Source organism: Pongo abelii, chromosome 5, assembly GCF_028885655.2.
Source record: "Pongo abelii isolate AG06213 chromosome 5, NHGRI_mPonAbe1-v2.0_pri, whole genome shotgun sequence".
NCBI classification, from domain to species: Eukaryota; Metazoa; Chordata; class Mammalia; order Primates; family Hominidae; genus Pongo; species Pongo abelii.
In genome coordinates this window covers 128,002,557-128,074,645 of record NC_071990.2, presented here as the reverse complement: position 1 = coordinate 128,074,645, position 72,089 = coordinate 128,002,557, and the positions used below count along the sequence as shown (strand labels likewise).

Here is a 72,089-nt window from a genome sequence, read left to right as displayed (position 1 = left end):
GTACAATCGTCCTTCTGCTTGCAGAAAACCAAAAGGCTCAGATGACATGAATGACACTGTAAATCTACACAGCTATTCATTTTGTACCGACTTTCAATGTTCTTAACCTCATCAGAGAGCCTGATAATCCTCAAATAATTTTGTTGGCTTCTTGCACTGTTGCCTGGTAATGAAAACAGAGCCCTCCTCCATTCCAGCCATTGGCCTTCACATCACCCTCTGCAAACACACACACACACACACACACACACACACACACACACACACACACACACCAGGTATGTTAATATGACTCAGTGTTCATTTGGGGGCTCTAATTATTAATAGCTTTTTGGATCAAATCAGATAATTTCTTTGGTTGCTTTCCTTTTGGGCCTAACAACCTAACTGAACAAATCACATATTTGCTCCAAGTCTTTTCTGGTATGAAAATAAAACATGATGGGAAAAGCTGAATTTTTAATATGATTAATCTATAGCTAACTCAGCTTGCTGTCTTATGCAATACCATGAGAAACAGCTGGGTCTCACTAACCAGAAAGCACTTTTATGGTTTCTCTTAAGGGCCATTAAATCAATGTGATGAGAGCACAGCTGGACTGAATCCTGAAAAATTTATCAGATCCCACACAATACATAAAGGAAGCATGAGGTACTATTGCAGACTCGGCACTGGCCTCGTTGCTTAGACTGCAGGTGAAGTTTACCAGAAAAAGCAAACTCCCTTGTTGAGTCTTTGAAAATCTGATGTTTGTCTATACCTCTTTCCTCTGTGTGGGTATCTTCTTAAAATACCAGTTACTCATGCAACCATTAAAAATAGTTTTCCGGCTGGATTTATTGGCATGACAAGGACATACAAGGACCTATTTGGCTGTCCCAATATAACTTTCAACACCAAAAGTCATGTTTTGTGCTTAATAAATTTTAGCACATTTGGGGGGACCCCAAACTGTAGCCCTTTGAATATTTAGGAAGCATAGTGACTGAATAAAGGCTTCCAGTGAAGGGCCAATGCCCAAGTAACAAGTTCTACCTTGTTAAACCAAAGCAAGAATAGTACAACTGCCAAAAATACATATTTTTTTCTTTTCTTGTTTTAACTTAATTTCCTCAGTACTCTATGAACAATAAATGTGGTACAAAAATCATTATTACTTAAAGGGTAAAGAAAGATTTTGTAATGAATCAACAAGCACATATAAGGTAAAACAGTGATAGAACTTAAAAATAGAAACTAAACTCCCAAATCTGTTGGCAATTAGGCATAATTGCCTAGAATTCTAACCCCATGGTCTCTGCTCTCTTAATCACTATGTCATACTAAGAAAGATAGAGATAGCATAAATTTAAATCTAAGCTGTAAAGTCAGACTCCCAACTCTGTGACTCTAAGTAACTTATTTAATTTTTGGAAAAAGGGGAATAATAAGAGTGTTTCCCTCCATGGGCACTGAAAAAAAAAAGGAAAAAAAATCCATGTGACATATTTAGCTCAGGAATTGGCATGTATATAATTAATGCATGTTATGTCATTTCCTTCTCCTTCTCTCCTTCTCTACTTCCCTTTCACCTCTTTTCTTCTTTCTACCTTTCCTTCTCCTCCTTCTCTGTGGTCATCATCATTGTCATCATGTTTACTATAGCATAATCACCTTCATGAGATTATGAACTTCTTGACTGTGGAGAAATTGTCTTTTTTATTTCTACATCTTTCATAACACACTTAACGGTTCATGAATGAAAATATTACTTAATCAAGCCCTGGGTGATAAATCACTTGTGCTCTGCTGGATGAAAAAAAATCCCTAAAATCGACATCAAATCTCACCCCTTTCATATGGCTGGAGACTTTTCCACACATCAGAACTGATAAATTCCTTTTAAAATCCACACACACATCGCAAAATATAAATTTTCATACTATAATGGATAGTGATTACCACATATCATGAATGTCCATAAGAATATATTTTTATCAAAAGATAAGATAGGAAATGCTATATTATGGTATAATTAAATAAACTTTGTTATGTAACATAGCCACACTGATGATGGTCACACACGTCTCTAAGGAATCTGCTCTCAGGAAATTTATAGTTGAAACAGAGGTATCATATGAGATAAAAGAAGAAATAGCTAAAAATCAACCAGAAAAAAAAAAAAATCAGATAAATAAGCTTAGTAAGATTATCTTCCAGAAAAGGCTAATGATATTTTGCCTATTATGGGCAGTTTAGGAACATAGGTTTTTATTTTTCTTTTCCTTTCTTATATTAGGATAAAAAGTACACTCCTACTTCCCTTCCTCTCATAGTTATTTTAAGCTTAGCCAGCTATAATAAGGGCACCCTCAAGCAATAACAATGAACAAACTTAAATTTCAGAGGTTTACATTTTTTGTTCATGTTGAATTTTTTCAGCACATTTCAGAAAACACAAGTTAAAAGTACTTACATTGAACTTTTCATGCCTTTTTGAAAAACACTTTCTCCTATCCCCAACACATAAATATATCATATGACAGCTAGAAAACTACAGGTAAGATATACGTCTTGTGATTTTATTGCCTCTAACAAATGAAGGTCCAGCAATCAAATGTTCTTGCATATAACATGAAGATTCCTCTTATTTATAGTATAATTTTGAATCATACAAACCTTGGTTTTAACCATCTGGGTACTAATCATTCATGTATAATTTATGTTTACAACATAGTTTACCCTATTTAAGTTTGGCACAAAATGAAGGATATAACCAAGGCCTGTTTTCAATTCCAATTTAGTTAGTGTCTCAGGGTACTCTGATTTTGGATCTTCCTATGATTCCCTCATTTTATATTGCAGTGTTTCATGTGAATTCTATATTCTCTTGCTATCATAGCTCAATAGCCAGAGAATAGTGGAAGAAAATAAAGGGGTAATTGAATTATACTACAGGAATTAAAATAACTAAATAAAAATTTAGCTGAATTTTCACAAATTCATCACTCTACAGGAAAAAAAATCTCTTTCAATACTTTGATGTATTGAAATATTGCAAATAATCAGTATCATCATATTATAAATAATCAGTATCATGTTGTTTTTCAGTTGAGGTTAATCACCCAAGGCCTCTGTCAAACCCAAGACTGGACAATTGTATAGTTTGGCTATTATAACTAAGATTCATGTTGTTCATTACAACATTATTAAAAAGTAGTGGATGGTGCTATCCATCTCCTCCCGTGGGCCTGAGGAAGCCTGGGCAATATGCTCCTCTCAGTTAGTTAAGGGATGTGGTCTAGAGAAAGAAAAAAAGAAATTATCATGTATCTGGATCAGCAGCAGGAGCTGACACAGCCAAGGGTTCTCACTCCACTTCACTTCTGACACCATTATGTACAAGCTGGAGAACTTTTGAGACCAGTGGGCAGGAAAATGTAAGGCAATGGTGAATCTCCAAATGGGTTCTATATGAAACTGCATAAGCTGCCAGACCCCTTGTCTAAGCCAGGAAGGCCTCACTCTATTTCTTGTAAGCTGTTTCAGGCTCCATAGCATGTCTTAGCTCATTCCTCGCCACTTCTCCAAAGCTTGCAGTTGTTTCTCCTGGGATACTCATGCTCCTCTCTACTGGGATGGTCTCCAACAGGGCAGCTGTTTCAACTGCTCAGTATCTTCATCAATCTTTATTTGATATTCCTAATTGAGTACCTCTGCCAACAAGCTGGAACATGGTCTTCTGATCTGTAGTACCACCCACTGGCTTTAGAGGGCCTGCTTCCAGGCAGATGACCATCTTCAGAGCATTGGCTGTATTCAGTCTCCATTTTCATCCTCAATCTCGTGCCTCCCGACAGAGAACAAGCTCCACAAATGGAGAGCTTGCAGAAGCCCTATTGCCCGGATATCATTGTAATCTTATCTCTTGGAAAACAATGCCACAGGACTTCAGATGGGCCATGCCTTTTCAGATGAACGTTACAGTCCCTGTCAGTCCACCAAACAGCAAAATACAATGAATTTATCCTTGGCAATTAACCAGAGAATCAGTATTCTCATGGAACAACCATCCCCAATTGCTCCCAACATATAAAATAGATGTAGCTGCAACAAACAGCAGATGATGTCTGTAATCAGAAAATAAAGGCTGTAAATGAAGGCTGCATCTTCCTACATGGAAAATAAAGGAAAGAGAGCTGTAAATGAAGCACCAAAAATTGCCTCTGTAGACATTTTGTAATATTCATCTAAGCAGAGCAAATTCTCCAAATGTAAAAAAAATTCGATTTTTTGGGGATCAAGCCACCAACAATAGTACAAGATGGTGGCACTAAAATTTCATATCCTATCCCAGAGGAGCTTAGGAGCTGAGAAGAATAATTACCAAACTCTTACTCCTTTCTTAACAGTGGAAATCATTTTTCTGGGGATGAGACTTTAGGGGACCAAGCATGAACAGTTACCATGTCTCTAGAATCTTCTGTAACTTTCTGAATGGTGTTGCTGAAATAGATATGAGTAACAATATCAAACAGAATATCTTACCTCATGGAAGATCAGCTTCCTAAACTATCCCAAATCTAATCCTGGGGCAAATATGGATATTAGAAAAGTGGGAGGAGACAATATTAATATAGAAGGGGAAAATTGATGTTGATTCTGTAAAAATGGTGTCTTCTGCCACCTGTGCTAGGTAAAGAAAGCTTTATTTACCATCTTCAGGGGGACTGCATTCTAAATCTGTGAGGAATCTCAGGAATTAAGACATCAGGACCTGAATTCTTTTAAAAATTTGATTGTTGACATCTGCCTGATGGTGAGGGGGAGGCAAAGTTGCTTTTACTCCATATTTTACTCTCTTTTTGACATTGTTGTTGTTGCTGCTGCTGATAATATATTGTTTACCTCTGTCACAGTTGCTGTAAAAAATAAAATAACCTTTTTATTTTGATATTATAATCACTGTTCCTTGGGAAAAGAGCACATTTGGATAGTGGCTGCCATTCACTTTGCCTATTTGTGTCCATATAACACTTTAACTAAATGCTCAGATTTGTAACATTTTAAATGTAATTAAGGTAGAATATAAACTGAACGTTTGCATCCAGGTTACTTGAGCTTGATTAATAATTTTGATATCCATACCATTTTGAATTTGGAAGGAAACTTAGAGGTCACATATATTTTGAAACGTATTTGTTCTTATAATTTAACTGGAATAGTGCTCTAAATTCTCTCAAAACCTATTGGCACCATTCCAGTACAGTCATCATTAATGCTCACATGGGCCGTTCTCTCTTGCCACCCCTCAACTGAGTTTCTCTCTCCTCTCAGATGCTTTCCACTGTCATTCCCTTTCTTGTATCTATTGCTCATCCTTCATGGTTCGACTAAAATGTCACTTCCTTTCAAAGTTTTCTGACCTCTCCTCCCACCCTTTGACTCTATAGCACTTTTCCCTTACTATAGCTTCTCATTTAGTAGTGTGCTGGAGACAGCCTATGGCTGGCTTACCAAAGCCAACTGTGGGCATTTATTTTCAATGCCATATTCCATAGCCACACATTGGTAGCTTGAAATTGGCCAATGTGAAAGTATTTAAATCACATACGTTAGAAAATTTTACAAATCTGGGCTCTTATTATTCATTCATTTATTCATCCATTTTTGAAAGCCAATTAAACTTCTAGCAGCACACTATTGGTCATTGCTCTTATTACATGTCCACAATAGAGTTTATAATTGCTTGTTATGTATTTTATTGTGCTATTTTTGTTTTCTCTTCTTTGCTGCCTTCTCTTAGATGGTGAATTTTATAACTTCAAGAACCATATCACTGCTGCTGATTCCCAATCCAGTGCCTAGAGCACAGTAGATAATCAGCATGTTTTAAAGAAGACAAGAAGTTGCTGATATAAATAAAATACTCACTTATAAAGTATTTACTTCAAAATTAATATGTGATTATTGCAGAAAATTTGAAAATTGCACATATGCTCAATAAAGAAAGTAAATATACAGAGCTTACCATACAAATGCACTGTTTCAATTTTGTTGAACATCATTTAAGTCTTCTTCTTAATTACAAATATATACAAAAGGTATATGTGTGTGTTTTGTGGTTTTCACACAAAATATTATGTTTTCAAATAAATGATGAATGATTTTACCTTAGTATCTTTCTATATCTATTTTTATAGTTATATATCTAAATGCTTAGATACTTAATACTTTTTGAATATGCCATGATATTTTAAAGCAATACTCTGTTTAGAGGGTAATTTAAGATTTTGAAAATAATTTAAAAACCTGTAATTAATGTTTATATCTATATATCCTTTTATATATTTTCTAATCATTTCCATAATTTAGAATCCTATAATTACTGATTCAATCTATATTTATACATGTGAATATCCAAATTATCTTTTATTAACTGAAATTCGTGACCTTGACTGCGTATAAGGACTTGTTTCCCCAAACCTTCCCAGTTAGCAGATAGTATTATCTGCATGTCTCCCAAAGAGATGAACAAAAAAATGAATGTAGCTTTAGTTCACATTTGTTTAATTTGAAGTAAGATTGAGTACATTTTCCATGAGCTGATTATTTATATCCCTAACCACCAAATAATAGAAACTCTAGAAGATAAATAATTACATGATTTGAAGAATATACACTTTCTCTTCCCCAGCAAGCTTGCTAAAGTTTTTGGATACTCTGTAGAGTTTAAGGTCAGTCCTAAAGATACAGTCTTTCAAATTTGATGAGAAAAGCAAAAGCTCAAATGAAATGAGGGTGATAACCTCATTCCTGGTGACTAAGTAGAGCATGTGGAGAGAATTCCATCATCTGAGAGGATCCAATGGAAACCTCAAGACTTTAGAACAACTGCCATCCCTGGGAGCTATCCAGGGTACTGGATCGAAGGTTTGTCTGACCCAAGGAACCAGAGCCCTGAATCTCTATGAATGTAACCTCTGTTATAATTCTGCCCTGTCTTCCCAAATTCCAAGTACCACTCCAAAACTATAACTACTTTGTACACAACTAAATTATAAAACCAATCAACTGATTTTCTTGATGTTTGAGGAGTTTTTTCCTAGTGTTTTGGTTTACTTGCCTACCACTCATTCCTATAACCTATCATTTATGCCCCAGATAAGCAGCCTGATTCCCTAGCTAAGTACCTAAAACAAATGCTTTAGTAGTAGCTGTCATTTTCAATGAAAAACAACACTTATGCATTGTTAATATCTATTTATCATGAAAATTTTCATGTCCATGCAAGTTGGCTTCAACTTATTTTCATATTACCTTAAATTTTCCTTCTCTGGAACTTTTACCTAATATTTATTGCATTATATTAACATTCTCAAATTCTCCTTCTCAAACATTAGCCTTCTTCTGAAAGCTGGATGGAGGAAGGAGAGTACCAATTGCAGTAAATCCACAGGTTAAAGTATATATGTGAGTGTTGCAGATGTTAAGTGGCTCAGGAGACTTATGGACCTGTAGAAACCTAGGCCTTTCACTTAATTGTGCCAGTGAATTGGTCCCAAAAGACAGCTGAAGCTGTTGCTTTATGTAACAAGTTTCTTTGAACTAATTGTAGCATGCCTAGGCCAGGCACTCCCTAAGAGTAGAGAAAAACAAGGATGACATCCCTTCTCCACTCTTTTCCACGAAGACCACATCAGCTATATTTTTACTTCTTGTAAATGGCTGAGAGGACAGAATTCACTATTCTGTCACTTTAGAAATCCCTCACATGTATAGCCAGCAACCCATGTGAAAGCAAAGCCCATCAACTCAAATGCCTCGCCAACACATATGAAGCCCACAAGAACCTTCTTAAACATCATTCTTTGATAAATGAAGAAACAAATATATGATCATACATTCAGAAAAAAACCACCAATTTATAAGAAAATTCAGACTAAACAAGAGTAAAAGATGATCTGGGAAGATCAAAACTTTCTAATTAGGCTAATATTGCATCCACAGAAAGGAAAGATATAGAAAAGAGGATATTAAAAAGATATTAAAAATGAACTTTTAAAAATTCAGAGCAATTACAACAATAAAAATTTCCGTAGATGTGTTGCAAAATAACATTAAGGAAATTTTGCAGAAGATAGAATAAAAAATGCAAAGAGGCCAAACTTAAGGGCCATAAAAGATTCCTATAAGAGGCCTAACATAGGAAGTCCTATATCCAAACAACAAAGTTTCAAAAAGAGATACAAGAGAAAATAGAGGTTGCATTATTTCAAAGAAGTCATGGGAAACTTTCCAAGGCCCAAAGGATACAAACTGCAGAATAGAAAGTCTATCAAGTGAAAAGATTCTAAAAGCTTGCAGGAATGGTTATGAAGGACCAAAAAAAAAAATCAATCAATTATTATGTTATTGTAAAGACATTTTGGGGCAAGAAAGAAATCAGAAAATTTAACAAAATTTATTAAGAAGATGCTAGAATACACATATCACCAAAATAAGAGGGTTAACCTAAAAGAGAAAGATACAAGATTTAGGGAACAGTGGATTCCACCTAGAAAAGCCACCAAAAGATGTCTCAAGAAGACAACTGTGCATCAGTTCTTGGCAGTAACCAACCTAGATTGAAGCAGGATACTCAACAGATTGTATAATAAAGGTTTAAAATTAAAATATTGATGATTCTAAGTCAAAGGCATGTATATTTTAAAACTATATATATATATTCCCATAGTTGTATTAATTTACAGTTGGAATTATGGTGTGGATGAGTTCTAACTTGTTACTCCCATGCCTATATTACACATATTTTTATTTTAAAATATGCATTTAAAAGCCTGAAATTTTAAGAATAACTCTAACTAAAACTATATTAAAACAAAAAAGAAAGTACAAGAAAACATTTAAAAATCAAGATAATAAAGTATAGTCAAATTGGCTATGAGATAATTCCTTAAGAACAGATAATTCTTTGCTGTGGGGACTGTCTTGTGCATTATAAGATGATTAGCAGTTGCCCTGACATCTGCACACTAGATGCCAGTAGCACCCTCCCACAGTTGTGGCAACCAAAAATATTGTCAGCCATCGCCAATGTACTCTGGTGGGCAAAATCATCTTTGGCTAACAACCATCTTATCCTCATCATTTCTCTACCTAATAAAATGTTACAATCTATTTCATATTCATTTAAAGAATTTAGTAAGGTTATACATATATTTGACCATTTTAAAAAGCTTTAATATTTTTAGCCAAAATGTAAACTCCTATGAATCCAAACTCACTTTACACTCAACTTTTTCAAATTAATGACCTTGCTAAGTTAGTGGAAGCTAACATTCAATGCAGACAGGCAATGATGTGGGTATTACTCTACCAAAGAATATTTTCCATTTACCCTAACTCGCTCTTAGTTAAGACACTTGGATAAAATGATTTTTATATGTTTATATACTATAAAATATTTAGTTATTAATTTTATTTTCATATAAAACTGTTAAGTCAAAAAAAGAATTCACAATCAAGGGCTCTGGTGCTAGCTTTTGATCTTTTTTTTTTAACTTCACGAGTAGCATGTGATGCTTCCAATAAGAAGGGGGTTTGTGTGTGCCTGTGTGTGTATGTGTGTGTGTGTGTGTGTACACACATATTTCCTATCTCCCTATACCAAACTCCTTCTCTCGGTAGAGAATCACTGTTAATAGTTTGGTATAAACTTTTCCAAAGATTTTTCTGTGTACGAAGACACAGATATCTTCATAGCTCCATATAGGAGAATTACAAAAAAAGTTGAAATTGTTTTTTTTCATTCCTTGTACTTTAGTCAGACAAATACATAGTTTCCAAAAATAAATCTATTCCTATCTTAGTACTCTAAATTTTTCTTTATAGGAAAAGAAGACTGGAGAGATGTTCAAAAAAATTTTAACAGAGGTTGTGTTTGAAGACAAATGTTGTGGGTAATTATTATTTTTCTTTTTTCCCTACTTTTCCACACTACCTTTTAAATAAGAACCTAAATATTTTTTCATAAAAATATTAATAGTCTTCTAAATATACTATGCAAATAATTTAAAAGGAGGCTATCCCCATTTTTTCATATAGAATTTTTTTCATTTTACTTAATAAAATATTAAGTAATTAAACATTACTTTTAGTAATGTTTTCTGACCTGAGTTGCATATGCCAGAATTATGAACTCAAGAAGAATGGAGACAGCCCAAAACTAGACATTTACAGACAGCTCTTGTCAACACAGTGTTTCATTTTGTTTTCCCCGTGCATATGCACCTCTAATAAGCTTTACAAACACATGCTAATTCCCCTGAGCAGAATTAAAGCAACAATCACATTCCCAGATCTTAGGAAAAGGAAAGTTTTCTGTTATTGCTACCCAGTGGTGACTCAGAGTTTTCAAGAAAAGCAGGTACTGTAATCTCACATCTTCCTTTCCACTCCCATACATGTTCTCTTCTTTCATTCCCAATCTACTTTAAAATCCTAATCTTTTCCTTGTACATGTAGCCTCCCTTGAAGTTCAACCTTCTGTGGACTTTCTATCGCCAAAAATATTTCCCTCCTCAGAATTCCTGGAAAACTATGATCTATGTGATACTAATCCATAATTGCTTTTTACTATGAGTATTAGTTACTTTTTAATATTATCCAGACATCTCTCTTCAACTTGACTATAAGGTCCCATAAGTAAGACTGTCATTAAGAACTTTATTGTCTCTCCCACTGTATATGAACACCTTGCCAAACACCCAGGTTCCACTAAGAAAATTCTATATGAATAATTAGGATAAAATGATGTGCCGAATCCCAAAACCACTTCTGCTTTTTCAAATAAACTTTTCTTATTTCTTTCTAGGGTCCTTATGCTTCTCCTTTCTCTGCAATAATTGACCTCAAGCTATCTCTTTGCAGATGCTTTACTGTTTGCTTTTATGTCACCAGATAGAAAGACTTCAAGAGGCAGTTAGCAGGATGAGGTGAGCAGGACTTTTCAGATGTCTGCACTTTACTTTCCACAAACATGGATCCATTATTCATGAGGATTCTTTAGAGGACTTGTACTCTAATTGTAGCTCTACTAAAAGGACTATAAAAAACCAAGCCACATTGATTTACATCTCTATGATTCAGTTTCCTATTTTTTATAATAAATATAACAATATATATCTCCCTTAACCATCCAGAAGATTAATGCAATAACATATTTAAAAGAGCTCAGTAAGTGAATGGCCTAGAGTTAGCACTATAACCACCATGATTTTGGGATCATCACAGAAGTTTAAGGTAACTGTGGCTTTGTCTTTACCGGGAAATGGTTTTAAAAACAATGTCCTCTATACTTAGCATCTCATATGTGTCTCAAATATAGTCATATTTGTTTACTAATACTTATTCAGAATACGATTTTCCAAGATGCCTCTCTGGGAAAATTTTCTGCAATTCCTTTGTATCTTTCCAAAATACATATTACAAAAGAATTGCAGAAAATTCTTGACTAAATGTATAATAGCAAGCTACCCAGAATGCCTACTATTTGCTTGAGACTGACATGTGACTATTCAGCATGGAATATTTGGTTGTCTAATGTTCAAGGCACATTTTCTGTGTGTGAGAGGAAATCAAAGGAGTGCTATCAGACACTGCCAAGATAGCAACATAGTGAGAGGTGGAAAAAAGTACTATTGAAAAAGCAATATGTTCTACCTGGAATGTATCTTAAGAAATATATAGAGTTACATTAATTGGTTATTTTAAATAAAATAAATAGAAATACTACATCCAATAAAATTATTGTTTCAAATCTAAATAAAGAGAAGAAAATTTTCTACCATTTTGAAAATGGCTAAAACAATTAAAAACACAAAACATGGTGGAAGAAGATACTCAACTGATACTTTGACAAATTAATATTAGTTAATGAAATTTTTATATTTTAATAGGGTACAATTTACAGAGTGAAATATATTGATTTTATGTACATGATTCAATAAGTTTTAACATACATGTTTATCTGTGTAACCAATAAAAATAATGAATATTCCCATCACCCCAGAAAGTTCCCTCCTGAACCCTTGCATTTAATCTCCAATCCCCACAAACAGCTCTTCTAATTTCCGTTACTGTAGACTAAATATCCTGGTTCTTGCATCTCATATAAATGGGATCATACAGTAATCACTCAACAAAGGAATTTTTAAATATGACATTAAAAGAAACCAAACTAATTCAAGTAACTGTATTATAGCAGTGTTGTTATGTGACATGTAATTTTTGATCCATTACAAAAATATTTTCTTTAATATTTGTTTGCACATGCCCCAGATTATGCCATGATATTTTTTCTTATGTTACTTGCATTAGGATAGGAAGAGCTAAACAAATAATGATTAATTGAATGCCCCATTTGGAATATCCAGTGTTAACTCATGTTCACTGCTGCAAAATACATGAATTATGGTAAACATTTTTAAAAACTATCTAAATTTGCATAATGCCATAGCTGTAAAAGTATCAGGTAAGAAAATTACAGGCATATGAAATTTTATGTACAACTTGCAAACTCAGATGAAGTGGGAATAGGATAGGACTGGGAATGGAGCCAAGTAGAGAATGAGGGTGGGGCAGTAGGAGAAAATTGACATAGGGAGGAGTACAGATTTGTGCTGAAAGTCCTCAACGAGCCCAAGAAACATTTTTCCTAACCTCTCACCATCGTCTTTCCAAAAATGAAGGCACACTGGGAAGCCCTCTCAAAGGAGGAAGGAAAAAATACCAGACTTTGGGAATTATAGTCATGTTTTTAGCAGAAGAACTACTGTAATCAGAAAGTATGTCAATAATTGTCAGAAGGTTAATACAGGGTTTTAGTGTATTATGTCCTAGGACTGGACATTGATCCTGAAGCAGAGAATAGTCCTGTCATCAAGAACACTAAGTCTCTACCTTGTAGAACAGTAAACACCATCCTCCTCTCCTTTCACACTCCCATTGATTTTGGTTTTCTGGCTAATGCAATAAATTTAGTACATGCATAGTGTGCAATGAGTAAGAAATTGATATTTTAGAAGAAATTGTATCATTCTTATATATATTTTTCATTACACTTATTATATCACATAATTTCTCTAAAAATTAAACTTTATTATCAAGACTTATAGCAATGCTAGTTACAATGTTAACAAGTTATATTTTGTAGCAGTTATTTCCAGAAGACCTTTGGTTTGTGCTTAGATGATGGTTGTGGAAAGTGGGTAAGAGTGGGGATAGAAGAAGTGGTGGTGAGTGAGGAGTGGATTAGGCTAAAAGGGTTATTGCTAAACAAGCAACCTGTGGAACTTCAAGGGAAGATTATGACTGTCAAATGTGGTACATAAATTTGATTCAGTTATACTCCAGGACATTTTAGAATTACAACAGCTTTATTTGCCTAAACTTCTCTAAGATAAGACAGTAAAATATATACCAATATTCCTTGTTTCCAACTCATCGTTAATTTCAGCTAGTTCCAAAACTATAACCATTGGTAAGTCTAACTTAGAACTTGAAGTATTCCTCATTGACTTTTTAATTTACCAACCCAAACAAGATTTAATTAAATATTAAAATAATCTCAACATATTTTTATAATAGTATGTGGGTCGAATTCATGTATAGATAAATTGATATTTCAAAATCTGAAACTGCATTATACTTACATTGAGTAAAACTGAAAATGTTTCAGTTTTCAAATTTTTTTAGTTAGCTGCCATTTTGATGTTTCTTATATACTTTTGCAATTAAATGACAAATATTCTATATTCAGAAATTTCATATTTAGGATGAAAATTAGGACAATCTTTTGCTTAAACGATCTTTGATCCCTTTCTTTTAGGGAGATTTATAGTACAAAATGAAAATCTTGTTACCATACACCCCAGAGGTTACATTTCCCCTCCTGCAAAGCTGCCATGAAGGGGAAGATGGAATCTGAAATTGTTTGGTCCCTCATTTCTCAGATGTGGATCACAAGGATTCTCGTCAAGCAGCATGTAAAAGCATTTTAAAATTGAAGAGCACATTTTATTAAAGCAAATTTTACCATAAACAGAAATTGTTAGGAACAAACTCTCGCATAACACTCCACTGTTTATTTGTTTGAGGGAGGAAGTAAAGGTTTCACCTTCTTGAAAGCTGCTTTCTTTAAAACAACCATAACACAAAGCTTATGATAAAGATATTTTCATAATGTTTAATACATGGTAGCAGAATTTATCGCGAAGTGGAATCATGATTATTTATTGTTAATGGTGTGTACTGCACTGTATCGGACCTCTCCTCCATTAGAATTATCTCATGGATACACTACTTTCAATGAGGCAGCTGCTAACTTGGGACAGTTTGAAAGGATACAGTGTACACAGTAGTGCTGCTGTGAAGGCAGTTTCCAGAAGTCAATGAGCATGCACCACTTTCATCCCAGAGGCAGCCTTACTTCACTTAGTATCTATTATTATCGAAAGATCATATTAAAGATTCAGTACACTAGGGATTTTGGATAATCTAAACTGAAATTTCATATGATTAATAGTTGGTACATTCGAAAATAAGAAAGTGTGGTGGAGCCCTAGAATCATCCACTTACTATCACTCTGTTTGGCAGAGAAGTACAGTGTCTTAGTCTAGCCAAGAAGATGCAAATAAATTCAGAATATGATTTCTTTCTTTCTGTCTGCCTTCTGTTCCAAGTTTAAATGCTTAGTATTGGATATGGTTCCAAGATCTAAAACTGTGGTAAAAGTGATTATATTAGTTTCCCAGACTAAATTTAATGGCAACCTACTCTGCTATAAGTAGGGGGTGTGTGTGTGCACGCGCATTTACTTGTGTTTTAATAACACATGAGATCAGAAATAAATATTGCTTATAGACCAATTTTCATGTGGGTCTGTTCACTTTGTATACCAAACACTTGACTGAAATGGTCAGATAGAACACACTTTGTTGTTCGAATTCTAGAAATAATGGCAACTGAACTTGGGACCTCATGAATCATTGAAAATGATCAAGTCCAAATTCAAAAATCAGGAATATATATACTTTCCTGTGTTATTTACTTAAGAAAAATACAAATAAACAACAAATAAACAATCCCTAAAAACAATACAGTAGTGTTCTAACCTAAGTTTAGAGTTTCTTTTCAACATAAACCTTGTGAAAAAATTTTACACACATGCTAATGGAATAATCTTTCTTCTGGTTCCAGCAGTATTTCTCTTTTCCAAGCCTTGGCTAAAGTTCTTCTATGTACCACATGAGGTTGCAGCAATACAGTCACTTCTTTAGAGTGAGCCTTCAACTTTGATTCTTGTTTGTGAACTTGTTCAAAATTCATCTTTAGTGCAGCTTTATCACTTGATTTACATGCAGTCTAACATCCTCCTTTAGATGCTAAAAAATATTAATGCTGCTCACTATGGCCAGAGATGTCATCCCTGCTTCTCTATTCCCTGCCAGGATGTGGAAATGAAAATTCATTTTTTGCTTTTTGATTTAAGTTTCTTATAGCCTCTAGATATTAGACTTTTGCTGAGTATATACTTTGTGAACATCTTCTCCCATTCTATAGATTGTCTGTTTACTCTGCTGATAGTTGCTTTTGTTACAAAGAAACACTTTAGTTTAATTACGACCCACTTGTCAATTTTTGCTTTTGTTGCAATTGCTTTTGAGGACTTAGCCAAAAATTTTTGCTGGTGAATTTTATGCTGATTTTGACAAGGTTTTCTTCCGGGATTTTTATAGTTTGAAGTCATATATTTAAATATTTAATCCATTTTGAGTTAATTTTTGTATATGATGAAAGGTAAGGGTCTAGTTTCAACCTTCTGCATATGACTAGCCAGTTGTCCTAGCACTACTTATTGAATAGGAAGCAGTTTCCCCATTGCTTATTTTTGTCAGATTTGTTGAAGATTAGATGGTTGTAGGTGTGCAGTTTTTTTTATGGGTTCCCTATTCTGTCCCATTGGTTATGTGTCTTAAAAAATGGGCAAAAAACGTGAACACACACCTCTCAAAAGAAGACATCCAGACATACAAGCAGCAAAAAAATCATCATCATCATCATCATCATCATCACCATCATCATGAAAAAATGCTCGTGATTATTAGTCATCAGAGAATTGCAAATCAGGGCGGCTGGCAAAATGGCCAAATAGGAACAACTCCGGTCTGCAGCTCCCAGAGAGATCAAGGTGGAAGGCAGGTGATTTCTGCATTTCAAACTGAGGTACCTGGCTCATCTCACTGGGACTGGTTAGACAGTGGGTGCAGCCCACGGAGGGCACACTGAAGCAGGGTGGGGCCTTGCCTCACCCAGAAAGCGCAAAAGGTCAGGGAACTCCCTCCCCTTAGCCAAGGGAAGCCATGAGGTACTGTGCTGTGAGGAACTGTGCCATGAGGAACTGTGCATTCTGGCTCAGATACTATGCTTTTCCCATGGTCTTTGCAACCTGCAGACCAGGAGATTCCCCTGGGTGCCTACATGACCAGGGCCCTGGGTTACAAGCACAAAACTAGGGGGCTGTTTGGGCAGACACCAAGCTAGCTGCAGGAGTTTCTTTTTTCATACCACAGTGGTGCCTCGAATGCAAACAAGACAGAACCATACACTTACCTGGTAAGTGGGCTGAAGCCATGGAGCCAAGTGGTCTAGCTCAGTGAATCCCACCCCCATGGAGCCCAGCAAGCTCAGATCCACTGGCTTGGAATTCTCAATCCCAGCACAGCAGGCTGAAGTCAACCTGGGATGCTACAGCTTGGTGGGAGGAGGGGCATCCACCATTACTGAGCCTTGAATAGGTGGTTTTCCCCTCACAGTGTAAACAAAGCCTCCAGGAAGTTCAAACTGGGCGGAGCTAACTACAGCTCCACAAAGCTGCTGTAACCAGACTACCTCACCAGATTTCTCTTCTGTGGGCAGTGCATCTCTGAAAGAAAGCCAGCGGCCACAGTCAGGGGCTTATAGATAAAACTCCCATCTTTCTGGGACAGAGCACCTGGGGGAAGGGGCAGCTGTGGGCACAGCTTCAGCAGACTTAAATGGTCCTGCTTGCTGGCTCTGAAGAGAGCAGCAGATCTCCCAGCACAGTGCTGAAGCTCTGCCAAGGGACAGACTGCCTCCACAAGTGGGTCCCTGACCCCCATGCCTCCTGACTGGGAGACACCCCAGCAGGGGTCAACAGACACCTCATAAAGGTGGCATCTGGTGGGTGCCCCTCTGGGATGAAGCTTCCAGAGGAAAGAACAGGTAGCAATCTTTGCTGTTCTGCAGCCTCTGCTGGTGACACACAGGCAAACAGGGTCTGGAGTGGACCTCCAGCAAACTCCAGCAGACCTGTAGCAGAGGGGCCGGACTGTTAGAAGGAAAACTAACAAACAAAAGGAATAGCATCAATATCAATAAAAAAGAGTCCATGCAAAAATCGCATCCAAAGGTCACCAACATCAAAGACCAAAGGTGGATAAATCCACGAAGATGAGGAAAAACCAGCACAAAAAGGCTGAAAAATTCCAAAAACCAGAATGCCTCTTCTTCTCCAAAGGATCACAAGTCCTCGCCAGCAAGGGAACAAAACTGGATGGAAAATGAGTTTGACGAATTGACAGAAATAGGCTTTGGAAGGTGGGTAATAATAAACTCCTTTGAGCTAAAGGAGCATGTTCTAACCCAATGCAAGGAAGCTAAGAACTTTGAAAAAAGGTTAGAGAAATTCCTAACTAGAATAACCAGTTTAGAGAAGAACATAAATAACCTGATGGAGCTGAAAAGCACAGAACAAGAACTGTGTGAAGCATACACAAATATCAATAGCCAAATTGATCAAGAGGAATAAAGGATATTAGAGATTCAAGATCAACTTAACGAAATAAAGCCTGAAGACAAGATTAGAGAAAAAAGAATGAAAAAGAATGAACAAAGCCTCCAAGAAATATGGGACTATGTGAAGAGATCAAACCTATGTTTGATTGGTGTACCTGAAAGTGTTGGGGAGAATGGAACCAAGTTGGAAAACACTTTTCAGGATATTATCCAGGAGAACTTCCCCAGCCTAGCAAGACAGGCCAACACTCAAATTCAGAAAATACAGAGAACACCACAAAGATACTCCTCAAGAAGAGCAATCCCAAGATACATAATCATCACATTCACCAAGGTTGAAATGAAGGAAAAAATGTTAAGGGCAGCCAGAGAGAAAGGCCAGGTTACTTACACACACACACACACACACACACACACACACACACACACACAAAAGCCCATCAGACTATAGCGGATCTTTCTATGGAAACCCTACAAGCTAGAAGAGAGTGGGGGCCAATATTCAACATTCATAAAGAATTTTCAACCCAGAATTTCATATTCAGCCAAACTAAGCTTCATAATTGAAGGAGAAATAAAATCCTTTACAGACAAGCAAATGCTGAGAGATTTTGTCACCACCAGGCCTCCCTTGTAAGAGCTCCTGAAGAAAGCACTAAATATGGAAAGGAAAAACTGGTACCAGCCACTGCAAAAACATACCAAATTGTAAAGACCATTGACACTATGAAGAAACTGCATCAACTAATGGGCAAAATAACCAGCTAGTATCATAATGACAGGATCAAATTCATACATAATAATATTAGCCTTCAATGTAAATGGGCTAAATGCCCCAATTAAAAGACACAGACTGGCAAATTCGATCAAGAGTCAAGACCCATTGGTGTGCTGTATTCAGGAGACCCATCTCGTGCAAAGACACACATAGGCTCAAAATAAAGGGATGAAGGAACATTTACCAAGCAAATGGGAAGCAAAAAAAAAAAAAAAAAAAAAAAAAGCAGGGGTTGCAATCCTAGTCTCTGATGAAAGAGACTTTAAACCAATAAAGATCAAAAAAGACAAAGACGGGCATTGGACATTACATAATGGTAAGGGGATCAATGCAACAAGAAGACCTAACTATCCTAAATATGTATGCACCCAATTCAGGAGCACCCAAATTTATAAAGCAAGCTCTTAGAGACCTACAAAGAGACTTAGATTCCCACATAATAATAGTGGGAGATTTTAACACCCCACTGTCAATATTAGACAGATCAACGAGACAGAAAATTAAAAAGGATATTCAGGAGTTGAATTCAGCTCTGGACCAAGCTGACCTAACAGACATCTACAGAACTCTCGACCCCAAATAGCACCACATCACACTTATTCTAAAATTGACCACAAAATTGGAAGTAAAATACTCCTCAGCAAATGCAAAAGAATGAAAATCATAACAGTCTCCCAGACCACAATGCAATCAAATTTGAACTCAGGATTAAGAAACTCACTCAAAACTGCACAACTATATGGAAACTGAACAACCTGCTCCTGATTGACTACTGGGTAAATAATGAAATTAAGGAAGAAATAAATAAGTTCTTTGAAACCAATGAGAACAAAGACACAACGTAACATACCAGAATCTCTGGGACACAGCTAAAGTAGTATTTAGAGGGAAATTTATAGCAGTAACTGCCCACAGGAGAAAGCAGGAAAGATCTAAAAGCGACACCCTAACATCACAATTAAAAGAACTAGAGAAGCAAGAGCAACCAAATTCAAAAGCTATCAGAAGACAAGAAATAACTAAAATCAGAGCGGCACTGAAAGAGATACAGACACGAAAAACCCTTCAAAAAATCAATGAATCCAGGAGCTGGGTTTTTTGTTTGTTTGTTTGTTAAGAATAACAAAGTAGATAGGCTGCTAGCCACACTAAAAAAGAAGACAGAAGAATCAAATAGACACAATAAAAAATGATAAAGAGGATATCTCAACTGATCCCACAGAAATACAAACTACCATCAGAGAATACTATAAAAACCTCTAATCAAATAAACTAGAAAATCTAGAAGAAATGGATAAATTCCTGGACAAATACACCCTCCCAAGACTAAACCAGGAAGAAGTCGAATCCCTGAATAGACCAATAACAAGTTCTGAAATTGAGGCAGTAATTAATAGCCTACCAACCAAAAAAGCCCAGGACCCAGACGGATTCACAGCCAAATTCTACAAGAGGTACAAACAGGAGCTGGTACCATTCCTCCTGAAACTATTCCAAACAATAGAAAAAGAGGGACTCCTCCCTAACTCATTTTAGGAGTCCAGCATCATCCTGATAACAAAACCTGGTGGAGACACAATAAAAAAAGAAAATTTCAACTGATATCCTTGATGAACATCGATGTAAAAATCCCCAGTAAAATACTGGCAAACGGAATCTACCAGGACATCAAAAAGCTTATCCACCACGATCAAGTTGGCTTCATCCCTGGGATGCAAGGCTGGTTCAACATATGCAAATCAATAAATGTAATCCATCACATAAAGATAATCAATGAGAAAAACCACATGATTATCTTAATAGATGCAGAAAAGGCCTGCGATAAAATTCAACACTGCTTCATGCTAAAAACTCTGAATAAATAAGTATTGATGAAATGTAACTCAAAATAATAAGAGCTATTTATGACAAACTCAGAGCCAATGTCATACTGAATGGGCAAAAGCTGGAAACATTCCCTTTGAAAACCGGGACAAGAGAAGGATGCCCTCTCTCACCACTCCTATTGAACATAGTATTGGAAGTTCTGGCCAGGGCAATCAGTCAAGAGAAAGAAATAAAGGGTATTCAAATAGGAAGAGAGGAAGTCAAATTGTCTCTATTTGCAGATGATGTATTGGATATTTAGAAAACCCCATCGTTTCAACCCAAAATCTCCTTAAGCTGATAAGCAACTTCAGCAAAGTCACAGGATACAAAATCAATGTGCAAAAACTCACAAACATCCCTACACACCAATAACAGACAGAGAACCAAATCATGAGTGACCTCCCTTTCACAATTGCTACAAAGAGAATAAAATACCTAGGAATACAACTTACAAGAAATGTGAAGGACCTCTTCAAGGAGAACTACAAACCACTGTTCAAGGAAATAAGAGAGGACACAAACAAATGGAAAAACATTCCATGCTCATGGATAGGAAGAATCAATATCGTGAAAATGGCCATACTGCCCAAAGTAATTTATAGATTCAATGCTATCCCCATCAAGCTACCATTGACTTTCTTCACAGAATTAGAAAAAACTTCTTTAAATTTCATATGGAACCAAAAAAGAGCCCAGATAGCCAAGCCAATCCTAAGCAAAAAGAACAAAGCTGGAGGCATCAAGCTACCTGACTTCAAACTATGCTACAAGGCTACAGTAACCAAAACAGCATGATACTGGTACCAAAACAGATATATAGACCAATGGAACAGAACAGAGCCCTCAGAAATAACACCACACATCCACAACCATCTGATCTTTGACAGACCTGACAAAAACAAGCAATGGGGAAAGGATTCCCCATTTAATAAATGGTGTTGGGAAAACTGGCTAGCCATATGCAGAAAACTGAAACTGGACCCCTTCTTTACACCTTATATAAAAATTAACTCAAGATGTATTAAAGACTTAAACATAAGACCTAACACCATAAAAACCCTAGAAGATAAACCTAGGCAATACCATTCAGGACATAGGCATGGGCAAAGACTTCATGATTAAAGCACAAAAAGCAATGGCAACAAAAGCCAAAATTAACAAATGGGATCTAATTAAACTAAAGAACTTCTGCACAGCAAAAGAAACTATCATCAGAGTGAACAGGCAACCTACAGGATGGGAGAAAATTGTTGCAATCTATCCATCTGACAAAGCGCTAATATCCAGAATCTACAAAGAACTTAAATAAATTTACAAGAAAAAACCAAACAACTCCATCAAAAAATGGGTGAAGGATATGAACAGACACTTCTCAAAAGAAGACATTTATGTGGCCAACAAACATATAAAAAAAGCTCATCATCACTGGTCATTAAAGAAATGCAAATCAAAACCACAATGAGATACCATCTCATGCCAGTTAGAATGGTGATCATTAAAAGGTCAGGAAACAACAGATGCTGGAGAGGATGTGGAGAAATAGGAATGCTTTTATACTGTTGGTGGGAGTGTAAATTAGTTCAACCATTGTGGAAGACAGTATGGCAATTCCTCAAGGATCTAGAACCAGAAATACCATTGACCCAGCAATCCATTATTGAGTATATACCCAAAGGATTGTAAATCATTCTGCTATAAAGACACATGCAGACGTATGTTTATTGCAGCACTATTCACAATAGCAAAGACTTGGAACAACCCAAATGCCCATCAATGATAGACTGGATAAATAATATGTGGCACATATACACCATGGAATACTATGCAGCCATAAAAAAGGATGAGTTCATGTCCTTTGCAGGGACATAGATAAAGCTAGATACCATCATTCTCAGCAAACTAACACAGAAACAGAAAACCAGACACCTATGTTCTCACTCATAATTGGGAGTTGAACAATGAGAACAGATGGACACAGGGAGGGAAACATCACACACTGGGTCCTCTCAGGGGGTAGGGGGGCTAGGGGAGGGATAGAATTAGGAGAAATACCTAATGTAGATAACAGGCTGATGGGTGTAGCAAACCACCATGGCACGTGTACACCTATGTAACAAACTTGTACATTCTGCACATGTATCCCAGGATTAAAGTATTAAAAAAAAAAAGAAATGCAAATCAAATCACAATAAGATACCATCTCACACCAGTCAGAATGGTTGTTATTAAAAAGTCAAAACATGACATGTTGGCAAGGCTGTGGAGAAAAGGGAATACTTATGCCCTGTTGGTGGAAATGTAAATTAGTTCAGCCACTATGGAATGTATTATGGAGATTTCTCAGTGAACTGAAAACAGAACTGACATTTGATCCCGCACTCCTATTACTGAGCATATACTCAAAAGAAAACAAATCATTTTACCAAAGAGACACTTGTACTTGTATGTTCATCACAGTGGTATTCACAATAGTTAAGATAGGAAACCAACCCAGGTGCCCATCAACGGATGATTGGAAAATGAAAATTTGATACCTATACACCGTGGAACACTATGCAGCCATAACAAAACAAAATCATCGTCTTTGCAGCAACATGAATGCAGCCGAAGGCTATAATTCTAGGTGAATTAATGCAGGAGTACGAATTATTGTACAAAAATTCGTACAATAGGACAAACAATGATGACCCAGAGAATCAAATCAGCTTTAGGTTGAAAAACAAAACGCAACAAAACAAAAAAAAACAACTTTATGCTCAAAAAGATGTGCTTATTGAATAATATTTTCAATCATTTTAATATACTTATGTACTATTTTTAAATGACTGCTTAGATGTCGCCTGTTACTTGGTTCTTTGCCTTAGAGGAAATAATGGGAAACTGATAATTTGGACATTTAATTGATATTTGGTTAGAAGGGTTAAACTCCTCTATTATCTCAATAATAGAAAAATGACACCTAGTTTTCTTATTTAGCAGGTATGATACTGAGACCAAAGAGAAGCCAAAACTGCAGGATGAAATTGTGAATGTTTTGGTTTTCTTTTTGCACTGCAAGATATGCAGACTAAAATGGAATTTGAGCATCGGATGAGAGAGTTTATTATGAGAATGAGTTGTTTGAAATTTATTTTATTTACATGAGATTTATGGGTGAAGTAATAAATATCATTAACCATCAGCATCCTCAAATTGTCTTTTCCCTGAGTTCCTTTCAATCTACAGTATCACGCAACCACCAACACTCTCAGGAAGACATCGTTATCAACATTTTTATCAAAATAGGTGAAAAACATTCTATACCACATTTGGGGCAGTATTCTTAGTGCAGTAACTTCACTGATTGCTCCTATATGCTATAGAGAGTGGAGAAAAACAGTAGCCATCTGAATCTATATACTTATATGAAAGACTATGTTAATATATTGTGACATCAACTGAGAAGCAAACCAAAATAATTCAATGTTGAACGTGAAATGAGCATTAATTCTCTTCAATTTAGCCCAAATTTCCGAAGTTGACAGGCCCAATGAAGAAGGAATCCTACCTGTTAGTCAAGAAGAATAGTAAAAAATGTTTTTTTCTGATGGTAATTAATTTTAAAGACTGCCACACCTCATGGAGTACACAATTTTTATATGAATCCATAGAATATTCATAGGGTGTGTGCTGCTCAGAGCTGCCCAGAGAAATAGATCAATAGGAAATATGTTTGTTTGTTTATTGTATGGAATTAGCTTATGCAATTATGAAGGCAGGTAAGCCCCAAGATCTACAAGGCAAGCCAGAGACCCAAAATTGATGATGGTTTAGTCCCAGTCGAAGTCTGAAGGCCCAAGAACCAGGAGAGCTGGTGGTGTGCTTCCTGTCTGAAGACTGGCAGGCTGGAGATGGAGGAACGGCCAGGGTTTCAGTTTGAGTTCAAAGGCAGGAAAAAAGCCAATGTCCCAGCTTCAAGGAAGTTGAAAACAAACAACAAAAAAGGGTCTTTCTTATTTAAAAGAGGGTCAGCAATTTTGTTCTACTGAGGATTTCAACAGATTGGATGGGGCCAACCCACATTGAGGAAGGCAATCTGCTTTACTCAGTCTACCATTCAAATGTTAATCTCATCCAAACACACCTTCATGAAAACACTGAGAATAATGTTTGATCAAATATCTGGGCACCCTGTGGCCCAGTCAAGTTGACACATAAAATTATTCATTACAGGGTATATGTTTATGCTTCATCATATTTATGATATGCAAGTTAATAAATAATTTTGAGGTTAAATAAAAATGATAATCAGCAACAGACCATTTCATGGAAAAGTAAAGCAGAGAGATTAAGATCAATGCATATAATATTCATTGCTTTTTCATGAAATTGTGGATTCTAATTGTAACTTAATCAAATGATTAAAATTTTGTTTTCATTTTAACACATTAAAAAATGATTAGCTATTAATTACCTGCTTAATGAAACTAAAGAGTAGAATTCGACATTGTGTCCAAATCTAATAGTTTACCACAGAGAAAAGTAAATAGCAATATCTAATATTTCAAAAATTTTAAATGTTTTCTCTTCTAACCACTCTTATGAGACTGTTATTTAGTTTAATATCACAAATATTTTTTGAATAGATAAAATGCAAGATAATATTCTTGAAACTGGTGGAGTAGGGTAGGGTACACATACGAATCAAATAAAGTCTCCTACATCAAGCTTCTTATATAGTAATTACACTTTATTGAAATAGTGGCATAACTCTAGTTACAGTAGAACATAAGTTCACACAAAATTATAAAGAGTGAAATGAAAAAAAAAAAAATAGAAAGCAATGGAGGGTTTTAAGCTGGAATTTAAATATGATGTATTCTGTGTTTCAGAAAAATCTTTCCAGCTGATATATGATGGATTATAAGGAGGTAGGAATGGAGTAAAGAGACAGGAAATTATGGGGTTTAAAAGTACTTTAAATAAAAGATAGTCATAGATTAAATCAGCATCCCCGCAGTGGGGGTGGTAAGTGGTCAGATTTCAGGATATATTTTCAAGGTAGTGACGGCTGAATTTAGAAGCAGGTTTTCAAAAAGTACACAAGAAAGAGAATAATCAATAATGGCACCTAGCTTTGCAGACTAAATAAATTCCTAATTTACTGTGATGGGGAGGGCTTGAGGGAGAATGGATATGAAGGAAAAATTAATAGTTCTATTATGGTCATGTCCAGTTTGAGATGTTCATTGTCCATCCTGACAGAGATTGGAGAGAAATCATTGCATAGATGATGCTAGTGCTCAAAGAAGAGACTTAGGTGCTAGATAAGACATTTGAATCAATATATGGATAGTATTTGAAGGCATAAGAAAGAATGAGATGGCACAGGTAGAAAAGGTAGATGCAGGAGCCCATGGGCACTTCAACATCCAGAGCCCAGTAGACAGAGGAGGAGGAGGCAGGAAATGTTTCTGAGGAGAGGCTGTGAGGGAGGGAAACCAGGAATATTAGAATCCTAGAGAGGTATGTGTTTTATAATGGAGGCAGTAGGCAGTGGTCAGCCTTTTCAAGTGCTTCTGGGAAGTGACAGAAAATGACAGAAAACTGACTGATGGCTTTGGCAATATATAAGTTGCCTGTCACCCTAATAAGAACTATTTTAGGGGAGTAGAGCATATAAAAGCCTTATTGGAGCTCTGCCACTAGCTATGAGGTTGCAGCAGTGATGCAGCAGCCCACACCATTGCGCCCTTACTGGCCTCTCCTTGCCTAGCAAGAAGGCCCTGCCACAGTGGCCCAATCCACTGCCACCCCCCACAGCCAAGTCTACCAGATTGGAGTCTTCATCCTCCTTCCTCAGAGTGCTCAGTGGCCCTGGCACTGCAAGATGGCAGAGCTCCAGCCAGAGCTACATGATGATGTCCACCACACTTGCAAGCCTGGTTAGTGCGCTGTGCCTTGGCAGCAGTTGCCGCCTCTTTACCTTGTTTCCTGTGTTTTGTGTATGCCAGGAGCTACTCCACCATGTACCATCAACAGCAACTTGGAAAAAAAAATGCCTGCACCAATGGGAAAATGGAGCTGCAGGAGCTGAATGATGGTTTCATACACATCGACAAGGTGCACTTCCTGTTTCAAAAGAACAAGATACTGTTGATAAACTGAAGCAGCTCCAGAAACAGGGAAAGTCAGCCTGGGGAACTTCTACAAGGAGGAGATGCAAGAGCTGCATCAGCAAGTGGACCAGGTAACCAACAAGGCCAGTATCAAGGCTCAGCATGACATCCTAGCCAAGGACTTCAGGACAATTTGCAGAAAGAGATGCTTCAGAGAGAGGAAGCTGAGAGCACCCTTAGAAATCCTGGAAACTTGCAGACTGGATGTTGACAATGCTTCTTTGGCACTCTTCTTTGCAAGAAGAGATTGCCGTTTTGAAGGAACCGCACAGGAATGAAACCTGGGAGCTGCAGTTCCAGATTCAAGAAGAACCATACAAATTGATATTTCCAAGACTGACCTCATGGCTGCACTGCGTTATGTGTGTTAGCAGTATGAAAGTGTAGTTACTAAGAACCTTCAGGAACAAGGCCAGGTTTGTTGATCTCTCTGAGGCTATTAACTGAACCCGGACAGTGATGCCCTGCATTAGGCAAAGCAGGAGTCAAAAGAGTACCAAAGACAGGTCCAGTCCCTCACTGGCCAACCACTCAAAGGAACTGAGAAGTCTCTGCAGTGCCAGATGTGTGAAATAGATGAGAACTTTGCTGTGAACTATCAAGACACCATTGGCCTCATGCAGGATGAGATTCAGAATGAGAAGGAAGAAATAATTAAGGCCTGCCACCTTAATCAATGTCAGGACCTGTGGGATGCTAACAGAGCCCTTGACTTTGAGATTGCCACCTACAGAATGCTGCCAGAAAGTGAGGAGAGCAGGATTTCTCTGTCTCTTCCAAACTTTTCCTCTCAGAACTGGAGGGAAACCATTCTGTGTTCACTCCCTCTGGTTGACAGACACTTATACAGGATCTTTCTGACATTTAAAACTGGGAGATGGACAGGTTATCAATGAACCTTCTCAGCCTCATGATTAGCTTGATGAAAATTGCACATACTCGCTGCAGCAATATATCACCAGCGAGAATAAAAAGGAAGACTATATCTTAAAGAAACAGCCTTCAAATGCCCCTCTACAGCTTTTCAGTAGCATACGATAAATTTGGAATAGAAATAAGCTACTTAAGAACTAACACTCCTAAAAGATTTAGAAGAAAAGTTTAAAACATAGTCTGGTTTATGAAGAAGTTTTGTGCTACACCGGTTTTGTAAAAATATTTTGAAAATCATTATAACTGGTTTTTTTGCAGCAAGTATTGGAGTAACTTGTTTCTACTTCGATAAACCTTTGGAAAAACCAACCAGGAAACAACAATGATTTTAAAAATACTTCTTGGGATGGGTTGAAGAGAAAATGGAAGGTAAGAAACTGGTGAGAGCAAGAATACATTCACTTTTTGAGGAGTTTTGTTGTTAAGGAGAGAAGTAAACAAGATCAGTAGCTGGAGGAAAATGTGGGGTCAAAAGATGAGTTTTGGTTTTGGTTTTTAAAGATGGGTAATATTGAGACACGTATGGGCTAATTCTGTGGAGATGAAAAAAACTGATAATGCAGGTGAAAGAAGGTAGGTATATAATTGTAGGAACAAAGCCTTTGAGAAGAAAGGGGATGAGGTTCCAGGTCAGGGGGAGCTGGCCTAAGGAGCAGACACTCTCTTTCATAACAGGATAGAGGGCTGAGAAGTAGTTGGAGATGCAGGCAGGTTTTTAGAACTCATGGTGGAAACATGAGATCTTGATTTCATCAGACTACACTGGTTTTCTCTGTAAATGTTTTTGAGAGGTCATCATATGAATTTTAAAAGAGAAGATTTTGTTGAAGATTTGAGGAGAAAAGGATAGGACAGTGAATTTAACAGGAAAATGTAGTGGTATTCTGGAAGTGTTTAGTGTCCCTTCAAGATTTAAATTGAAGTGAGGTTTTTTTTTTTTTTTTTTTTTTTTTTTTGAGATGGAGTCTTGCTCTGTTGCCCAAGCTGGAGTGCAGTGGCGTGATCTCGGCTCACCGCAACCTCTGCCTCCTGGGTTCAAGTGATTTTCCTGCCTCAGCCTCCCAGTAGCTGGGATTACAGGCGTGTGCCACCATGCCCAGCTAATTTTTTATATTTTTAGTAGACGGGGTTTCACCGTGTTAGCCAGGATGGTCTTGATCTCGTGACCTTGTGATCCACCTGCCTTGGCCTCCCAAAGTGCTGGGATTACAGGCATGAGCCACCGCACCAGGCATGTGGACCTTTCATTAGTTAAGTTTTGTTTTTCATGTACACTTAGAAGTAAGCAGGAAAATATGTTTAATTGGCACTGTTCTGCCAGATGGATATAATGGTTAGACCATAGAATCTAAGAGAAGTAAAGATAAAAGTTATTATGTGGGTGACAAAATAATCTGTACACCAAACCCTCATGACATGCAAATTACCAATATAGCAAACCTGAACATGTATACCCGAGCCTAAAATAAAATTTAAAAAAAGAAGCAAGTTCTCAGTACATTAATATTTGATGATTGACTTTATTTTCGCTGCTGTTACACATATATTTTCTAAAAATACTACAAAGCTGACTCAGATATAAAAAATAAACAATGTAGTACATGTGGCCTTGAATCTTATTCCAATTCAAACTTTGACTCAAGTTATTTGAGCACAGATTTTGAATACCAAGATAAATAGCCTATATACTTTGTGTTAAACCATTTAGAACACATATCATATAGATCAATTGAAGAATGCATTTATAAATAGAACTGTATAAACAGTCCAAAGTGGAAGGAAGAACTTAGAAGAATGCCAAAAAAGATAATATAAAAGTAATTATAGCACGCTCAATAAAGGGAGAAAACAAGGAGACAAAGGTTATGTCTAAATAAAGCCAAAGCAAACAGTTGATAAGTGAAACATCTAGTCAATCAGCTGCATGTTTTGTCTACGGGAAGCCTAGCAACTGACTTGAATGATCTATTTTTTTTTTTCACTGAATTGACTGAATTAAGTGGGTTTTTTCGGAAGCATGTTGACATATGCATAATGAAAGTGTCAGAAAGGAAGAAAAGGAAAGGATGCATTTGGGAAAAAAGTCCTTGGGATCTCGAAGTGATAGGTGATAAGATTAAAAGGTTTTAAATTGAAATGAGAGCAGATTTTCGGAGGGGGAATGAATTTAGTTACATTAATTCAAATTTGGAAAATAAGCTACAGGAGTGTATTTTCCATAATTATGGGAGACTTGTTTGTGACACAATGGAAATATTTGAAGACTAAGAAGATAAAAGTTTCTAAAGGGTCTGCTTTTAGTCTCTTGTATTGATTCTGCTACATTTATTATTACTAGCATATATTACTAAAGTGTAAATTATCTTCCTTGAATTATAATTTCATTTACTCTTACAACAATATTCATTTTCCTACCCTTCCTACTTTTTAAATACTGACTTTGAGATACTCTTCTTAATACTTCACTATACGAGTATACTAACAAAAGAACAACCTCCAAATCTCCTAACATCAAGATTATCTGCCTGCAAACAATTTCTATTTAGAAAGTGATATAAGTCATATTATGCACTTTTAAATTTATTCTACTTGGGAACTAGTGAATTACTAAAGGAGATGCACTATGCTGCTAGGTCGTGTGAATAGTAAGGAGGAGGAGAAAGACACTTAACAGCAAACAGTATTTGAAAATAAATATTCTTTAGGGACTTCAATTTTTTTTTTTATTTTAACAACTTCTTTTTTTTATTATTATTATACTTTAAGTTTTAGGGTACATGTGCACCATGTACAGGTTAGTTACATATGTATACATGTGCCATGCTCATGTGCTGCACCCATTAACTCGTCATTTAGCATTAGGTATATCTCCTAATGCTATCCTGCCCCCCTCCCCCAACCCCGCAACAGTCCCCAGAGTGTGATGTTCCCCTTCCTGTGTCCATGTGTTCTCATTGTTCAATTCCCATCTATGAGTGAGAACATGCGGTGTTTGGTTTTTTGTCCTTGCAATAGTTTACTGAGAATGATGATTTCCAATTTCATCCATGTCCCTACAAAGGACATGAACTCATCATTTTTTATGGCTGCATAGTATTTCATGGTGTATATGTGCCACATTTTCTTAATCCAGTCTATCATTGATGGACATTTGGGTCAGTTCCAAGTATTTGCTATTGTGAATAGTGCCACAATAAACATACGTGTGCATGTGTCTTTATAGCAGCATGATTTATAGTCCTTTGGGTATATACTCAGTAATGGGATGGCTGGGTCAAATGGTATTTCTAGTTCTAGATCCCTGAGGAGTGGCCACACTGACTTCCACAATGGTTGAACTAGTTTACAGTCCCATCAACAGTGTAAATGCGTTCCTATTTATCCACATCCTCTCCATCACCTGTTTTTTCCTGACTTTTTAAGGATTGCCATTCTAACTGGTATGAGATGGTATCTCATTGTGGTTTTGATTTGCATTTCTCTGATGGCCAGTGATGATGAGCATTTTTTCATGTGTCTTTTGGCTGCATAAATGTCTTCTTTCGAGAAGTGTCTGTTCATATCCTTTGCCCACTTTTTGATGGGTTTTTTTTTCTTGTAAATTTGTTTGAGTTCATTGTATATTCTGGATATTAGCCCTTTGTCAGATGAGTAGGTTGAGAAAATTTTCTCCCATTTTGTAGGTTGCCTGTTCACTCTGATGAGGATACAAACAAATGGAAGAACATTCCATGCTCATGGATAGGAAGAACTAATATCGTGAAAATGGCCATACTGTCCAAGGTAATTTATAGATTCAATGCCATCCCCATCAAGCTACCAATGACTTTCTTCACAGAATTGGAAAAAACTACTTTAAAGTTCATATGGAACCAAAAAAGAGCCCGCATTGCCAAGTCAATCCTAAGCCAAAAGAACAAAGCTGGAGACATCACGCTACCTGACTTCAAACTATACCACAAGGCTACAGTAACCAAAACAGCATGGTACTGGTACCAAAACAGAGATATAGATCAATGGAACAGAACAGAGCCCTCAGAAATAATGCCGCATATCTACAACCATCTGATCTTTGACAAACCTGAGAAAAACAAGCAATGGGGAAAGGATTCCCTATTTAATAAATGGTGCTGGGAAAACTGGCTAGCCATATGGAGAAAGCTGAAACGGGATCCCTTCCTTACACCTTATACAAAAATTAATTCAAGATGGATTAAAGACTTAAACATTAGACCTAAAACCATAAAAACCCTAGAAGAAAACCTAGGCATTACCATTCAGGACATAGGCATGGGCAAGGACTTCATGTCTAAAACACCAAAAGCAATAGCAACAAAAGCCAAAATTGACAAATGGGATCTAATTAAACTAAAGAGCTTTTGCATAGCAAAAGCACTCCAATATCTAAAGATTGATGAAGTATGTATATACATACATATAATTTTTAGTTTTGTTTAAAAATACATAAATTGTAGTATATGAAACAAGAAACTTTTCATGAATATTATGTGAAGATTTCTAGAAAGTATAGAAAAAAATGTCATTCAATTGACTCTATAGTACAAATGAGGCCAATACAACGCTGAATCTTTGCTGCTACTTCTAGATTATCTTCTTGATATTTTTGTAGAATCTCTTAAAAGGTCTCACTTAGTAGTGGTTCTCGCAGCACGGAGCTGGAGATCTGAGAATGGGCAGATTGCCTTCTCAAGTGGGACCTTGACCCCCGAGCAGCCTAACTGGGAGGCACCCCTCAGTAGGGGCAGCCTGACACCTCACACGGCCGGGTACTCCTCTGAGACAAAATTTCCAGAAGAACGATCAGGCAGCAGCATTTGTGGTTCACCAAGATCCACTGTTCTACAGCCACTGCTGTTCTGCAGCCACCGCTGCTGATACCCAGGCAAACAGGGTCTGGAGTGGACCTCTAGCAAACTCCAACAGACCTGCGGCTGAGGGTCCTGTCTGTTACAAGGAAAACCAACAAACAGAAAGGACATCCACACCAAAAACCCTTCTGTACGTCACCATCATCAAAGACCAAAAGTAGATAAAACCACAAAGATGGGGAAAGAACAGAGTAGAAAAACTGGAAACTCTAAAAAGCAGAGCACCTCTCCTCCTCCAAAGGAATGCAGCTCCTCACCAGCAACGGAACAAAGCTGGACAGAGAATGACTTTGACAAGCTGAGAGAGGAAGGCTTCAGACAATCAAACTACTCCAAGCTACAGGAGGAACTTCAAACCAATGGCAAAGAAGTTAAAAACTTTGAAAAAAAAATTAGACGAATGGATAACTAGAATAACCAACACAGAGAAGTCTTTAAAGGAGCTGATAGAGCTGAAAGCCAAGGCTCAAGAATTATGTGAAGAATGCAGAAGCCTCAGGAGCCGATGCGATCAACTGGAAGAAAGGATATCAGTGATGGAAGATGAAATGAATGAAATGAAGCAAGAAGGGAAGTTTAGAGAAAAAAGAAAAAAAAAGAAATGAAAAAAGCCTCCAAGAAATATGGGAATATGTGAAAAGACCACATCTACGTCTGATTGGTGTACGTGAAAGTGACGGGGAGAATGGAACCAAGTTGGAAAACACTCTGCAGGATATTATCCAGGAGAACTTCCCCAATCTAACAAGGCAGGCCAACATTCAAATTCAGGAAATACAGAGAATGCCACAAACATACTTCTCGAGAAGAGCAACTTCAAGACAGATAATTGTCAGATTCACCAAAGTTGAAATGAAGGAAAAAATGTTAATGGCAGCCAGAGAGAAAGGTCAGGTTACCCACAAAAGGCAGCCCATCAGACTAACAGCGGATCTCTAGGCAGAAACTCTACAAGCCAGAAGAGAGTGGGGGCCAATATTCAACATTCTTCAAGAAAAGAATTTTCAACCCAGAATTTCATATCCTGCCAAACTAAGCTTCATAAGTGAAGGAGAAATAAAAATCCTTTACAGACAAGCAAACGCTGAGAGATTTTGTCACCACCAGGCCTGCCCTAAAAGAGCTCCTGAAGGAAGCAATAAACATGGAAAGGAACAACTGGTACCAGCCACTGCAAAAACATGCCAAAATGTAAAGACCATCAAGGCTAGGAAGAAACTGCATCAACTAATGAGCAAAATAATCAGTTAACATCATAATGACAGGAACAATACACACATAACAATATTAACTTTAAATGGAAATAGGCTAAATGTTCCAATTAAAAGACACAGACTGGCAAATTGGATAAGGAGTCAAGACCCATCAGTGTGCTGTATTCAGGAAACCCATCTCACATGCAGAGACACACATAGGCTCAAAATAAAGGGATGGAGGAAGATCTACCAAGCAAATGGAAAAAAAAAAAGGCAGGGGTTGCAATCCTAGTCTCTGATAAAACAGACTTTAAACCAACAAAGATCAAAAGAGACAAAGAAGGCCATTACATAAAGGTAAAGGGATCAATTCAACAAGAAGAGCTAACTATCCTAAATATATATGCACCCAATACAGGAGCACCCAGATTCATAAAGCAAGTCCTTATGACCTACAAAGAGACTTAGACTCCCATACAGTAATAATGGGAGACTTTAACACCCCACTGTCAACATTAGACAGATCAATGAGACAGAAAGTTAACAAGGATACCCAGGAATTGAACTCAGCTCTGCACCAAGCGGACCTAATAGACATCTACAGAACTCTCCACCCCAAATCAATAGAATATACATTTTTTTCAGCACCACACCACACCTATTCCAAAATTGACCACATAGTTGGAAATAAAGCACTCCTCAGCAAATGTAAAAGAACAGAAAGTATAACAAACTGTCTCTCAGACCACAGTGCAATCAAACTAGAACTCAGGATTAAGAAACTCACTCAAAACTGCTCAACTACATGGAAACTGAACAACCTGCTCCTGAATGACTACTGGGTACATAACAAAATGAAGGCAGAAAAAAAGATGTTCTTTGAAACCAATGAGAACAAAGACACAACATACCAGAATCTGTAGGACGCATTCAAAGCAGTGTGTAGAGGGAAATTTACAGCACTAAATGCCCACAAGAGAAAGCAGGAAAGATCCAAAATTGACACCCTAACATCACAATTAAAAGAACTAGAAAAGCAAGAGCAAACACATTCAAAAGCTAGAAGACGGCAAGAAATAACTAAAATCAGAGCAGAACTAAAGGAAATAGAGACACAAAAAACCCTTCAAAAAATTAATGAATCCAGGAGCTGGTTTTTTGAAAAGATCAACAAAATCGATAGACCGCTAGCAAGACTAATAAAGAAGAAAAGAGAGAAGAATCAAATAGCTGCAATAAAAAATGATAAAGGGGATATTACCACCGATCCCACAGAAATACAAACTACCATCAGAGAATACTACAAACACCTCTACGCAAATAAACTAGAAAATCTAGAAGAAATGGATAAATTCCTCGACACACACACCCTCCCAAGACTAAACCAGGAAGAAGTTGAATCTCTGAATAGACCAATAACAGGATCTGAAATTGTGGCAATAATCAATAGCTTACCAACCAAAAAGAGTCCAGGACCAGATGGATTCACAGCCGAATTCTACCAGAGGTACAAGGAAGAGCTGGTACCATTCCTTCTGAAACTATTCCAATCAATAGAAAAAGAGGGAATCCTCCCTAACTCATTTTATGAGACCAGCATCATCCTGATACCAAAGCCTGGCAGAGACACAACCAAAAAAGAGAATTTTAGACCAATATCCTTGATGAACATTGATGCAAAAATCCTCAATAAAATACTGGCAAACCGAATCCAGCAGCACATCAAAAAGCTTATCCACCATGATCAAGTGGGCTTCATCCTTGGCATGCAAGGCTGGTTCAGCATATGCAAATCAATAAATATAATCCAGCATATAAACAGAACCAAAGACAAAAAACACATGATTATCTCAATAGATGCAGAAAAGGCTTTTGACAAAATTCAACAATGCTTCATGCTAAAAACTCTCAATAAATTAGGTATTGATGGGACGTATCTCAAAATAATAAGAGCTATCTATGACAAACCCACAGCCAATATCATACTGAATGGGCAAAAACTGGAAGCATTCCCTTTGAAAACTGGCACGACAGGGATGCCCTCTCTCACCACTCCTATTCAACATAGTGTTGGAAGTTCTGGCCAGGGCAATTAGGCAGGAGAAGGAAATAAAGCGTATTCAATCAGGAAAAGAGGAAGTCAAATTGTCCCTGTTTGCAGATGACATGATTGTATATCTAGAAAACCCCATTGTCTCAGCCCAAAATTTCCTTACGCTGATAAGCAACTTCAGCAACATCTCAGGATACAAAGTCAACGTACAAAAATCACAAGCATTCTTATACACCAATAACAGACAAACAGAGAGCCAAATCATGAGTGAACTCTCATTCACAATGGCTTCAAAGAGAATAAAGTACCTAGGAATCCAACTTACAAGGAATGTGAAGGACCTTTTCAAGGAGAACTACAAACCACTGCTCAATGAAATAAAAGAGGATACAAACAAATGGAAGAATATTCCATGCTCATGGGTAGGAAGAATCAATATCGTGAAAATGGCCATACTGCCCAAAGTAATTTATAGATTCAATGCCATCCCCATAAAGCTACCAATGACTTTCTTCACAGAACTGGAAAAAACTACTTCAAAGTTCATATGGAACCAAAAAAGAGCCCGCATTGCCAAGTCAATCCTAAGCCAAAAGAACAAAGCCAGAGGCATCACGCTACCTGACTTCAAACTATACTTCAAGGCTACAATAACCAAAACAGCATGGTACTGGTACCAAAACAGAGATATAGATCAATGGAACAGAACAGAGCCCTCAGAAATAATGCTGCATATCTACAACCATCTGATCTTTGACAAACCTGACAAGAAGAAGAAATGGGGAAAGGATTCCCTATTTAATAAATGGTGCTGGGAAAACTGGCTAGCCATATGGAGAAAGCTGAAACGGGATCCCTTCCTTACACCTTATACAAAAATTAATTCAAGATGGATTAAAGACCTACATGTTAGACCTAACACCATAAAAACCCTAGAAGAAAACCTAGGCATTACCATTCAGGACATAGGCATGGGCAAGGACTTCATGTCTAAAACACAAAAAGCAATGGCAACAAAAGCCAAAATTGACAAATGGAATCTAATTAAACTAAAGGCTTCTGCACAGCAAAAGAAACTACCATCAGAGTGAACAGGCAACCTACAGAATGGGAGAAAATTTTTGCAACCTATTCATCTGACAAAGGGCTAATATCCTGAATCTACAATGGTCTCAAACAAATTTACAAGAAAAAAACAAACAACCCCATCAAAAAGTGGGCAAAAGATATGAACAGACACTTCTCAAAAGAAGACATTTATGCAGCCAAAAAACACATGAAAACAGCTCATCATCACTGGCCATCAGAGAAATGCAAATCAAAACCACAATGAGATACCATCTCACACCAGTTAGAATGGCAATCATTAAAAAGTCAGGAAAAAACAGGTGCTGGAGAGGATGTGGAGAAATAGGAACACATTTACACTGTTGGTGGGACTTTAAACTAGTTCGACCATTGTGGAAGTCAGTGTGGTGATTCCTCAGGGATCTAGAAATAGAAATACCATTTGACCCAGCCATCCCATTACTGGGTATATACCCAAAGGATTATAAATCATGCTGCTATAAAGACACATGCACACGTATGTTTATTGCGGCACTATTCACAATAGCAAAGACTTGGAACCAACCCAAATGTCCAACAATGATAGACTGGATTAAGAAAATGTGTCACATACACACCATAGAATACTATGTAGCCATAAAAAATGAACAGTTCATGTCCTTTGTAGGGACATGGATGAAACTGGAAACCATCATTCTCAGCAAACTATCACAAGGACAAAAAAACAAACAAACACAGCATGTTCTCACTCATAGGTGGGAATTGAACAATGAGAACACATGGACACAGGAAGGGGAACATCACACTCTGGGGACTGTTGTGGGGTGGTGGGAGGGGGGAGGGATAGCATTAGGAGATATACCTAATGCTAAATGACGAGTTAATGTGTGCAGCACACCAACATGGCATATGTATACATATGTAACAAACCTGCACATTATGCACATGTACCCTAAAACTTAAAGTATAATAATAATAAAATTTTAAAAAGTCTCACTTAAACAATAATTTTTAAAGCTCCATTGAAGAATTATAAGGCAATAACTTGACAAAAGATTCAAACACATTTAACCTTGAAATATATATTTTCACTGATCTTTCCCTGCCCTCTGCCACCCAAAAACCCGTGCTGTGAGGTTCTAAGGCACTGTCCACATGGAGCCCAGAGAGTAACTTCTTTCAGAATTCCCTTCTGCCTAACTCTGTAAGCAATATCCTACTTTCCAGAAAGCCATGTGGCCTATCGCGAAAAGGACTGAATTGGAAAACACACCCTGGTCTTTCAGTTTACTAACTCTATGATTTTGGATGAGTTGTCTAAATTTTCTGTGTCGATTCAGAAAGATGAGTAATGAGTTAAATGAGATAGTCTACAGAAAGTATGTAATACTTGCTTGATTTTCCTTATTGTCTTTACTTTGTATCACTAGATCACAGCAGTTTCAAAATTCATTTTGTAAACACTCCACTAAAATGTAAGTTGTTTCTCTACTCAGAAATAATCATGTTGAATTTGTTAATAAGAAATCCCTAAATATTGTATATTAACAATACATAACATGTTTACTTAGAGACACTGAAGTTCAACTCCATTTTACTTCCCAAAATACACATTTCTGGGGGACAAAAACATCTCTTTTCAGATCTGCCAGATCTTCTTATAACTTTCAGGTAAGCAGTTGTACTTATCATTCAAAGTTGTAATAGAAATTACTAATATTTTAAGCTCAACAAATTTTGCACATGATTTGTCCCTCAAAATTTGAATCCAAGTGGAAATTGCAGTTTTAAATTCTGAAAGTTTTCTGGCTTTTCACCTTTATACAAAATATAAGACTTTTACTAATTCATACAAAATATATGAATGATTGGTGAATCATGTATATGTTCTTAACCAAATGCTTAACTGAAAGTTTATACCAAATGTGAAATAAATGATATGAGTTCTAATATTCAAGCAATAGGTGAGACACTTAAAATAATCACTAACAAAAATAACTTTTATTTATAATAATAAAGAGTGAGCAAATAGAGATAACTTAAGGAAAAGACAATAAAATGCTCGCAAATAATTTTTTTAGGTTTCTTACAAAATTTTGAGTGCAATGTAACTTTTTCAAAAGATCTTTAATAATTTTGAAGCAATAGATTTGTATTCTTTTATGTTAATTTGCTAAACCTCATTTCAATCTCTCTTTATTTTCTGAAGTCTTATAAGTAACATCTGTCATCCATCACTGATTGTCATCTGAGGGGAGAAAACAAGGAATGTTCCAAGTATGTTTTGAAAACTCTATAGAACTCTGTTTAGACAGAGTAAGAGGTGTTAAATAGGAAAAATGGCCAATCTTGAAAGAGAGGGATCAGCTGTACAATGGGGGCAAGGGGGAGAAAAGACAAAAAAAATTAAAATATTTTATCAATAACAGTAGCAACTTCAATATCCATCCTGGTCCTATTTTTTTGAAGTAAAACTTAATTGAAGAATTGAATGAAATTCTTATCTCATTGTTCAGTTGATAAAATTTAATGTTAAATGAACTTCTCTGTTTTAGGCAAGGGATAAATATGAGGACAGTTTGTCCACACCCTTCTAGTAACAGAAAGTTTTGATGCTAGGGAATGGTATATCAGAAATAATAAATTAATTCCAAAATGTTTTAACAACCAAAAAGAACATTTGAGTCAGATTAAAAAAAAAAAAAAAACACCAGATGCATTTGTACAAGACATACTAAACAGCAGCAGAACTCTCTTCTACCCTAACTATAGTCCCCACCACAACATGTAAAGAAAAGATTAGAGATATCTCAGGAGATATATTGGAGCTACATACATGCATAATTTGGTTACAATGAAAACAGTCATCTAATTTACTGATTAGATATCTGTTTATGCAACAGAGTTGCTAATCTGCACTTGTACATTTGAAGCAGGGGAGGGGTTAGGGAGGGTAGAAAACTTGAGGTATATGGCTGAGTGGAGAGAGAGGGTTGTGTATGGAAAGAGCTGCAGTGAGGCAAGTGCACTCTCATTTCTTTGGGTGGCAGTAGATGTGTGCCTCATCATAGCCCAGTGGACAATAAGGAAGTAACTGTGCTTTAGATGTCTGCTTGGTATTCTATCAAGAGATCCTGGCAAGTGTGTAAGGATGAGGAGCCAGAGAAGACTCCATCTAAGAAATTCTTCAAAAGAGGTAAAGCCAGAAAATAATCTTCCTTATTTGCAAATGATAAAGAATTTATCAAAAGTGCCTCTAAAGAACCAACTCATGACACATGTAAAATGCCACTATTTAAACACATGCCACAAAGAGGGCTTAAGGAGGGAAAGAAAAATCAATAGGGAAGGGAGTGTGCTTTTTCTCTCTGAACTACTTTTCTCTATGCCTGGATAAAGATGGACCCAGAAGGGGGAGGGAAGGATGAAAGAAAAAACAGCCCTCACTGCTACCTACAAGTGGCTTTTGGCCCAAAGTCAGGTTTGAATTTAGGAAAAAAGGGATATGAGTTTGAAACTTTAAGCTGGATAAACCAGAATTGGATTAGATTGTTTCATGCCTTAAAATGACAATAAAGCTACAGGATCCTCTCAAGGTGTAATTGAAAGATGGAAAATGAAGAGTCTTCATGCCATGGCCAAAGGTAAAGATTACAGGGGAAAGAATAATGCTTCATGCTTGCACCTCAAGTTTGGAAATTCAATAAAGTGGTTATGTTAGTTAAGTGGTAATATTTAATTATATCTCCATAAGTGTGTTCTTTTAAATTTAAGTTTACATAACGGATTATTGGATAAGCTTGACTCTTTCTCTTAAAACATCTCATAAGAGAAGCCCTTATGATAAAAATCAGTGAAATCATGTCCAAGTCTTGATTCCTTTGGTATTTCACATTATTCCACATGAAATTGATTCCTCAGTTATTGACCTTTTCCTATTGCTTTTTCAATAATAGTTCACATATATTTGCACTGGTGCTTTTCTAAAACTTCATGTTATTGTTTTTTATTTTTATTATTGCTATAATAATAGAATGTCACTTTATCAAAATCTACTTGTGTAAAATTGGAAGAGACATAATACCCCTATGTAATTTGAAGAACAAAAATCTCTTTAACTTAAATGTATTTTTGAAGCTTTATAAAGGAAATGATACTAACTTAGAAAGGATAAAATATTTAATGTTCAATGCATTATTTAATATAAAATAATATGAACTAAGTGATTCTTAAAAACCTCACAATGTTCCATTCTAATTTTGAAAAATTTGTAGAAGTTAGATGAAACAATATTTTCAGTCTCATAGAATTGACCTGGTATGTTGAGCTTATCATCCTTGAAGCTTCTTTAAGGTTACCTGGCCAAGGGTCTTTGCCCAGGATTTGTCTTTATTAAATCCAAAGTACTACTCACTTCAGCAGCAAATATACTAAAATTGTGATGATACAGAGAAGATTACCATGGCCCCTACACAAAGATGACACACAAATTCATGAAGATTCTATATTTTTCCAGAAAAGATTGGGATTCTATTTTCAAAGTGATGAAAGAAAAAAAAAACTGTCAATCCAGAATTTTGTATCCTGCCAGAATAAGCTTTATAAATGAAAGAGAAATGAAGTATTTCCCAGACAAGCAAACGCTGAAATAATTCATTATCACTAGACCAAACTTACAAGAAATGCTCAAAGGAGTTCTTAACATGGAAATAAAAGGTTGACACTCATCATCATAAAAACACATGAAAATATAAAACTCAGAGGTCTTATAAAAAATTACACAAAGCAAGAAAATGAAGAAAGCAAATAGAAACATTACAAAACCCCACAAATCCATAAAGACACACAGACAAAAAAACAGAAAAAAACATCAAAAGAAACAAAGAATCTACAAAGCAACTAGATAACAATGAACATTATGGCAGGAAATAAATTCACATATATATATATATATATATATATATATATACACACTTGAATATAAATTGATTAAATGCACCACTTTAAAGATACAAATTGGTGGAATGGATTAAAAACAAACCATAATTCAACTACATGCTGCTTACAAGAAACTTACCTTACTTGTAAACACACATAGGGTGGTGGTAAAGAGATGGAAAGAGATATTCCACACAAACAGAAACTAAAAGCAGGCAGGAATAGCTATACTTATATCAGATAAGACAGATTTTACACTGACAACAGTAAAAAAAAAAAAATGACAAACAAGGCCATTAGATAATGAATGATAGAGCTTGATTCAACAAGAATATATAACAATCTTAACTATATATGTACTCAACACCAGATAACCCAGATTCATAAAACAAACATTACCAGAGCTAAAGAAAGAGACATACAGCAATACAATAATAGTAGGGGACTTCAACAGCCCACTGATAGCACTAGACACATCAAGACAGGAAATCTACCAAGAAACTGTGGACTTAAATTGGACTTTAGACCAAATTAATCCAAAAGACATTTACAGAACATGCTACTCAACAACTGCAGAATATACATTTTTCTTATCAGTGCATGAAACATTGTCCAAAATAGACCATAATGTAGCCCATAAAACAAGTCTCAATAAATTTTTGAAAATTGATATTATATCAACTATCTTCTCAGACCATAGTGGAACAAAACTAGAAATCAATTCAAAGAGGAACTGTCAAAACTACATAAATACATTAAAATTGAACAACTAAATGAATGATCTTTGGGCCAATGATGAAATTAAAAGAGGAATTTAAAAATCTTTCAAAATAAATTAAAACAGGGACACATCATACCAAAACATTAGGGATACAGCAAAAGCAGTGCTAAGATGAAAGTTTACAGTGTTAATTACCTACACAAATAATTAGAAAGATCACAAATTAACAACTTATTGTCTTACCTCAAGAAATTAGAAAAAAACAAACAAACCAAACCCAAAGCTAGCAGAAGATAAAAGCAAGAATGAAAAAAAATAAATGAATGAAATTGAGACCCGAAAACAATACAAAGAATCAATGAAATGTAAAATTGTTTTTTGAAAATATAGACAAAATTGTTAGACTGCTAACTAGAATAACTACGAGAAGAAAAAATTCAAATAAACATAATCAGAAATGAAAAAAGAGATATTACAACTGATACCACAGAAGTATAAAATATCAAGGACTACTATGAAGAACTGTATGCCTGTACACTTACGAACTAAAAAATCTAGAAGAAATGTATAAATTCCTGGAAATATGCAACCTTTCAAGATTGAACTTGGAAGAAATATATATCCTGAACAGATCAATAATGAGTAGTACAATTGAAGCAGTAAAAAACAAACCTCCCAACACAAGCCCAGGACCAGATGGATTTACAGATGAATTCTACCAAACATAACAAAGAAGAACTGATACTTATCCTACTGAAAGTCTCCCAAAAAAATTGAGGAGGAGGGAATTCTCCCCAGTTCATCCAATGAAGCCAGTATCACTCTGATACCAAAGTTAAACAAGAACACAGGAACAACAACAAAAACAACAAAATGACAAACCAGTATTCTTGATGAATATAGATGCAAAAATCCTCAACAAAATACTGTCAAACCAAATCCAACAGGACATCAAAAAAAACAATATACCATGATCAAGTGGGATTTATTCCAGGAATGCAAGGATTATTCAATAGCTACAAAATGACAAATTTGATTTGCTACATACACTGAATTAAAAACAAAATTCATATGATCATCTCAATAGATGCAGAAAAACGTCTGATACCATTCAGCATTTCTTCATGATTAACACACTCAACACACTAGGTATAGAAAGAAAATACCTCAAAATAATAAAAACCATATATGATAAACACAAAATAATAAAAACCATATATGATAAATAATAAAAACCATGTATGATAAACCAACATCATACTGAACAGGAAAAAGTTGAAAGCATCCCACTCTAAGATCTGGAACAAAACAGGATGCCCACTTACACCACTCCTATTCAACACAGTACTGGAAGTCTTAGCCAGAGAAATCAGGCAAGGAAAAGAAACATAAATCATCCAAACTGGAAAAGAGGAAGTCAAATTATCTCTGCCGATGTTATTATCTTATACCTACAAAAGCTTACAGACTCCTCTAAAAGACCCCTAGATTTGACAAATGACTTCAGTAAAGTCTCAGAATACAAAAATCAATATACAAAAATTGGTAGCATTTCTGTACACCAATAATGATCAAGCTGAGAAGCAAATCAAGAAGTCAATTTCATTTACACTAGTTACAAAAAAAAATCAGTATAAAACACTTAGGAATATATTTAACCAAGGAGGTGAAATATCTCTACAAGGAAAACTAAAACCCACAAATAAAATAACTTGCAGATGACACAAAGAAATGAAAAAACATTCCATGCTCATGGATTAGAAGTCAATATTGTTAAAAATTGTCATATGGCCCCAAATGATCTACAGGTTCAATGCAATAACTATCAAAATACCAATGTTGTCTTTCACAGAATTAGAAAAAAAAATCCTAAAATTTATATGAATCCCAAAAAGAGCTCAAATTCCCAATGCAATCCTAAGCAAAAAGAACAAAGCTGAAGGCATCACATTACCTGACTTCAAATTATACTACAAGGCTATTGTCATATAATAAGTAGTATAGTAACCAAAACAGAATGGTACTGGTATAAAAGTAGACACACAGATCAAGGGAACAGAATAGAGAATCAAGAAATAAAGCACACATACCTACAGCCAACCGATCTTTGACAAAGTTATCAAAAACATACACTTGGGGAAAGACACACTATTCAATTAATAGTGCTGGGAAATTTGAATTGCATTATACAGGAGAATGAAACTGGATCCCTATGTCTCAGCATATACAAAAATTAACTCAAGATGAATGAAAGACTTAAATGTAAGCCCTGAAACAATAAAAATACTAAAAGAAAACCTAGGAAAAACTCTTCTGGACATTGGTGTAGGGAAAGAATTCTTGATTAATACTCAAAAGCAAATTCAACAGAAACAAAAATAGAAAAATGGGATTTAATTAAATTAAAAAGCACTACCTAGTAAAAGACATAATCAACAGAGTAAACCAATAACCTGCAGAATGGGATTAAATACTTGCAAACTATACATCTTACAAAAAACTAATATCCATAATCTACATGGAACTCAAACCACTGAACAATAACAAATCAAATTAACTGCTTAATAGGTGGGCAAAGAACACACACAGACATTTTGCAAAACAAGACATAGAAATGATCAAGAAGCAGATGAAAAAAATGTTCAACATCACTAATCATCAGAGAAATGCAAATTAAAACCACAATGAGAGACCATCTTTTTTTTTTAAGCTTTAAGTTTTAGGGTACATGTGCACAATGTGCAGGTTAGTTACATATGTATACATGTGCCATGTTGGTGTGCTGCACACATTAACTCGTCATTTAACCTTAGGTATATCTCCTAATGCTATCTCTCCCCATTATCCTCGCCCCACAACAGGCCCCAGTGTGTGATGTTCCCCATCCTGTGTCCATGTGTTCTCATTGTTCAATTCCCACCTATGAGTGAGAACATGCAGTGTTCGGTTTTTTGTCCTTGCGACAGTTTGCTGAGAATGATGGTTTCCAGCTTCATCCATGTCCCTACAAAGGACATGAACTCATCATTTTTTATGGCTGCATAGTATTCCATGGTGTACATGTGCCACATTTTCTTAATCCAGTCTATCATTGTTGGACATTTGGGTTGGTTCCAAGTCTTTGCTATTGTGAATAGTGCCACAATAAACACACGTGTGCATGTGTCTTTATAGCAGCAAGATTTATAATCCTTCGGGTATATACCCAGTAATGGGATGGCTGGGTCAAATGGTATTTCTATTTCTAGGTCCCTGAGGAATCACCACACTGACTTCCACAATGGTTGAACTAGTTTACAGTCCCACCAACAGTGTAAATGTGTTCCTATTTCTCCACATCCTCTCCAGCACCTGTTGTCTCCTGACTTTTTAGTGATCGCCATTCTAACTGGTGTGAGATGGTATCTCATTGTGGTTTTGATTTGCATTTCTCTGATGGCCAGTGATGATGAGCATTTTTTCATGTGTCTTTTGGCTGCATAAATGTCTTCCTTTGAGAAGTGTCTGTTCATATCCTTCACCCACTTTTTGATGGGGTTGTTTGATTTTTTCTTGTAAATTTGTTTGAGATCATTGTAGATTCTGGATATTAGCCCTTTGTCAGATGAGTAGATTGCAAAAATTGTCTCCCATTCTGTGGGTTGCCTGTTCACTCTGATGGTGGTTTCTTTTGCTGTGCAGAAGCTCTTTAGTTTGATTAGATCCCATTTGAGAGACCATCTTACATCAGTCACTTATTAAATGGCAGAAAAAAATAATGGATGTTGGTGAGGATGTGGAGAAAAGAGAACACTTGTACATGGTTGGTGTGAATGTAAATTAGTGCAATCTCTATGGAAAACAGTATGGAAATTTCTCAAATAACTAAAAATAAATCTATCATTCAGTCCAGCAATCCCACTAGTGGGTATATGTCCAAAGAAAAAGAAATCATTTTATCAAAAAGACACCTGTACTTGTTTGTTTATCACAGCACTACTTACAACAGCAAGAATACAGAATCTATGTAAGTGTTCATCAATGAATGATCGGATAAAGTTATTGAATACACACACACACACACATACAAACACTCACACACACAGACACTAGTACTATTCAGCCATCGTGTATTTTGCAGCAACATAAATAAAATTGAAGGACATTATTTTAAGTGAGATAACTCAGAAAATATTGCATGGTCTCATATGTGGGAGCTAATTTGTACATATGGACATAGAAAGTGGAACAATAGACAATGGAAACTCAGAAGGGTGGGAGATTGGGAGCAGGGTGACGGATAAGACATTCCTTAATGGGTACAATGTTCATTACTCAGGCGATGATTATGCTAAAAGCTCAGAGTTGACCACTATGCAACATATCCATGTAACAAAACAACACTTGTACTCACTAAACCTATAAAAACCAAATGAATCCAAAGCACGCTTTAACCACTAGAAATAATTCAATACGAAATAAAGTTGGCAATAGCTAGAAATGAAAAAGTTAACTTTATTATTAACTAAAATGTAAGATATAGTAAAGTCTTTGGCAACATTTAGATCCATAAATTCAATACAGGTAAAAATGGACTTCATAGAAATAAATATTTTTTTGTAAGGTTTCTAGTGGCAGAAACTATATTTAGGAGAATGTGATATCAATGGTGTTGCCAGGCATGTGAATATCACACAATATGGTGTATTAGTTAAATTCCCAGGTTTAAAGCATCTACTTGAATTCCACTCCCAAATCTGTACCAAATGTATATCTTTGGAAAGATACTTAGGTATCTATGCCTCAGTTTATTATTTTTTTATTTGTGAAATCAAAACAATATTATCTATCTATCCAGGCTGCTAGAAGCTATATATAAAATTTAGAAGCATATATTTAGAAGTATATATATATATATACATACATATATATTTGCCAGACATGCTTCTAAATTTTATATATATTATATATTTATATATTTATATAAATATTTCTATAATATATAATTATATATATTATATTATACATTATATATTATAATACATAAATTATTATATATTATATATTATAATACATAAATTATTATATATTATATATTATAATACATAAATTATTATATATTATATATTATAATACATAAATTATTATATATTATATATTATAATACATAAATTATTATATATTATATATTATAATACATAAATTATTATATATTATATATTATAATACATAAATTATTATATATTATATATTATAATATATAAATTCTTATATATTATATATTATAATATATAAATTATTATATGTTATACATTATAATATATAAATTATTATATATTATATATTATATTATATATTATGTAATATAATTAAATATAATATATATTTATATATATAATTATATAATAATTTATTATATTAATAATATATATTAATTATATATAATATATGTATAAATATATATTATTTATATATATTTATATATATTATATATAAAATATATAAAAATATAATTATAGAAATATTTTTATACTATACATTTTTATACTATATATTATTATATACTTATACTATATTTTTATACTATATATTATATATAATATATTATATATAATATATAATACATTATATATAATATATTATATATTATATTATATATAATATATTATATATATTTTATTATATTATATATAATATATAATATATATTTTATTATATTATATATAATATATAATATATTATATATTATATATTATATATAATATATAATATATATTATATATATTATATATTATATATAAAATATAATATATTATATATTATATATAATATATAATATATATTTTATATATAATATATTTTTCATATATTATATATTATATATTATATAATATAATATATAATTTATATATTATATAATATAATATATAAATTATATATTATATTATATAATTTATATATTATATATAATTTATACATTATATATTTATATAAATATATAAATATATATTTATATAAATATATAAATATAGATTTATATAAATATATCAATATATAAATATATATTGATATATTTATATATATAAAATTTAGAAGCATGTCTGGCAAATAGTGTCTGCTAAATAAATATTATCTACTGGTGCTGTTAATATTAGGGAATGATATTCCAGACAAAGAGAATGCTAAGGCAAAACTAAAGGGGGAAATGATTGTGGCAAATTTTGAGGAAGAGAAAGCCTGTAATGAGTAGACTAGACAAAACTTAAGAAGGAGAGTCGGCACTCATGGATCCTGAGGAGCTCTATAACCAAAACATAAGCTTAGATTTCACTCTAGGTGCAGTGCTGAACACTTAGATAAATTTAAATGCTGAGGAGAATTGTTTTGTGTGCAAGGAACAGAAAGCAGGATGGATGGCTTTCTCTACACATACTAGAAAATCTGAGTTAAAAGTTAAAAGGTAAATAGGGTAGTTCAAAGAGAAAAATCAACTGATGGTGATCTTTAGCGCTTTAATTTAAAGGCTTTGTATTTGAGACAATAGAGAATTAGAAACCACTACTATTTCTGAGAAGGGAAGTGATTCACTTAGTCACTTACGTAGACAACATTAAACAGAAAACGACCCCGGAATTACAGATTTTTATAGAAAGATGCTGATGGTTTTTAGGAGGTTGCTGATGATCTGTATTGTTTTATCTAAGTTATATTACCAAGAGAAAATTATGCCAGTAAAAATGAAGTTGAAAATATTTTGATGGATTTCAAATTTCTATCCAATCAGAAATTCAGGAGGTATATTAATCACTATTCTAATTATATGAATAATTTAGACAAAGGAAGAGGAAAAAGGGGCTGCTTATCCGGGTTAAATTATGCAACTACTGATAGAGCCTGAGAGTGAAAAAAAAATCCTATTTTAAAGAGCTGACACAAAACAGCATAAAATTTCAAATAAAGAAAAGCTAAGTAATAAAAATGATATGTATTAGTTCACATAAAACTTAGCCAATCAGATTTTTATATTTTAAAACTATATTAATTATATAATTATATATATATTCATCTTGCCTACCTACATATAATGCTGGAGGGTATTTGTGCAATATGCCCCCAGCTACACACCTTATTTTAAAACTTCATCACTTTTAGGTTATGATGTAAATACTAAGACATGAAGATGCAGCTAAGGATTTTATAGGCCATTGTAGGACTTCAGTGAAATAGAGAGCCATGTGACAATTTTGAGTAGAGAAATGGCACTATATGATATCATTTTTGAAAGCTTCACTCTAGCACTTTTGTTGATTATAAGTAGTAGAAAGGCAAGAGTATAAGCCAGGAGACCTGCTTAGAGATTATAGTGGTAATCCAGGTAGGAGATGAAAGTGGAAATAGTGGAAGAGATGAGAAGACACCAGAGTATAACATACACAATATTTAATATAGAGCTGAAGAGATTTGCAGGTGGATAGACTGCAAAGTGTGAAAAAGAGGAATCAAGAGTGAATCCCAAGGTATTTTTTGGACTGTAACTTGGAAGGATTGAGTCAATGCATACTAAGAAAGGAAAGACTGGGACTGGTTTTATGAGGAAAAATCAGAAGCTCATTATTGGGTTTAAATGCCTGTTGAAATTCAGGGAAGATTATAAATGGGCAGTTGAATATAAAATCCAGTTTAGGACAGAGACTATGCTGAAGATAAATTATTGGGATTTGTTAGCATATATAGGATGTCTAAAACCATGAGACTAGATGAGACAAAATAGCAAATGAAGACAGCAGAGAAGAGATCAAAAGGACTGAGACTAGAACACTGTAAAATGTAGAGATCAGAGAGAAGAGGTATCAGCAAAAGCTAGTGAGAAAGAGCCAGCAATGAGGAAAGAGAAATCGAATAGTCAGTTGTCCTTAACCACATATTGGGAAAGTATTAACACATAATGAATTGATTTAAATTACAAAACACTATGCTTCAAACTAATGAGTTTAAAACAGAAGAATCATGAAGAAAAATGTAGTTCTTCTATTTTGGATACTGCTTTAAGGTAAGTAAAAAGTACTTTCCCAGTTAACTTTTTTACTTAAACTCAAGCATTGCATGTCTGTTTTGTGATTTTATCTATCACTGTTTCCAAAAGGCTGCAATTACCAGTGAGTTAAGGCACTTAGGCTTTATTACAAAAGTTGGGGAGTGTGGAGAGCCCAATGCAAGCTGACAAAATAGAAAAATAAGTTTTTAGAGCATCTGTGACTAAAAACTATGAATCATAAGGGAATAAAATAATAGAACTGTAGACTTGGACTGAAAGAGCCAATGCACAAAAAATGAAGAAGAAGAAGAAGAAGGAGGAGGAGAAGGAGGAGGAGGAGTTCAATTAAGAAGACAGTCTAGACTCAAGAAATCTGAAACACTATTTATTAGACATGTGTAATACCTAATAAATAATGTACTAGGCAACAAAATGTTAGCTAATACCACAACTTGATAAAATTCATTATATCTTCTAAGTATATAACCAAGTATATATATACTTCATCACTCATATATATATACTTCATGATGTACAGTATATAGATATGTGTATATATATATATACTTCAGTGCTATGTATACTTCATCACTCATATATATGAGAGAAAGAGAGAGGGAAGGAGAGAGGAAAAGAGAGAAAGAAAGAAAGAAAGAAAGAGAAAGAAAGAAAGAAAGAAAGAAAGAAAGAAAGAAAGAAAGAAAGAAAGAAAGAAAGAGAAAGAAAGAAAGAAAGGAAGGAAGGAAAGAAAAGAGAAAGAAAGAAAGAGAAAGAAAGAAAAAGAAAGAAAAGAAAAGAAAGAAAGAGAAAGAAAGGAAGGAAGGAGAGAGAGAAAGAAAGAAAGTGAGCTGAAAAACAAAAGGAAAGAGGAAGGAAAGGAAGGAAGGTGAGAGAGAAAGTGGGAAGGAGAGAAGGAGGGAGGGAAACAAAGCACCACTTGAGGAATCAGTGGATGCGATTTGTTAGTTTTGAGTAATTTTTTTACCTAATTATTTTTTCAAGAGCTTGGGTCTTGCCATGTTGCCCAGGCTGGTGTGCAAGGGCTATACACAGGCATAATTATCATAACTCACTGTAGCCTTAAACTCCTGGCCTGAAGCAATCCTCTTGCCTCAGCTTCCTGAGTAGCTGGGACTACAGGTGTATGCCATCACACCCCGCTTAATTTTTTATAAGAAAAAAAAATAGCTCTCACAAATTACTGCAACTTTCTGCTCTCCATAAATTGTTTTATTTATAACTATGACAATGCATTTAATTCTATTTCTCACCACAAGTAACAAAATTACCCCAAATAATAAAAATTCTGGTTTTCTTCATGATCTTAGAAATATTCTTTAGTTGCCTAAAGAATATGTGTGTGTGTGTGTTTTATATATATATATCACATATATAAAACACTTGGAACCAAAGAAAACATGGATTTGTGGTTCAAAGTGGTTAAAACCAGAAAGCCTGAAGCATAAGCTTAAAATCAGAAAAAGTAAACAAGATAATTAGAGAAATCCAGAACAATCTGAGATCATCAAGGATTATGACAAACATGTGGTTGATCTTGAGGCTACCCACTATGTACTTGATGACAACAAGGATAACATCACTATTCCAGCCACAGTTAGAGTTAGAAGAAAGTAGTAGCCCTCTGTCTTTAAATTATACCGTGTATGTAGATACTAATATGAACTGTATTATTATTGAGGAGATGCACGTGAACCCAAATTTTGCTGAAGGACCCTGAGCAATAGTTGAATAAAGTCATTACATCTATTGAATGGCAAAATTTCAGTTATACATGATGAATAAGTTCTAGAGAGCTGCTATACAACATTGTGCTTATAGTTAACAACACTGTATTGTGCACTGGAAAATGTGTTAAAAGGGTAGATCTCATGCCAGTCAGAATGGAGATTATTAAAAAGTCAAGACACAACAGACGCTGGTGAGGTTGTGGAAAAAAATGCTTTTATACTGTTGGGAGTGTAAATTAGTTCAACCATTGTGGAAGACAGTGTGGTGATTCCTGAAAGATCTAGAAGCAGAAACACCATTTGACCCAGAAATCCCATTACTAGGTATTTACCCAAAGGAATATAAGGAATTCTATTATAAAGACACATGCATGCATATGTTCATTGCAGCACAATTCACAATAGCAAAGACATGGAATCAATCCAAATGCCCATCAATGAATAAAATGTGGTACATATACACCGTGGAATACTATGCAGCTGTAAAAAGAAACAAGATCATGTCTTTTGCAGGGACACGGATGGAGCTGGAAGCCATTATCCTCAGCAAACTAACACAGGAAAAGAAAACCAAATACCACATATTCTCACTTACAAGTGCTTATAAGTGGGAGATGAACAACGAGAACGCCTGGACACATGGAAGGGAACAACACACACTGGGACTTGTCGGGGGTGTGAGGGGAGGGAGAGGATCAGGAAGAATAGCTAATGGATTCTGGGCATAATAGTTAGGTGATGGATTGATCCGTGCAGCAAACCACCATGTCACACATTTACCTATGTAACAAAAGGGCACATTCTGAACATATACCCCAGAACTTAAAATAAAAGTTGAAGGAAACAAATCTGTAAAGATATATCTAAAGAATACAGAAAATGATGTTCATTTTTAACATCCCAAAAGATGTTTTTTTAAAAAGTCAGATTGAAGACATTCACTTGTCAAATAATGGTAGAAGCATATTCAAGGTAAATGAAGGTTGCGAAGAATTAAATCTACAACAATAAATTTTTTAAAAGGGTAGATCTCATGTTAAATGGTTTTACCTCAATAAAAAATCTACAATCATATTTAAAATTTCATTATGCCCATACTGAAGGAAAATAGCCATAATTTCCAAGACTGTTAATCTCCTTCTCTGTTGAGTCTTTTTTTTTTCCTTACCTTATGATGTTGGAGTAACCAGGACTTATTTTGCAGACCTCATTGTTTTTCTCTCCTTTGGTCATCTCTTTCAGTCTCATTGCTTCAAATATATGTAGTATTTAAACTCTCAAATTTATATTCTCAATCTAAATCTTTCCCATGAACTACATATTTGAGCAAAGCATTGAACTAAAATTTATGAAATCTAGACCCTAGACCTCATTTTAGAAAGAAAAACAATTCTAAACCAGTATATCTTTCTGCTCCTTCAACTAAAATAATTTAATTATGGCCAATAAACTATAAAGTTTAGGTCCAAATTTCATGGCATCACTTACAATTTCCTTCAAAATCTGGCTCTTGTCTACCTTTATAAGCTGGTCTACCAATTTATATAACAGGTACCGTTTTCATCTCTGGCCTTCACAATACATTTACAGTTTCCTAATGTTATAATGATCTTCCTACCTTCATACAGTGTCCTCTGCTTGAAACTGTCTTTCCCAGTTGTTTTTCAGTCTTTAAGAATCAGTGCAATAGTAGTGGAAACAAGAGTAATTAATACTTCCTTTTAAAATAATTTTTGGATATTTTTTATTGCGAATAATATTAATTGCATAACATATAAGAACACATTGTAGGTTCATATAAATGAGCATATATTCCATGAAGCTTATAATGCTCTGTTTCTCCTTATGATGGTATTTAGCACTTTTCTATGCTTCTTTACCTTATCTATATTTTTAATATACTGTATATCCCCAAGGTAAAGAATCTCACTCCATCTTTATAGTGCCTGCTTAATATGGTTCCTGGTTGCCATTCTACAGCAAACATTTAAATAGGTTTCTGTTTAAAAATTTAGCCTCTATAGATTCAAAACTAATAAAATGTATCTCAAATAATTCCTCTTGTATCTGTTTTTAGTTTCAATTAGTAGGAACAAAAGGTATTTTTAATACATTTTTCTATTTTTCTTTTCTTCAAACTCCTTACATCTGAAATAATGATAATTTATTATGGATATTATTGTACATAATTTTGAGGGTTTTTTTTAAATTAAACTTTGAGATGGCAATGTTGACATTCAGCTTTTAATTCATCCTTACATGATATGACACAATCTTAGATAAAACTTTTTGAGTTACTCATATCCAAAAAAGAAACTAAACAATTAAAAATTAAAATCATTGCTTAAGGTTATTTTGGTGTTATAAATATGAATACACAAACAGCTTTTATAAGATTTTAATACCACAATCTCTCTTATTCTCCCTTATATTAAAATGTAATTTTGTAAAACGTTTTTGGCTCAAATATGTTTATAAAACTATCTAACATTCCTTGTCTTATGATATGTCCTGTGAAGTTATTTTCACACATTTCATTTTTTGTCCATTTTTAATAATTGCTTATATATATGTTTAATAGTTTTAATCATCAGTAACTATCTGCACCAGTTTTTCGTTGCGCTAATAAAATAGCATTTATATTTTTGTTGAATGACAGCATTTAAACATATAAAGCACATACAGAAATTTATACTCAAAGTTATATATGGAATCCTTACCTGTATTTTAAAATGATTCTTTAACACTTAAAAATTGATTTGAATGATATGCTTTATTTGTATTACTGTAGTGTTATGCTAATTAGATATAGTTGTAAACCACTGGATCCATCTATACTTATACAAGATCAGTGATGGTAAAAATGACACTAAAACTGTATAGCAGAACTGAATAGCATGCTGTGTCCTAATGTTGAGGCTGAAGCCTAGCTTCAGTTCATCAAGCATCAAGCAAATATAAAACTAATTATAGTTAGCTTTATAACTATAATTATTTAAGGGTATTTTCTAATCACTCCCATCATATTTTAAGGTCCTTGAAGAAAGGAAATTTTTTCCCTCTGATTAATTTTTTCATTCTCAAAGAGCTTAGCCTAATGTCTAGCAAAAATGGAGTTGTGCAAATGTGTATTTATATAATTACTTAATGAATAGTTACCTCCATAAGCTGATAGATCTCTGAAGCAAAATTCTGTATTAATCATTTTTATTAAAAATAGTGAGCAACGAAGAGCTGGTTCCAGTTGACCCTGGATGTGACACGACAGCCTCCCTACTCCCAAGTAACAGAGGCAGGATGTGGAAGAATGTTGAGTCACTAAACTCAGCAAATTCAGCGGACCCAAAATTGTGCAGTGAATTTTAAAATAATCATCATTATATCATTTTAAAAGTCTAATTTAAAAGAAATTTTAAAAAGTACAATTAAGACTTTACCTCCTACTTATTACGTAAATTGGAAGAGAGGATATGCCATGCAATACGTCATGTAGATCTTTTAGTTTAACTTTATTATTTAGTTTACAAGGTCAGCGGGCAGTTATTAAAGGATGTCAAGTATTTTTGAAAGTACCCTAAAACTTAAAGTATAATAATAATAAAAAAGGGAAAAAAAAGAAAGTAAAATCAATAATAACTTAAATTTTATAAAATGTTAAATATTCAAGTGAAGACAACAATAAATAATGCTTTCTATCTTACTCCAGTATCCAAACAACCAATGAAAATAACTAGCAGGCAGTAGTCAATAAATAGTAAATAAAGAAAAAAAAAAGAAAGTAATCAGGAGACTAGATAAATAAAAAGTGAGATCAGTTTGGGCATCATAGAATAAAATGGGAATAAGAAGTTGTAAGCTATTATGAATAGCAGCTGAAACATGGTCTTAACTACTCAAGTATGACCTTCTGTTATTTCTGTACTTTTTATGCAAATACTATCCCTGAAAAGATGGACCATAAAGCACACTAGGTGCCCTGTTTCTTTAGTACATCTGACTTAGTTAAAAAGTAAATTCATTTACATTTCCTAAACATCTATGTTGTTTTTCTAGAATTCATATTTCTGTTGGAGCAGTTTCCAGTTCCACTAGGAAAAAGGACTGGCTATATTCTACAGTCAGGGGCCCTCAAATAGTTCCAATCTCAGGAGGAACTAAGAATTCTGGGTATGTAGTCAACAGCTAGAAGTAGGTATTGAGGTGGTATCCTGTTCCTGAAGGGTGAGCCATCCCATGGGAATGGGGAAATAAAGTACCCAAGTAGCCACACTTGGGACACAGGAACTGAGAGACAGCAAAGAGACACTGAAAACCATATACAAGTGGAAGTGACTATTCTTAGCATTTGGAACTGAGGTAATGTATTTCCATCCTGTCTTGATCCAATGGGTCAGGAAATTGGGGTAAGACTGAGACTGTAGGTGGTGAGGTATCAGCGGATCACACCACAGTAGTCCACATAAAACAGAGGCAGAAGAAGAAAGGAGTGGCTTGAAATGCAGAAATCCTAAGACTTCTGTATCTCCCAATGTTCCAAGCATGCTATAACAATACTCAATCTCATTGATTAGTTCTTCTGAACTGTAAATTTAGGACAATAAGTATGGACTCTCTAGTTATTGTCACACAGGAGTTACGCAGAAAAAAAAATGAGCATGTATAGGAAAATGATAATGTCAAAATCCCCTGACTTTCAGAAATGTGATTTTTTTCTTAAATATTAGGATCAAATATTCTTATATATATATACCTCAAGTTATAATAAAATTAACACAAAAGGTTATAAATTTTATTTTATTTATATAAAATGTCCAGGATAGACAAATTTGTACAGACAAAAGAGAGATTAGTAGCTACTTAATCTAGTTAAATTGACTTAACCTATAAAACTATATAATTGCCCCCTAGAAACTTTTTGTACTGCTTTTGTGTTAGTCAAGAGTTTTTCAGAGAGACAGAACCAATAGTCTATATATACACAGACATGCAAACACACACACACATGCACGACTTAAACACATGATTTAAGTACATTGATACTTAAACACATGATTTAAATTTGGTGGCACTCCATTTTTAAAAATCAACTTGTTTTTTTTCTGATGAAGTATTTTAAAATAAAATGCAGACAGACGAGATTATTTTCCCTTTAACTCAGTACGCGTCTATCAGAAATAAAAATTGTTTCTTATATGTCCAAAATACCATTATAACACCTACAAAATTAATAAAAAGTCCTTCAAATCATCTAATATTAAGTCTATATTCAAAAATTTCCAGATAATTTCATAAATGTTCTATACAGCTGGACTTACAAACCAACCATTGTACATTGGGTGTCCCAGCAAGCAAACTCTGATATATAGTCAGTGTGCACGAAGTTTATTAAGGAATATTCTTGGGACCAATGCTTGTGGAAGAGAAGGAAATGCTGTAGGATTGAGCAGAAATTGGACTGTGGGTAAAAACTTTCTCTACAGCCAATGAAAATTTCCAAAGATGATTACAGCCAACAGCACTGCCAGCACCTGTGGGAATAAATTTTTTAATCCTAAAGAAGGACCTTATGGCACATAACAATGTCCACTACAAAGATCATCTGTTTTTAAATTTGTTGCTTTACAGTTTCACAAGTTGGCTAAGTACCGATTTCCTTATTCTGCTTGGCTTTTCTTAGCATTCTGTTTCTGATGATTCATGTCTTCCATCACTTCTGGAAAATTCTCAGCTTTTTTTTTTTTCTTAAAGTATTATCTCTCCTCACTTTTTCTATTACCTATCTCTGGTTTTCTGATTATAAAAATATCTTCATTGTATCTTCTAAGTCTCTTAATATCTCTTTAGCTGTTTTAATCTGACACTTTACTTCTCTATCTAGTTTTTAAACCCAATTATACAGGTTTTACCAGTTCCATTTGCTGGATTTTTGAAAATATGTGTGCTTATATTTGATGGTTTCCTGTTCTTAGCCCTATTTCTGATGTATTATTTCTTTAAGCCTATTAAGTATATTTGTATTGTATTTTCCACCTGGTAGTCTCTATAACCATTAATATATTCTTTGTTGTGGTCTGATTCTGGCATTTGTTTCTTCTGACTCTCATTTATAGTTTCTTGTTTCCTTTTTTGTGTTGTGATTTTTGACTGTGAGCTCAAGTTTATTTGAATATTATATACAGCAATCTTTAGGACTGGCTTTATGTTACATCCCTCTAAAGGGGATTTGTGTTAGAGTCTTCTAGATGCCTGAGGACAGAACTATCATACTGAATTTATTGCTTAGACTTTGGAGTCATGCAGGAAGTCTGACTGAAAGCCTGTTTTATGCTCCAAATTCTCTGGGAGAACTCTACCCTGCTCCTACATCTCAGCCATGATAAACACAAGTTTCTTCGGGAGGTGGAGTTTTATGTTGTATATTTGTTTATTTGATTGCTAAGTCATTTACCCTTTCAGAAGGGCTAGATTTACACAGGTTTCTCTGACATGTCTTTTCACTTCACTCAGAATCTAGTTTTTCTCCTGTTGCTTAAACATGGTTGATTAAAACTAAAAGTCTTGCCTATTAAGAATGGGCTGAGAGAAACTCACATCTTTCATGTTACCACTCTGAATTTGTGCTTTCTTATTAAGTCTGAAAATCTGCTTACTCTTTTGCTATACATTTAAAAACCAAAGTTCAATTTATTTTTTCAGTATTTGTATGTAACTAGGCTACTTTGTCTTCCATTTTACCAGAAATAAAATTTACTATTATTCTAAAGTAGGAACTTGATATGTTTAACAGTGTCCATTACCTGATGTAGCTTTTTACTTAACATTGTTCATCAATAAATGATAGTATATTTTTTCTTGTCTTCTTGTAGAAACACTGAAAGGAACTGTGTTACCATGGAAAGTACACTGAACTGGGAAATAGAAAGTCTGAGTTTTCAATCCACCACCGAGCCCCTATGTTACCTCAGGTGAGTTATTAAACTTTCTTGAGATTTATGTATAGATAAAAAGAGGAAAACAATATCTGTTAAGCATAACTCACTCAGTAATAATACACACCAATAATAAATATGTATGTCAAAGTGATTCATCAAAGCTATCTAAATACAAACTCTAATTATTAACATGAATACATACTGGTGTCACAAAATAACATGTTCTTACCTCATGCATTCCACAGGAGAAAATTACATGAGTTTTGGGGAAAAAAATCACACACACACACACATATTGCCATTTTACTTTCAGGTAGATATAAACATCTTGTGGCGCCCTCAGTCATTCTCTCAGGTAAAACCATAACCATCAATGGTATTTGATTTTCTTAAATCTTAACCAAAAGAATCTCAGTATTTTTGTTCAAATATGCTTAAAGAAACTTGATAGAAAACTCTCTATTTGTTTTTGATGTTTTCCTTAGTCAGTTATCAAATCTTTATTGAGGTTGGGCATGGTGGTTCACACCTGCAATCCTAGCACTTCGGGAGGCCAAGGCAGGCAGATCACCTGAGGTCAGGAGTCTGAGACCAGACTGGCCAACATGGTGAAACCCCATCTCTACGAAAAACACAAAAATTAGCCGGGCATGGTGGCACACACCTGTAATCCCAGCTACTCAGGAGGCTGAAGCAGGAGAATTGCTTGAACCGGGAGGCAGAGTTTGCAGTGAGCCAAGATCATGCCACTGCACTCCAGCCTGAGAGATAGAGTGAGACTCTGTCTCAAAAAAAAAAAAAAAAAAAAAAAAAAAAAAAAAAAAAAAAAAAATCTTTATTGAATGTCCCTGGGTTATAAATCTGTCACTGTGATTTGATGTGTGAAATTACATATTTTACTTTCCAGTTCATTGTATGGCTTAATACAATTTAAACATATGTTTTCATATTGGTGTTGTCTAAAATGCCAAATTTTAACACATTAGAGAACACACAAAAAACAATTACCAATCAGTGTTTTACACTCTCATTTTGGGCCAAGTTCCTCACTCTAGGACTGTTGATATAAAGATAATTGACTTAATTCTCCACTTAGTTTTGTGAATGAAAACACAATTCGGGTTTACAAAAAAGGAATCATCAACAAAAGACAGTCACAAAACAAGAGAAGGAAATTAAAGTTAACTCTGAAAATTCAAGGTAAAATCAACATAATCTGTGAGCCACAGTCACCTTTGGTTCAAATGAAAATAGAATGTTAGATTGACTCTTCACCACAAAGTGATATCTAATATTAAGAATGTAGCACAAATATTACCACTGTCAATCTTAAGGCTTTGTCGTCTAAGATACTGTATTCAACACAAAAATATTCACTGCTGATAGTAGAGAACCTCCTGGTTCTACCCTTGACAGTTGTTTTCTTTCTCCTTACTTTTTCCCTTGCTGCTGGGCACTTCATACTGATCTCGCTTCTTATTGATCTTACTGTGTGCTTTTTGTAGATTAGCAATATCAAAAGAGATGGAGGCAAGGAAGAAAAGGAAATAAAAAGAAAGGCAAATGCCAGTAGTAGTTCTTTTCTTAAAGTCTCTAGCCCAAATCCATTGAACACCCTCCTTGCTACTCTGCACCCCGTATACATCTATAATTCTAAGTCATGATTCCTGCCTAGAATATCCTCTTCAAAACTTCTACCTAATGCCACATATGGATGCTCTCACTCTTCCAGGCATCGTTTTCTCTAAGCAAGTCCTCCCTGAGATTCATACTCCCCTTCCTCATGGATCAAGTATCCTAATCCATATTCAACAGTGCTTTTTGACAAAATTTCTTTTAAACTCTTATTATATGGCCAGCCATACAAAATGACCTATTTCAACATCAGGTGACTTAATACACATTTCATTTCTTACAAAAACTTTGTGAGGCAATTATTATTATATTTACATGTGATAAATAAGTTAAATAAATGTTCAAGGTGAAGCATTGGATAGTCGTAGAGCCAAAATTTGAACCTGGATATGTGTCATTCTAATATGCCTGCTTTAACCCAATGCCTCCCAACACTTTACTTCTTAGTACATTATAAATTATATAGATTTCTGAAAACTGCCTAGAAACCTACCTACTAAGTATAACACTATTTCTATGTGGAAATACATTCAAAGTTTCAAATCACCAACTTACAAAATGGACCACAGTCATTTCTTAAAGTGGGGATTACCTGTGTTACCAGAGTGTGCAGAAACATGTTCTTGATCCAAATGATGAATTATGGGGCTAAGACATGGACTGGAAAGTAAGCACAAATTTTCTCTGACCTTTGGGTCCTTGCCTTCTTCTGCTCTGATGGTGAACCCTTGTTATTCTACAAAATAAAAACTCATGACTCCTGAGGTCTCGTTTCCCTTTGAAGCAAGGCAAGCTAAAATTTTTTATAAAGTAAATAAATTGCACAAACTTTATAAATTTGGCCATACAAATTGAGTTTATAAGGAAGGATTGAGAGTTGAGTAGAAAGCTTGAAAGTCTTCTCCAATGCAAATAAGAAAGTGAAAGCCTTGCTTCTCAGACATTAGAGTGTACAAATCACCTAAGGATCTTGTTTATATGCAGGTTCTGATTCAATAGGCCTGGGATAGTGCCTTACTTTTTTTCCTTTGGCATTTCCAGTGAGCGCCCAGATGATGCAGATTATGTTGGTTTCTGCACATTCCTTTGGATAACCATAGTTTATTTCATGTAAGGATTTTTTCTGGCTTAAACTATCAATATAGTAGGTACCAATTAATTTTCATTGATTTTACTTACGTAAAAATATCTCTACCTACCATAACAAACTTACATAATTTATACACACCACTCTAGCTGAGTTACTTATTTTTTAATGAGAACAGTGTCCTTGGATAGCATTCCCTAGCCCACTACAACTTGATGATGTATATACATTTCTAACCTGCTTGCTTAGAATTTTTTTTCTTCTTAAAAATTCCCTGTGTTTTGATACCTTCTGGGTTATATTTAAATTATGAAACAGATGTTACTATTTTTTTTCTTGAAGAAGATGGCATGAAAAAATGCTAGGGAAGAAAATTGCTGACTGCAATATTTCAATGTCTATGTGAAAAAGAAATGCTTATTCTACATACGTATCAGGAACACTTAAGAATCCATAGTTCTTATAAGGCCCCTTAGGGCTTTATTGATACCTAGTCAATTTTTTATCAATGCCAAATAAAGGCTTTCTAACATAAATCGTTTACCTCTGACACTAGCAAGATTCTTTCTTGGTCCTTTCATCAGAACATAAATCCTCTTACATATCAATAAATGATGTAGTATTTACATTTGGCAGAACCAGACAGCAAAAGTAGTTAATGTAGATGGGTGTTGTATTAACTATAAATATGATTTGATTCTAGTTTATAGAACTGAATTTCTTTTATAATTTGAGCATGTTATGTACGTGAAGAAAGCCTGTCCTGAATCTTTTTTGCAATACTTAAGTTTTTGGTCTAGCTTTGATGATGAGTACAAATTAATGCCAACTGATTATGAATACTTCTACTAATATCAGGTTATAAATACTTGTATTGATATGATTTACTTACACTTGGTTCTGTCAAATTTTCTGTGGAGGGCATATTTTTTTCCATTTTTTTGGCCAGATTAACAATGTCTTCTTTTGGATGTGACAAAATAGGACACATATATACTAAGTTACTTACTTTGAAAGTATACATCTTTTACTTCAGGCTATCTCTACAATTATAATCCATAATTTAAGCCTTGGCATAATAACAATACCTTACACTTATGTAGTGTTTATATTTCCCAAGTCAGCTTTTTTAAATCTATTAAGTTATTTAACATAGGCATTTAGTATAGATTTACAAAAGCTAAAAAGGGTTTATATTGTTTCCTCTCACACTAAAGGTATTTCACCCACCCATTAGTGAAACATCAGGCAAATAAGTTTTAAAAAGGATTATCTTATTGTCTAAACCCATCCTATGTTACCAAAATACCAAAGATCCTGTTTCTTTCCTTAGTTTTATTTACATCCTTAAAGACAAGAGGCAAAGGTTAAAAGGGCAGTTATTACTGTTCTCACATTAAGAACATTGATATCTATCTGCTTTTGTTTTTACAAAAGGGAGTCACTGTCATAGACCAATAGTAAATAAAATAACTAGTTAATAGCAGAAAACGATTAAAAGAAAAACTGTCTAACATCTGAGGCAGTCAGTAGTCTCATCATTTTTACCCAATCATCTCTGGTTGTTGTTTTAAGTTTTTGCTTTACTTTCATTTATTGATTTAGTGAAAAATAAAATATATATGTATCACGTACAGCACGTTGTTTTGAAATATATATACATTGTGGAATGGCTAAATTAAGGTAATTAACATATACGTTACCTTACTTATTTGTTGTGGTGAAAACATTTAGAATCTACACTTTTAGAATCAAGTTTCAAGAATACAATACATTGTTATTAACTATGGTCATCATATTGTACAACACATCTCTTGAACTTATTCCTCCTGTCTAACTGAAATTTTGTATTTTTTTTTTTTTTTTTTTTTGTTTGAGACAGCCTGTCGCCCAGGCTGGAGTGCAGTGGTGCGATCTCGGCTCCCTGCAAGCTCCGCCTCTCTGGTTCACGCCATTCTCCTGCCTCAGCCTCCCGAGTAGCTGGGACTACAGGCGCCCGCCACCACGCTCGGCTAATTTTTTGTATTTTTGGTAGAGATGGGGTTTCACCATGTTAGCCAGGGTGGTCTTGATCTCCTGACTTCGTGATCTGCCCACCTCAGCCTCCCAAAGTGCTGGGATTACAGGCGTGAGCTACCGTGCCCGGCCGAAATTTTGTATCTTTTAATGAAAATCTCCCCAATCCCTCCAAACCCCTTACCCCTGGTAACCTCCATTCTACTGTCTACTTATATGAGTCTAACTTTTTAAGATAACACATGAGTGAGATCATGCAATATTTATCTTTCTGTGTCTGGCTTATTTCATTTAACATAATATCCTTCATGTTCACCATGTTTTAGCAAATGACATATTTCCTTCTTTTTAAGGGTTGAATAGTATTCCATTGTGTATATACACACATTTTCTTTATCCATTCTTCCATTAATGGACACTTTGGGTAATTCCATATTTTGGCTATTGTGAATAATGCTGCAATGAACATGGGAATGCAGATATATCTTTCACATACTGATTTGATTTCCTTTGGATATAAATCCAGTAGCAGGATTCCTGGCTCATATGTTAGCTTTATTTTTATTTTTTGAGGAATCTCCATACTCTTTTCCACAATGGCTGCACTAGTTAGCATTCCCAGCAACAATATGCAAGTATTTCCTTTTCTCCACATCCTGCCCAAAACTTATTATCTTTCATCTTTTTGATAATTAGCCATCCTGACAAGTGTAAAGTGATATCTCATTGTAGTTTTAATTTGCATTTCCCTGATGATTAGTGATATTGAGCATATTTTCATATGCCTGTTGTCCATTTGTATGTCTTCTTTTGAGAAATAGCTATTCAAGCCCTTTGCCCATTTTAAAAATTGGGTTATTTGTTTTAATGCTATTGAATTGTTTGAGTTATATATTTTAGATATTAACTCCTTATATATTTTGGATATTAACCCCTTATCAAATGTATGGTTTGCAAACGCTTTCTCCCATACCATAAGTTGTCTCATCACTCTGTTGATTATTTCCTTGGAAGTGAAGAAGCATTTTAGTTTGATACAATTCTGTTTGTCTATTTTTGTTCCTGCTACCTGTGCTTTTTGGGTCACATTCAGACAAATTATTGCCCAAACCAATGTCATGGAGCTTTCCCCTGTTTTCTTTTAGTAGTTTTTGTGGTTTCAGAACTTTTTATATTTAAGTCTTTAATTCATTTTTAGTTGAGTTTTATGCATGCTGTGAGAAAAGGGACTAATTTAATTGTTTTGCATGTGAATATCCAGTTGTTTCAATACCATTTGTTGAAGATACTGTCCATCTCCATTGTGTGTTCTTGTCAACTTTGTTGAAAATCAATTGACTGTAACTGCATGCATTTATTTCTGGGCTCTCTGTTCTATTCCATTAACCCATAGGTCTGTTTTTAAACCAGTGCAATGCTGTATTGTTACCATAGCTCTCTAGTATATTTTGAAGTCAGATAGTGTGATGTCTCTAGTTTTTTTTTATTTGGGGTCAAGATTGCTTTGAGTATTTGAAGTCTTTTGGGTTTCCATGTGAATTTTAGAATTTTTTTTTCTATTTCTGTAAAAGATATCATTGGTATTTTGATAGGAATTGCATTGAATCTGTACATAGCTTTAGGTAGTATGATCATTTTAACAATGTTACTTCTTCCAATCCACAAACATGGGATATCTTCCATTTATTTGTATCTTCTATTTCTTTCATAAATTTTTTATAGTTTTCAATGCATAGGTCTTTCACTCCCTTGGTTAAATTCATTTCAATGTATTTTTTGGTTGCTATAGTAAATTAAATTGTTTTCTTTATTTTTAAGATTGTTTGTTGTTAGCATATAGAAATGCTACTGATTTTTGTATCTGCTGTTGTTTTAATGGGAATCTTTAGCTTAATATAAAGAAAAAAAACCCTTTTATGCCATTTGCTAATTTTTAATATTATTCCATAGCAAATCTGGCAAGGTAAAATAGTCTATTAAGCCTTGTGTTTTGACTTGTCATCTCAACTGATTTTTCCTATCTGAAAATACTGTATATTAACATTTCATCTGTTTTGTTTTCCTAAAAAATCATTAATTAGCTCTTTTCCATTTGTTCCCCAGAGTAAATTTCTCCTCTGTAGTCCTTATTTTTTCATCTCTGTTTCAAACTTTATTCTCTATCCTTTAGTTTTAGGATCAAATTTAAAACATAGAAGGATAAGCTGAGTGCAGTGGTTGCACTTGTAATCCCTACTTGGCAGGCTGACACAGGAGCATTGCTTGACCCCAGGAGTTTGATGCTGCAGTGAGCTATGATTGCACCACTACATTCTAGCATGGGCAACAGAGTAAGACCTCATCTCTAAAACAAAAGAAAAGAAGAATAGAAAATTTATCTAATGTTTTCAAATCTGTTTTGATATAAAACACAATATACAATAAAAGACCTTTTGGAGATGGAATGTAACTTAGATTCTGCAACTAGGTCAAAGCAGGAAATAAAGGCAAATCTAATAACACCTTAGCCTCACATTGGTTAACCAATCTTCTTAATCACCTAGAAAACTTGTTTAGGTTATTTCATTACAGTATTTCTAGGATTATAATAAAAATTATATCTAAAATTTAATAAAATTATTGTCATAATTGAAGTGAGAAAATAACCACTATATAATGATTATTTATATTTAGAGATTTTTAAGTGCTCCCAGGAATCAACTTTCAAAGGTTTATACCAGAAACTGTTCAATAGCAAAATAGGAACCAAAAATGATACGGTTTTGATATGGCTAATAAAATGCAATGTATTAGATCAAGGAAGCAGCTAATGAGCTCTGAGCTTCAACTTTGATCTTCTCCACAACAATCATTGTGAAGTCTTCTACTTTTGCTACTCTTTGGGCAGGCTGAGACTCTCGAAAATTTTATAACCAATGATAGATGTTTCTCTCTGTCTATAGTTAGAATGCATAGCAGAGAACTGAGACAATTTTAAGTCTAATTTAAGCCTACTATCCCCCCATTAGGTTACTGATACCTAAAATAATTCCAATGACTGATAATCCAGGACATTTATAGATGCTTCAGATCAAACAAATCCTGAGCTACATGAAGCAAGATCAACTTCCTCTTGGCTGGATTTGAATCTTTTAGAAAAGTACTATATGCTGTTTGGAGTCATATATTCCTTTGCTAATCTGATAAAATCTGTAGGTCCTAAATGCAAATGCTCCCCAAATTGAAAATTGAATGTAATTCAATTCTACACAACCCAAACCTACAATGCACAGACAGTGGTTTGAGAACAGCAGAGAACAGAAAGGAAATAAGTGATCCACATAAATATCTTTGATATTTAAGTTATGAATATATGTTCCTTAAATACAACTTTTTACTTAGTATGGTACATTTTATGGTTTCTCTAGATAAAAATTTCTCTATAAAACACATGGTCCATGCACAAGTCTCACTTTTTCCTACTGCAGAAACAGGCCTTACACTGATCCTGCTGGGAGACTTATTATGTGGAAAATTGAAGTTCAGTTCCACAGGGATTTTTGTTGTGTTTTTTTTAGTTGTGTTTGTTTTGTTTTGTTTTGACTATTTAATTCCTTCTGGTGAGAAAACAAGCATAATTTAGAATTTTAAAGTAGGAAGCTTGTGGCTATTAAAAAATAAAATAAACAAAACACACCTTTATAAGATTACAGAAGAAAAATTATATAACTTTTAATAGATACAAACCAGTATTTTTTTATATCCCACATTTATTCATGGTTTTCAAAACCTCTCAGCAAACCAGGAATAAATGGAACTTAATCTGAAAAACGTATAGCGAACAACATATTTAATGGTGAACTGTTAAAATATCTAAAATTTTTAATTAAAAAAATTGGAAATCAGACAAGGTATGTGTGTACTTCATTTCTATTACATTTGACACTGTCTGTGTGGGCCTACTTAATGAAATAAGGCAAGAAAAAGAAATAAAAGACATAAATATCACAAAAATGAAGTTAAACTACCTTTGTTCTTAGATTATGTGACCGCATATGTACAATACAAGAGGTCCAACAAACCAACTTTTCACTATATCCAGTAAGTGAATTCATGAAGGTCTCAGGATACATGATCAAATACAGTTACACGTCATTTAACAAATGTATGTTCTGAGAAATGCACTGCTAGGTTATTTCATCATTATGCAAACATCAAAGAGTGTACTTAACATAAACCTAGATAATATAGCATACTACATACCTAAGCTATGTGGTATAGCCTAGTGCTTCTAGGCTATAACCTGTAGAGCAAGCACAATATTATGCTAGATAGTGCAGGCAATTGTAACAGAATGGTAAGTATTTGTGTATGTAAACACTTCTAAACATAGAAAAGATGCTATTAAAATACTGTATTAGAATCTTACGTGACCAGTCTCTTAGGTGTGGTCTGTCCTTGACCAAAGTATGGTTATGTGGCACATGCTGTAGAAAAATTATTATTATTATTATTTTACTATACTTTAAGTTCTGGGATACATGTGCAGAACGTGCAGGTTTGTTATATAGGTATACACGTGTAATGGTGGTTTGCTGCACTCCTCAACCTGTCATCTACATTAGGTATTTCTCCTAATGCTATCCCTCCCCTAGCCTCCCAACCCCTGACAGGCCCCGATGTGTGATGCTCCCCTCCCTGTGTCCATGTGTTCTCATTGTTCAACTCCCACTTACGAATGAGAACATGTGGTGTTTGGTTTTCTGTTCCTGTGATAGTTTGCTGAGAATTATGGCTGCCAGCTTCATCCATGTCCCTGCAAAAGACATGAACTCATCCTTTTTTATGGATGCATAGTATTCCATGACGTATATGTGCCACATTTTCTTTATCCAGTCTCTCATTGATGGGCAATAGGGTTGGTTCCAAGTCTTTGCTATTGTGAACAGTGCTGCAATAAACATATGTGTCCCTGTGTCTTTATAGTAGCATGATTTATAATCCTTTGGGTATATACCCAGTAATGGAATTGCTGGGTCAAATGGTATTTCTAGTTTTAGTTCCTTGAGGTATCGCTGCACTGTCTTCCCAAATGGTTGAACTAATTTACACTCCCACCAACAGTGTAAAAGCATTCCTATTTCTCCACATCCTCTATAGAATCTGTTGTTTCCTGATTTTTTAATGATTGGCATTCTAACTGGCATGAGATGGTATCTCTTTGTGGTTTTGATTTGCATTTCTCTAATGACCGATGCTGATGAGCTTTTTTTCATGCTTGCTGGCTGCTTAAATGTCTTCTTTTGAGAAGTGTCTATTCATACCCTTCACTCACTTTTTGATGGGGTTGGTTTTTTCTTGTAAATTTGTTTAAGTTCTTTGTAGATTCTGGATATTAGCCCTTTGTCAGATGGATAGATTGCAAAAATTTTCTCCCATCCTGTAGGTTGCCTATTCACTCTGATGATAGTTTATTTTGCTGTGCAGAAGCTCTTTAGTTTAATTAGATCCCATTTGTCAATTTTGGCTTTTGTTGCCATTTTGTTTGGTGTTTTAGCCACGATGTCTTTGCCCATGCCTATGTCCTGAATGGTATTGCCTAGGTTTATCTTCTAGGGTTTTTATGGTTTTAGCTCTTACGTTTAAGTCTTTAATCCATCTTGAGTTAATTTTTTTATAAGGTGTAAGGAAGGGATCTAGTTTCAGTTTTCTGCATATGGCTAGCCAGTTTTCCCAACACCATTTATTAAATGGGGAATCCTTTCCCCATTGCTTGTTTTTGTCAGGTTTGTCAAAGATCAGATGGTTGTGGATGTGTGGTGTTATTTCTGAGGGCTCTGTTCTGTTCCATTGGTCTATATATCTGTTTTGGTACCAGTATCATGCTGTTTTGGTTACTGTAGCCTTGTAGTATAGTTTGAAGTCAGGTAGTATGATGCCTCCAGCTTTGTTCTTTTTGCTTAGGATTGGCTTGGCTATCTGGGCTCTTTTTTGGTTCCATATGAAATTTAAAGAAGTTTTTTCTAATTCTGTGAAGAAAGTCAATGGTAGCTTGATGGGGATAGCATTGAATCTATAAATTACTTTGAGTAGTATGGCCATTTTCATGATATTGGTTCTTCCTATCCATGAGCATGGAATATTTTTCCATTTGTGTCCTCTCTTATTTCCTTGAGAGTGGTTTGTAGTTCTCCTTGAAGAGGTCCTTCACATCCCTTGTAAGTTGTATTCCTAGGTATTTTATTCTCTTTGTAACAATTGTGAAAGGGAGTTCACTCATGACTTGGCTATCTATTGTTTGTGCATAGGAATGCTTGTGGTTTTTGCACATTGATTTTGTATCCTGAGACTTTGCTGAAGTTGCTTATCAGCTTAAAGAGATTTGGGGCTGAAACAATGGGGTTTTCTAAATATACAATCATGTCATCTGCAAAAATTTGACTTCCTCTCTTGCTATATGAATACGCTTTATTTATTTCTCTTGCCTAATTGCCCTGGATGGAACGTCCAATATCATGTTGAATAGGAGTGGTGAGAGAGGGCATCCTTGTCTTGTCCCGGTTTTCAAAGGGAATGTTTCCAGCTTTTGCCCATTCAGTATGACATTGGCTGTGGATTTGTCATAAATAGCTCTTATTATTTTGAGATACATTCCAACAATACCTAGTTTATTGCGAGCTTTTAGCATGAAGGGGTGTTGAATTTTATCAAAGGCCCTTTCTGCTTCTATTGAGATAACCATGTGGTTTTTTTATTGGTTCTATTATGTGATGGATTATGTTTATTGATTTGCATATGTTGAACCAGCCTTGCATCCTGGCGATGAAGCTGGCTTGATTGTGGTGGATAAGCTTTTTGATGTGCTGCTGCATTTGGTTTGCCAGTATTTTATTGAGGATTTTCGCATCGATGTTGGTAAGGGATATTGGCCTGAAATTTTTGTTGTTGTTGTGTCTCTGTCGGATTTTGGTTTCAGGATGATGCTGGCCTCAAAAAATGAGTTAGGGAGGAGTCCCTCTTTTTCTATTGTTTGGAATAGTTTCAGAAGGTATGGTACCAGCTCCTGTTTGTACCTCTTGTAGAATTTGGCTGTGAATCTGTCTGGGTCCTGGACTTTTTTTGGTTGGTAGGCTATTAATTACTGCCTCAATTTCAGACATTGTTATTGATCTATTCAGGGATTTGACTTCTTCCTGGTTTAGTCTTGAGAGGGTGTGTGTGTCCAGGAATTTATCCATTGCTTCTAGATTTTCTAGTTTATTTGAGTAGAGGTGTTTATAGTATTCTCTGATGGTAGTTTGTACTTCTGTGGGATCAGTAGTGATATCCCCTTTATCATTTTTTATTGTGTCTATTTGATTCTTCTCTCTTTTGTTCTTTATTAGTCTGGCTAGTGGTCTATCTATTTTGTTAATCTTTTCAAAAAATCACCTCCTGGTTTCATTGATTTTTTGAAGGTTTTTTCGTGTCTCTATCTCCTTCAGTTCTGCTCTGATCTTATTTATTGTCTTCTGCTAGCTTTTGAATTTATTTGCTGTTGCTTCTCTAGTTCTTTTAATTGTGATGTTAGGGTGTTGATTTTACATCTTTCCTGCTTTCTCCTGTGGGCATTTAGTGCTATAAATTTCCCTCTAATCACTGCTTTAGCTGTGTCCCAGAGATCCTGGTACGTTCTTTGTTCTCATCGGTTTCAAAGAACTTATTTATTTCTGCCTTATTTTCGTTATTTACCCAGCAGTCATTCAGGAGTAGGTTGTTCAGTTTCCATGTAGTTGTGCAGTTTTGAGTAAGTTTCTTAATCCTGATTTCTAATTAATTTGCACTGTGGTCTGAGAGACTGTTTATTATGATTTCTGTTCTTTTTCATTTGCTGAGGAGTGTTTTACTTCCAATTATGTGGTCAATTCTAGAATAAGTGCAATGTGGTGCCGACAAAAATGTATATTCTGTTGATTTGGGGTGGAGAGTTCTGTAGATGTCTATTAGATCTGCTTGGTCCAGAGCTGAGTTAATGTCCTGAATATCCTTGTTAATTTTCTGTCTCCTTGGTCTGTCTAATACTGACAGTGGGATATTAAAGTCTCCCACTATTCTGTGGGAGTCTAAGTCTCTTTGTAGGTCTCTAAGAACTTGCTTTATGAATCTAGGTGCTCCTGTATTGGGTGCATATATATTTAGGATAGTTAGTTCTTCTTGTTGCATTGATCCCCTTAC

General features: G+C 34.8%; 1 non-coding gene across 1 annotated transcript; it reads left to right on the top strand.

Annotated features, from left to right (window-relative positions):
- Positions 1-41,211: 41,211 nt before the first annotated feature.
- Positions 41,212-41,317, top strand: LOC112133978 (U6 spliceosomal RNA). The gene has a single exon (XR_002915574.1). It is a non-coding gene; the product is annotated as a U6 spliceosomal RNA (small nuclear RNA).
- The last annotated feature ends 30,772 nt before the right edge of the window (positions 41,318-72,089 follow it).